Source organism: Carassius auratus, chromosome 4 (genome assembly GCF_003368295.1).
Source record: "Carassius auratus strain Wakin chromosome 4, ASM336829v1, whole genome shotgun sequence".
NCBI classification, from domain to species: Eukaryota; Metazoa; Chordata; class Actinopteri; order Cypriniformes; family Cyprinidae; genus Carassius; species Carassius auratus.
In genome coordinates, this window is record NC_039246.1 from 15147070 (window position 1) to 15219158 (window position 72089).

A 72089-nucleotide genomic window follows, 5' to 3' on the forward strand; every position below is an offset into this window, starting at 1 on the left:
GAGATTCAGTCAGATTTTCATGCCCTTTCAATCGCATATATTGTGCGTTTACATTCCATCTCCATTATTACGAGACCCACGACACGCAATAGAAACTGCTCCGATCACGATGTCCTCTATTCAACGGTTAACATCCATAAACGCCTCAAACAAAGACATTGCTGTCAGCTGCTTCAGAATCCCTCCTGCCGGTGGGAATGCAACCAGAAAAAAAAAAAAACAGAGGGAGAAATTGGTTTTCTAGGAACCACCAAGATGGCTAGCTCCTAGTCCAAAATTATTAGAACTACATGGTGCAGAAGCCTCTTATGTAACCTCTTTGATTCTACTCACCACAAGTGCAATTTGAAATGGCATTTCTGCCATGGGAGGCAGGAGTGCTAACAAGGATGCCAAACACTGCGGCCCCTAGCTTCAGTGGCTAGTGCATCTCTTGAGATCAAAGGAGTGAGGTTTACCTGCAAAGCACTTACTAGCTGGACTCTGTTACAGTCAACCCCTCCAGGTCATGGCACCAATTCTTCTCAAATGTTCGCTCTGAGCAGGATTAGAATTGGCATCTCCAGCACAATCAGCATATAATATAAAATAAAATAATAGTTGTTGTTTTTTTACAACTGATTTGTCTCTGGTAAAAGCCATGAGTCTCTGCATGCTCTCATGAGAAATCAAGTCTTTAAACATGCATTGAATATCTTCAAATTAATTGTTTGTTGAGTGGAAAGCACCTTGTGCATTTCCATGTTATGATTCTGACCCAGTTGTGCAATTTCATAATATGACTCTGACATCTGCTTACTCACAGCTGATGTATCTGGATTTGGAAAGACACACAAGGTCCAGTCGAGTGTGTGTGTGTTTGTTCATCGTGATCTGACTCAGCAGTCCTCTATGGATGAAGCAGAGCACTGCTAATTCAGAGGATGAAGTTAGCTTTAATCTAATCACTGCATAAAACAATTCTGCCGAATGTACATACTGTAAATCACTGACCTTAGCAAAGATGCTACACTCAGCCTCTGCTAACAACAGAGAAATGTCAACAAGTAGTAGGAATTTGGTTCTGGAGGGTAGTTAATAAAACTGACATACCTTTAAGAGACACGCAAGGAAAGGTTTTCCCCCTCACTTTGAAAGAACAGCCTCAAGGTAAGGTAGCCGTAGTTCATCCACCTGCTGTGCTGAACTAATAAAATGCATGAAAGTGACTCTAAAATGTTGCCTGGGAGATGTGTTCAGCTGCAGTGAAACGCAGGTCATGCTCTCTAAAGGACAAGAATGAACAAACTGACAGAATCACTGTTTCCATGACATTACATGCCCTGTTTTCACATAACTGAAATGCTATATATTTGCATTACAGCTATATATAAAACGGAGTCGGGTGCTTCATCTCATTACTCTACCCTTTTCTCTATGTTCTGAATCAGGATATTGTGACCATGAATTTTCATGGAAAAGGAACTCAAGCTGGTGTAAATTGGGATATTGATGACTCAATTGTGTGCATTAAAACGTCATTGGTATTTCATTTACAGGTGCATCTCAATAAATTAGAATGTCGTGGAAAAGTTTATTTCAGTAATTCAATAAAACTCTAATTGTGAAACTTGTGTATTAGATAAATTCAATGCACACAGACTGAAGTAGTTTAAGTCTTTGGTTCTTTTAATTGTGATGATTTTGGCTCACATTTAACAAAAACCCACTAGTTCACTATCTCAACAAATTAGAATAAGGTGACATGCCAATCAGCTAATCAACTCAAAACACCTGCAAAGATTTCCTGAGCCTTCAAAATGGTCTCTCAGTTTTGTTCACTAGGCTACACAATCATGGGGAAGACAGCTGATCTAACAGTTGTCCAGAAGACAATCATTGACACCCTTCACAAGGAGGGTAAGCCACAAACATTAACTGTCAAAGAAGCTGGCTGTTCACAGAGTGCTGTATCCAAGCATGTTAACAGAAAGTTGAGTGGAAGGAAAAAGTGTGAAAGAAAAAGATGCAGTCAATTCGAGAGAACTGCTGCCTTATGAGGATTGTCAAGCAAAATTGATTCAAGAATTTGAGTGAACTTCACAAGCAATGGACTGAGGCTGGGGTCAAGCCATCAAGAGCCTCCACACATAGAAGTGTCAAGGAATTTGCTGGACCACAGACAACATCAGAGGCGTCTTTCCTGGTCTAAGGAGAAGAAGAACTGGACTGTTGCTCAGTGGTCCAAAGTCCTCTTCTCAGATGAGAGCAAGTTTTGTATTTCATTTGGAAACCAAGGTCCTAGAGTCTGGAGGAAGGATGGAGAAGCTCATAGTCCAAGTTGCTTGAAGTCCAGTGTTAAGTTTCCACAGTCTGTGATGATTTGGGGTGCAATGTCATCTGCTGGTGTTGGTCCATTGTGTTTTTTTGAAAACCAAAGTCACTGAACCTGTTTATCAAGAAATTTTGGAGCACTTCATGATTCCTTCAGCTGACCAGCATTTTTGAAGATGCTGATTTCATTTCCAGCAGGATTTGGCACCTGCCAAAAGCACCAAAAGTTGTTTAAATGACCATGGTGTTGGTGTGCTTGACTGGCCAACAATCTCACCAGACCCCTAGAGACTCTATGGGGTATTGTCAAGAGGAAAATGAGAAACGAGATCAAAACATGCAGATGAGCTGAAGGCCACTGTCAAAGAAAGCTGGGCTTCCAAACCACCTCAGCAATGCCACAAACTGATCACCTCCATGACACGCCGAATTGAGGCAGTAATTAAAGCAAAAGGAGCCCCTACCAAGTATTGAGTACATGTACAGTAAATAAACATACTTTCCAGAAGGCCAACAATTCACTAAAAATGCTTTTTGAATTGGTGGGTTTTTGTTAAATGTGAGCCAAAATCATCACAACTAAAAGAACCAAAGGTTTAAACTACTTCAGTCTGTGTGCACTGAATTTATTTAATACACGAGTTTCACAATTTGAGTTGAATTACTGAAATAAATTAACTTTTCCACAACATTCAGATTTATTGAGATGCACCTGTATTTTCAAAAAGTGCAGTGCTATATGCAGTCAACCTCCATTTTTTGGCTTGAAAGAGACAGAAAAGATTTTCAGTATAGGATTATTGTTTTTACTGTACATTGTGAGAGTTTAGAAAATGAACGTTTCCTTGCACTGTAATGATTTTGACAGCGAGACAGTCAGTAGTGCTAGAACAAGCTTTTCTAACTAATCATCACTAAAACACCTAGAACACCACCTTAATTTATTTTAAGCAGTCTTTATTAAAGGACACTGGTCTGTTGAAAAATAATTAATGAAGTCATCTCTTCAACACAAAAACTCTACAGACAATACAAAATAGAATATGGCATGATATGGTTTAAACATTGGCTTTTGTAGAGATCTTGGAAAAACAACTCAATTCAGACCTGCTCTACTGCTTGTCAAAAAAAGTAACAACCTTTTAAAAAGGTACAATTAAATTTCTTGCTTTACTTTGCCTGAGACCAAATACATTGCAATACACATTTCACCCAAATCCTTAGAAAACCCACTAAAACTTAATAAATTAACACAAGGCACTCTGCGCTGATATTCACAATGCTGTATATGAGAGAAGACAGTGACTATATTGTGTATATGGCACATAGATAAACAGAAGACTGAGCAATCCAAGTTTCCGGTCCATAACTGTTTAAAGTTATTTGTTAAAGGCAACAGTCAATAAAGGATATCCCACAAATTGCATAGAAAAGATATATGGTGATATATGTACATTGTGTAGTAGCGAACCAACTGGTCACCTATGATCGGACTAGTTTAATCCCTTGCCCTGTGTCTAGTATATTGGGAGGGAACCAAGAAAGTTTCAGTCTTCTGACGCAGCGCAGACACACACTACATAGCCACAGGAGGTTGAGTCCGCAGCACCAGTTCGCAACAGCCACCAGTGGGTACGTGGCCTTGGGGAAGTTTGTTTTCCAGTGCTTGGCCACATCACTTCCGGTGGGCAGGTGGAGAGAGTAGTCACTCCAGGGTTTGGACACGCCGTATATAGCAGAGATGACCCGACCCCTCTCTGACCACTGCACGCCACTGTCAGGATCGCAGTTGTACTTCACCCACTCTGCGGTGAAGTCTCCCAATCGAGGGGCTTCCTGGGCTTCAGCATCCTGAACAGGGCTCATCTTGGCTCCTTGTACTGCCACATACATCTTTTCCACCTTTCGAACCGCCTTCACCCATGGCGCAGAATTCTCAGTGTCGAGGACAAGGATGAGGCGGGAGGAGAAGCCGGCATTCCGTTCCTTCCACATATCAAGGATCTGCTGCAGACGCAAGCAATCGCCACCTGTGAACAAGAAAGGTTGTCATCAATTGAAAGAGAGGGAGTTTCTTTTCTTGACCAGGTGGCTAGAAGAGGCTGTACCAGACCTTAGGGGCCAGTTTTACGATACTGCGCCGATGGGTGTTAAAATTCCTACGGGCGATTGACTGACAGTGTGCAAATTAAAGAACACATATGCAACATCTAATTTCCATAATGACCAATGCAATCTACCAAGCGCAAATTAGCATTAGGATATGTTAGGATTCGGATAATGTGTTGTTCTGGCATTCCAAGTAAATTAATGTGCGTGGAAAAAACCTTCTACCACGCTCTTGCTGTTCTCTGTGGTGCCTCCTCCTAGCAACAAGAAATGCAGCCATTTTCTAGTGCAAAACAGTTAAAGACATGCTATTTTGGGTGTTAAATAATGGCACAAATACCAGTAAGTTTGACGAGAGCAAACGTAGGTAAATCATGTTTCGTGATTCATTTGAAAACTCTCCTCTCTGTAGGGAAACTCCTACAAATGCATATTCAGTAAGATCAGGCGCGAATATAACTCTGTCCACAACTTTTCAGCACTAATTCTTCACTGCTGCACATCTTCAGTAAATACTGACAGAACTACTTTAATGCCAAAAGATGGTTTGCACTGGCACAAGCTGTTAGTAAATCTGGCCCTTGGTTGTTTACTACCAAGGGGTTGCCAACTCTAGACTAGTTCAAAAAACGAGTTTATTCAATCATCATTGCAGCAGCTTGAACTCGAGAAATTCCCATTCACAAATAAAGCAAGTGAAGATGTGACTGGCTGTTGCTGCAGGGGAAAAGAGAGAGACAGTGCGAGCAACACGGAAAAGGTGTAAGAAATCTGACAGTTTGCCATGCTGTGGGAAAGACTGAATAACGCTCTGCAAGAACCTTGTTCAAAAACTGAATGAGGATTCCTGGCTGTTTCTCACCCACCCTGCTCTGATCAAACAGTATGACAGAGGCTGTGACATCCCATATCGCTCATAAGGATTAATACCTCACCGAGTTACAGGACGCACACACCGGCAGGAAGATAAAGCATGGTGGAGTGATGGTGCCAAGATATATCTTTACAGTTCGGAGAGCTTTCAGAACGATAAATTGCTAAAGCCCAGCCAAAATAAAAGCATTCATGCCTTGATGTCTTTTACAAAGACCTGAAAAAGCAATATTGATTTTAGCATTTAAGAACAGGTGATATGAATAACTCCCGATTGGTGCATGACATACAGAAATAAATTGAGTTTGGGTCTTCATACACACATTTTCACCTATACACACTGTACAATTCATAACCTTCACTCTCAGTTTAATTTAGATAATTTCTGCCCTACAAATTGCAACTGCTATCCAGCTCTTACCTGCCAGAGTCCAGTCTCCACTGGGAAGTGTGTGGCCACTGTAGTAGAGGATGTAGGTGTCATGACGTGGGCCTTCTGTGGTGCAGAGCTCCAGAAAGGAGCGCAGATTGGCCTGCAGGGTTTCCAGGCTTAGACTGGTGGAGTAGTCACATCCAAAGGTCTGGATGAGGTGGTGGGAGAAGAGTCTCTGCACAGCGTTCAAAGTAGCTGTGGAGTGCAATTCCTGGCCTTGCCCCGGAGGCAACAGCAATGGCTGTCCATCCGCACTGCATCCCATGGAGAAAAAGGATAAAATGATTCTGAATTGCTAACTGGGTCACCTTGACCTTATGAGTGTACACTGACCCATGTACAAAAAAGAAGAGGGATAAGCACAATGGAAAGTGAATTCAAAAAAAGTTTCGAAAATGTAAGATGGAGAAAAAAGTTACAAAGAAAAGGAGAAAGGCCATAGAAAGGGTGATGTTAATTCTTTTTTGTAATACTTTTTTGTAATTTAGCAGCTCCTCGCAGGGTCAACCTAACCCGTTCTGCCTTTCTAAAAGAGCACAGCAAAGCTTCCGCGGTAAATATCACCAAGAACAGTCAACAATTAGCAACCAAGACCATTATGATTCTCCCCATACCATTGCTTCCCAAAGATTGTGAATATAAAACCAAGACCAATTCTTTGTGGTTGCAGTGTTGAAAGATAATTTCCCATGCTCGTTGAAGACTGAAATGGCAAGTCAAAGGCACAGTGACCCATGAAACTACCCAGGCAGGTGCTGATCTATTCAAGCGTAAACGACCGCTTCTCTGAGCTTGTTTGTCAGGACTCTTTCTTCTCTCTCAATCTAGTAGCTTTCCTGTTTGATCCTATTTTTTCTGCTCAACCCATCCCTGGTTCAACGCCTCTCATTCCCCAACACAAACATTTTAAAAATAATCAGGACCAAGGCAAAATTTTCACTGAAATGCCATTTCACAAGAAGTTTACTAGCAACAAGGCATTTATCAGAACAGATAAACAAGATTTTAATTAAAAGGGCTAATAAATTGTTCACACTTTATATAAACTATTAAAATGCTTTCTGGGTGAATCATCAGAAGATTTGGATGATGGCCAGAGCTCTTCCCTTTTAAATGCGAGAGGAAACAGTACCACAGCATCTGCTAAGAATGAAAACGAGCTATTGCTGCTGAAGGCGAGCCTGTCGACCTCAGCATTTCCCTCTCATCTTCCCAAGAGGCCCTTGTCATGGTAAAAACATGATCTGTACCCATCAAATGGAAGATTACACCTTGCTACATTCCCCTCATGCGCCCGCTCCACACTGAGCCTTTTCACCAACAGTGCTGGAATACTAAGCGTGAAGAGGCTGTGGATCTGCATCCAAATCGACATCATAATCAGCGACCCGACTGAAGGCCTGCCCTGTACCCCACTCTCGCTCTCTCAGTATGCATGGCAAATGCTTCCCCCAGCAGGACCAGCAATAGACAAGTTTATTAAAGGCTATGAGCTTATTTAACGCTAACATGTGTTCATAAGATCCAATCCAGGGTGGTTTTCCACCTTTCTATTTCTGGACACATAGTAAAGGACTGATGGTGATGCAGATTCAAGATGAGCAAGAGTGTGATCATGATTATTACTTTAATCATCTTCCTGATTTAGATACATGAACAAAACAAGCTGTTTTAAAATACTTTATCTACATCATAGTGAAAACACAACAACGGTCAGATTCAAATATCAAAATCTATTCAGTATTCAACAACTTGACCTCACCTGAAGAACAACGAGAACTATACTGGTAAATAAAGGCCAATCAAAATAGAAGTCATTTGCATATACTGATAAAGTCTTAAGAGTACAATAGGAAAAACTGTTTATTTATAAGGGTAAGAGAAAGGATGGAAAGAGGTCATGTAAAAGCATTGTGCGTGGACATTGGGGAAAAATACTATGCAAGTGTAGACCATGGCCCACTCAACAATTAATAATTAATATATAAATATACTTTTGCAGTGGGTACAGATATTTACCTTGTATATATGGATTGACACAAACAGAAGAAAAAATTATTCCACGAGCATAAATAATAGCATTTCAGATAATAATAAAAAATATTCCCTTTCAATGTATTTTCTCTGAAACGGGATTTCACTTGAAGTTCAGTCTTGCATTGCTGCTAATATTATTACTCTATAATAAATTACAAGTAGTTCTCAGTTGGAAGTCACTTTAAGCTTCTGCTAGATGAATACATGTAAGTGCATGTAAACTAATAAATATGATTCATAAGAAAAACAGTTTCTCAGGTATTAATGTTTGTTATATAACACATCAATGAGAAGCATTTTGCATGGTATTGATTTCTATCAATGTACTTGTGACTGAAGTTGAACAGGTTGAACATGTAAGTTTGAAATGTGAAATGTGTTTGTATGCAGTATCTCTGTTGTGTATGTGTGTATGTACCTGCTGTAGCAAGTGGGAATTACCACTGCATACCCAACACAGGTGCCTCCCAAGCAGTTTCCCAGTTCATGGAAGAGTCCATGAGCCAGAGACTCCAGTGGCAGTACCACTAAAAACACACTCATGAAGAGTCCATTAGTGACCTGTGGAGAGGAACCCTTGGTGATCAACAACTCTGAAGTGGATTCAGAGGTACATCCAAACAAACACACTCTAACTTAAAGGCAGAGTTTCAAAAGACTGACATACACATCTTGATGTATGCACACAAGATCACAAAATCACAATAAAAGAGGCTATGCTGGCAATAGCGTATTAGCTCACTACTCTAGCTGTTTAGATTAATTTCAACATTGATATTTGCTCAAATTGATTTTCAATTTTAAGTTTATCAGATGCCAGATGCTAAATTAAACATGCAATGTGATGATGCCATGTGAATCTAAATTTAAATTCTACATTATTCTGTTGCATGCTACATAATGTTTCACATACAATTTGCTTTAAAAATAAAGCCCATTGTGCAGTCCTCAGTGAGCAGTATGCTAGTATTCCTCTTGTTCTCAGGCCTGTTCATTTTAATCAAGGGTACTACAGCCTGGATATACCTCTGACTCACCAGCATATACGGTTTCCATAATCAAAAAAATGAAACATTGCATTTGCTTTACATGCTGGATAACATTAGAAAAGTTGACTCATTGCAGCATTCATATCTATAAGTGTTTATAACTTTAAAGGTTAGATTTGGCACTTGTGCCCAAGGCCTGATGGCTGGATTATTGAGTTGTCCCCAACACTATGCATTATTGGTGTAGACAAGATATTATGGCATATATTATTTTTTACATATTAAAAGAATACTTAAATAAAAATATGAAGTAATTTATGTTGTCATTCACTCACCCTAATGTCATTCTAAATGGAACTTTAGTCTGCAGAACACAGAAGAAGGTATTTTGAAGAATGTTGGTAACCAAACCAAACCAACAGTTTTTGGATACATTGACTTTTACTTTATTGGTGTTTTATTGTATTAAAAATATCTTATTTTGTATTACGCTAAAGACAGTCACAGAGGTTTAGAATGACTTGAGGGTAAGTTCATAATGCCATAATTTTCATTTTTATGTAAATTATGCTTTTTACTAGCATTTATGAAACAAATGTGCCTATTGACACCTTTAAAAGTGGTTTGAGTGATAGGATGGCAATGCAAATTCATTGTTCTTTGGCGCTGGCTGTTAAGGACAGGATTCATGATATCTAGATAAATCAGTATGATTCTGAAGACATTATTCAACATGCTTTACCTGCCATGAGACGGCCCCTAGTATGATGGTGGACATCAGGCAGAAGAGCACCAGCCGTTCAGAGATGAGGCAGAAATGACGCATGCCCCTAGAGGCCATGATCCTGTCCAAACTGAGTGTTTCTGAGCGTTGGGCTGCCCACGTCTTCTGACACTCGCTTAGCTTGGTGTGGAAGCACCATAGTGAGACGAGGAACACCATGTGGCACAGGGTCCACAAAAGGCCAAAGATGCAGAAGCCAGGGATGACCAGGTACCAAACTTTCAAGTTACCCAGCTTCAAGGCACAAAGCACAAAGAAGGCCAGCTCGATGAATGCCAGCGGGAACAGAGAAAATCTCCTCCGTAGACGACCGGCTGAGAGAAACTGCTTCCAGCGCTCTGTCGCCGACAAACTGCTGAAGTACACATCCAGAAGAGGCTCGCAGATAAGCCTGCCCAGGAAGCAGCTGAGCGGAAAGGGGTTTGCTTGGATCTCCAAGGAGTGGAAGAAGGTAGCGCCGGTGATCACAGCAAAGCAGGCTAGATTAGGGAGAGCCAAGGGTGACTTCATGCGAAGGTCCATGATGAGGGCCGTTAACGATAATGTCAGAGCAATCATGGACAGCGATTTGTGGAATACCAAGCTGATGCTTGCGACGGCAAATCCCAGGAGCTCTAGAAACTCACATGAGGTGAGAACGACTGGTTTATACATAGTGCTGCTGCACAGACGATCTGTTAGGGCCCAAAGCGTCCGAACAGCCACACTAGAGAGCAACAGGTAGTTTGTAACCTGCTCTTTTATGTCGTTCTCCAGAGACGGGCTGTTCAGGAAGCACAGGAGTCCCTGCAGGAAGCCGAACCACAGGTGGAAGAGACTTAAACTGGCCAACTCCATTGAAAAGTAGTAATAGAGGATACAGGCTATGGCTGATACGAACAAACCCAAGATGAAGATGACCAGAATCACGGGCTCTGCAGTCTGTTCCCATCGTACGTACATTCCCAAGCACACGGCTACCAGCAAATTGAAGCTGGAGAGATACCCCAGACAGCGGAGGGAGGACCACATGTCCACATCCTTGTCTGATTCCTCTTGGCCTGACATTTTTGAATAGGCTATAATCACAGAGGATTAGGCCTCACTGCTCCAAGACTAGGAAAGACAATGTTGATGCATTCCACTAAAATTAATAATAGAACAAAGGGGTGTTAGTACTAAAGTCAGTGATGCAATTACAAAAATATCAAAAACACATTCATATAATTGATGTATTGATCATGCATGCAATATGATTTCACTCTGGTAAATCAAAGGTTTTGTGTTTAAAGTCCAATTATACAAATGTGCATATTTCCTTTACAGAATACACTCTACAAACTGTATGAATATACAGAATATTGTTTAGATTTAGATGCTGAATTTAAAAAACATCTCAACAGTAATATACACTGTATCTGGAGTGAAAGGTGTGACAACTAGCCCTGGTGTCACCTTCATATACATGTAACTTAAACAAAAAGAGAGAGGAGATCAGTTGTTTTAAGCATTTGATGGTTTTGCCAAATTAAAACGATCATACGATTTTTTGACACCGATGTATACATAATAGTTATGTTGGTCGATCCTGTTCGATACAATACGAGTGCCAAAGTTCAGGATTAATAGAAGTCGGATGTGAAACTGCCACATGAACAGCACAGACCAGACACTCAACTTTATCACTGTAAACACTGAAGGCATTTATATATCGCGATAACACTTCGAAATGTGAGTATTAACGACTTACTTATGTAATTCATCTCATCTTCGTTTAAAAATAACATATGCAATCTGAAATTTTCTTACATTTGTTCACAACAACGAGTTTTTGGCTTCCCGATGTCCATGATACTTCCGGACTCCGAACTACGGCAGCAGAGACGGGACAAAGGCGAAGTATAAAATCCGCATTGACTTTGTGCTTATCACTTCCATTTTCAGGTGTTGTCATATTAAATACAGTTAATTGTTTATTGGATATATACAAGATGTTTTGAGTCCAGTGCACAAATTTGTTGAGTAGCAATGATTAAAAAAAAAAAAATTGTATTATTATTGCTGTATTATTATTATTTCGATTTTTTTTTAACTCGGATACAGTTTATTTTTTTTTCACACAGCATGTGCAACCTGCACAAACAAACAAACAAATAAATAAAAGGTCCTAGAATGTGAATGTTTTGTGGCTATCGATTAAGTGTTACTATCTGTGGGCTGAGTGATTTGAAGAAATCATAAAGCCATGCATTATTATGTATTTATGGGCAAGCTTTATAAGATGCATCAGTTATGATAATTTCTCATTTTTTATGAGTTATGAGCTCACATAGCTGTCTACTACCTACATCAAGGAGGTCTATATAATACTTGGAGAAAACTAGTCTCATTCATTTCAATGGCAGTTGCTCAGCTGGTGCATGACCCTACTGAAGTAGGCTAGGAATCTACTATAAATAAATAATAAATCAGCTAAACTTACACAAATATCTATTAAGGATTTTGTGTCAATTTACCAAGCAAAACTGGTAATGCAAAACCCATTTAATGATCAGGTCTGTGGTAAAGGTTACACAATAACTGGTAATATTTTAGTTTTCAGCATTCTTGCATATTTTCTGTGTAGAATCAGAATGAACGATTCCCGATTCGCAAATGAATGAACTCTTGAGTCGGTTCTCCTTTTAAATGGATTAGCAGCAATTGTTCAGTCTAAAATAAATGGTTTCTAACAGCATGTCAAAACACGTCTTTTTATTGAATTGTCCTCAGACTAAACGCAAAAACAAATATCCTCACCGAAAGTGACTAGCTTTCCTGATTCACCGGCAAATGACTCGTATGACCCATTGTTTTGAAAATCTGAACTTACCCACATATTGTTGTTGTTGCTGTAACGAATCCTTCAATAAGCTTCATGTATTAGGTTCATATATTAATTTGTTGAAAAGCTTTCACGACCTCAAATACCATTTGAATTAGGCTGCTGTATGAGTCAATTCAGTGAATCAGTCATAGCGGTTACTGAATCAACATTTGACTTGCTCACTAAACCTCAATTTATTTTGAGCACTTATAAAGTTCATTAGACTTACAGTTTTCCTGCTCACACACTTGCAAAATGAAGCACTGCATTCAAAATATCACAAACACATCTCAAAAGTAATTTTTTTTTTTTTTTTACAAACGTTGCAAACACCTTTGCCATAATTTTATATTTTTGGATATATCATATACACACAGTTATTCAAATTTAGCTCTTCTTTCATGAGCTCATATGTACATTGCTGTTAAAGATTGAATAGCCTAATTGGCAGAGAGATGTGGAAAATATTCACAGTAAACACGAAAGAAAGACTGAAACCAAACTTTTCTTTTGCTGCAAGCATTTGTGGTTGTGAATACAGTATTACACAGTACATATGTGTAGTTGTGTAGATGTTTATTTCCAGTATAGGCCTGTTCTAAAGCCTTGATTGGTTGGTGTGGCACTGTGAGACACTGATGAATTAGCGTGCCATTTTGATTGGTTGTGTTTCAAAAAGGAAATCTAGATACTTCCTGTTAGATTTTTGTGTGTTACATTGTGTATTGTCTTTTAAAACAGAGTCAAAGTAAATGTACACAGCTGCATCCATTGCTCATCAAAACCATTTACAGTAATAGAGTGGAGGTTAGCTGGTTTGTATGACCGTCTGCGTGTGTGGGATAGCAGTTTGAGGCACATGATAATATAGACATATGAAGAAAGGATGAAATAAAGAGAAGTGTGCACGGTCTCAGAGTGCATTAAAGGGTCATAGCCTTTTATAAATACACCCAATTAGTCCACATTCACCTTTTTGAATGAAATATTGAGGTCATTTTTCACAAAATGGGCCATGTAATTCTGAAGTAACAAGATAAGTGCAACAAAGGGGATGGGCTTTTTTTAATTAGCGCTGACGGTTGAATGTATAATTGAGAGCTCTGAGCATGTGTTTGAATCCTTCCTGAGTCCCTCAAACACAAATAAGCATGCACATAATACATTTTTGTTGCTCTTTTAAAGATGTTGGACTATTGCAGGAGTCAATGCTTGTGTGATTTCTGGACTTTCAGTGGGCTACACGACTCCATCCACCTCTTCTTCCCCCGCAGAGAAAAATAAGAGAGAAAAAACCTATGAATAATGCACACCTGTACTCCTCCGCACCACCTGACGACCTGTATGTAGCATCATATTAAAAAGAGCCATATCAAATATAAATACCACTCTGAAAAAAGTGCAGCAAGCATCTTCAGTTAAGCTGATTGAATTTGATTTGAACGTTGACTAAATGTTTTCCAGAGAGGATAATTGCTCTAATTAATTGAATGTCCCTCTTGACCATGTACACAATGTATAAGAAAACTGCTGCCACATTGAGGGGGAAAAAATGTGTGAAAAAGTGTTTACCTAGGCCTGTGTTGTTGTGGTTTCACATCTGGGCTGGCCTTCTTTTGGATGCTGCCTGAAAGAGAGTTCTTGACTAGTTTAACCAGCAAGGTCATGTTGGTTAACCAGCTTCAACAAATAATTTTACCAATGTAAAATCAAAAACAGTTTCTTTTTGGATTTAAGGGCCCTATTTTAACGATCTAAATGCAAAGTGTAAAGCGCACGGCGCAGGTGCACTCAGGGCGTGTCCAAATCCACTTTTGTTATTTTAACGATGGAAAAATGGTTGGCGCGCCCAGACGCAGGGCCTAAACGGGTTGTCCCTATTCTCTTAATGAGTAATGGGTGTTTTTGGGCGTAACGTGCAATAAACCAATCAGAGTCTCATCTTCCATTCCCTTTCAGAGCCAGTTGTGTTCATGCCATGACGGATTTGCTATTTACACAGCGGAATTTAGCAAGCGCAAAAAACGTATGCATTGCAATCCTTTAATTTTTTATATTTGCCATGTTATACGCTCTTTAAGTATACGCTCTTTAAATAACAAAGAAAAAACATTGTGCCAGACTTTAGACTGAGTTTGAGTTGGTCTATGGCGCAGTTTATTTTCAGCTCCTTAAAATAGCAATGTGCAAGTAATGCGCCTAAACACACCTCTTTTTTAGACCAGCACACCCATGGGTGCAAAAATGAGTGCAAATACAGTACATTTGCTAATTAAACGACGTGGAGCTGGAAGGGGAAAATGTGAACAGCGCCAGACTGAAACTAGCAAACACACTTGTGCTGCGCCTTGCGTCGCATTGCGCCGGGTGTATGATAGTGGCCAAAGTGTTGATTCAGAACAGGTTTATATGTAATAGTTTGCAAAATGTAAAAAAGAATAATAATATTAATATTAAAATTTTTTTTTAAAACTGTAAGCACTGATTACTGAATTAACCATTTAACAAACTATAATTCATAAATTAAATTCATGAATTGAAACAATGATATTTATGTATTAAATAAAAAACTATATATATATATATGTATATATATATATATATATATATATATATATATATATATACATATAAACACACACACACACACACACACGTATTCGAGGCCGTTAGAGAATATTTTATTATATAATTCATGAACTTTTTGAGTATATTTCTAAGGCATATGTGTTTAAACTAGAGTGGTGCTTTAAAAAAGCTTTCACTATTTTTTTTATTTATTATGGACTTTCTTATGTAACTGACTGAAAAATGACTTTGTCTCCAGGTGTACTGATGTACTCCGACTCCGATTGTAAACGGTTATTGCAGTCAGTGCTTGCAATTTTTGTATGCAAAATGCTTCAGACAGTGAACAGGCTGCGGGTGCTTTGTGGGTTTACTGTCTGGAACTAGCATCAGACCGTAGCCGCCATACAGCCGATATGCAGCCCACCTCAATTTACGTTTTCCTGGTATTGGGGTCATATTCACCAAACACCATCCTTCCATTCCTTCCATGTTCTTGGTGCACGACCATCTTCATCTGACAAGAACAGCATCAGCAGCAAGAGTGATCTGCTTGCTACAAATCTCATTCCCACAGAAATCAATATGATGAACTGAGTCTGTTTGAAGAGGCAGCCACATCACAGCCTAAATCAGGAAACATGTCAGGCTTCAAATGAAAAAGCCAAGGATGGAGAGTAAAAAGTCAAATCTTAGTGATGTATTTCAATTTATCAGCATTCAGTAACAAGACAAATGATGTGTATTAATGTCTGTTGAATGCTAAAGCTACACCTCACAATACTCAAAACTCATCCATCTCAAAAGGACAATCTTTCATCAGAACTGCTTCTTCTAAGTCTCTGTGGATGAATGTTGGCGGCTTTGTCAATATATAAAACTGCGGTGCATCTTTGGTGCATGTTACGCCATGTCATTTGACACATTGTGTCTCATTCTGGTGTATTACATTAGAGCATTTCATTTAGCATGATCTAATCATTTCACCCAGCAAATTATCCCTGACAGAACCAAAAAAGGAAAAGTGACTTGAAGTAACAAACTGCAATTTCTGTTTTAGTCTACATGAGTTAAATATACACGTGGCTTGTCTTCGGCTCCTCTACATTTTTGCACAGTGTGATCTATGAATAAAAGAGAGAAAAACACACGATTGATCTTAAACATTGGGATGTTTCCTTTTATTCCAGTGACCTCATTTATCACCTTCATGTAGAGCCAAAATGACTTTTTAATAATTTGACCTGTTCAGTACCGCTGAGCTGCTGAAATGACAATGGGATTCATTAATCGAGGTGACTGCGAGGAAATTGCAATTCAACATTAATCTGTTTGTTGACGCTGAAGCTACACAACAGGACTGCGGGCTGTTCTACGACTGTAATACGGCCATCACGGCCAATAGAGAGATTTATTAACATACTAACATAAGGACGCATTAGTCACCATATTCATTTACATGAAGTAAATGAAATATTGATTAATTCTTCTAGTGATAATGTATTACAGTCATACAGTAAGTCTCAGAATGGGATGAAATGTCCCATACGGTGATGTTCATTCGAACTGACCTCTGATCTTCCAATTGATTTAGATTCAGAGGTTGCATGTATCTCTCTGTCCGAGCCATTACTTTCACCGATCAAAGATTGGAAGTAAATGAAATCGATCCCTTAGGATGAATCCTGGGCAAAGATGCAGTTGTTCCTCTTGGCTCTAAACGCAAATCGTCAGATCAATTAAGCTGAGTGAGCAGTTAAGCGTGTGAGATCCCAGCCCAGGCACTTGAGTACATATCGGACAAATGGAGTGTGTCCGGATCTCAGATGCCCCACGATGCCCTGTCAGTGTGAATGGTGATGTAGGATGCAGGGTCAACCGATCCTTTCAATCAGATTAATGAATCTTCTCTAGTCCTACACTCTCCTAAATAAAGGTACGAAAGTTGAGACTAGAGATGTACACTTTAGGTTGTAGTATGCTCCCTTGAGGGGTAAATAAGATACAAAAATTTCGCTTTTGTAAATGTACCGCCCATATTTATTTACGTAGTCTTCTTGAGTTAAACTTATTGCCTGTTTTCAGCTAGCTTTGTATTGTTACATATGAAGTCATTGTCAGTATTACATGTCAACGAACAATGTGTACTCTTTTTCCACGTTACCTGCACAAAGATGTTTCCATTTATTTGTTGACAAGTCTACATGAACAGTCAGATAACATAAAATGCTCACAAATCGAACCCAGTAGATTATAAACCTCACATTAACAACTAAATTACAACTTTTTATGCATTTTGGGCATTTGTTTATATAACAACTGCATTATGGGGGCCTAAAAACTTTTGAAAACGGGTTTCCATAGTGCAAGTTATTTCGCAAATTGAATTTGTGAAAAAGGTGACGACACGCACGTGTGTATTATGTGTTTCGTCTATAGGTGTGTGCGCAAAAGCGTAGTGAGTTTTTACAAAGTAGCATCGCCAACTACTGGCCTGGCATACATAATAATCAATTTTCATGAATGCATGTGAACAGGATTGTTTTGACAACAGTTTTTTTTTTCTTTTTTTTCTTTATTAGTATATTGCTTTTGTTGTAAATATACCATTAAACTCGAAACTTTGTCCAGCCTTAGCTAGAAACTAATCTTTGGTCTCACTGTACATACGTTTATGGGTGTTGATGTTTTTGGCAATAGACAATAACACGGTCCTTTTTCTCAGTTTTCTCTAGTAATGTAACATACATTTAAAAAACATTTTGCCTTTATACTTCATATTCCATTAACCCTTTTTTCCCTCTTCTTTTCATAAGTGCTGCAAAAACAGTTTGTTGATAGGTGTGACAACGGGACCCAATTGAAGTTATTTCGAGTCTGCTATGGTAGGATGTCACCTTAAGTTGAGTCAGCAGTTTGCCGCTTGAGCACACATTTGACAGATGGAGCGTAAGAAGGTGGTCGTGTCCCTCATGCTTCTCAATGCCAGATAAATGACAGTGACTGTAAAGGATTCAGGGTCAAATAACTGTTACTTTCAACCAGATATCATTTCAAAGGTTAATCTAATGTGGGCTGACAATTTGACACTCTGATTCAATCATTTGCGAAGTCTTTATAAAACATTATTGAGCATATGTATATGTATACACAATGTGCTATCTAAGAAACAGTTTAAACTTAACATTGGACTATTTTACAAGGTCAGTGTTGATTCTCCACTGAAGATATTTTTTAAGAATTAAGCATGATTAATCTGTGTTGGTGGCCTTTTACTGAATTATTGAAAATGTTCATAAGAGTATTTTGATGCTATACACAAATCAAAGAAACTAGACCCTGGCTGACATATTTTATATGACATAAACGTTCAGCATTGAACATTTAATTAAGTGCAATTTAATACATATAAACAGAGTAATTTAAAAGAAGAATGTGCATAATATGATCCAGTTAGGCTTTTCATTTTGTTATTTTTGTTGCGTTCAGCATGCATTCAATTGCTTATATACACACAAATTGATATATATTACAGATTTTATTGAATTTGAACTCAATATTGGTTCGAACTTTGCTCTCTGGTATGGACTGAACCATAGCTTATTTGTAGAGTAAAACAACGGCTCATTGAAGGAGAAACATATCTCAACCGCAGAGTCCTGTTTTATTATTATTATTTCTTGTCACACTATTATCCGTTGTGTTGAGCAGTGTGCCAAAAAAAAAAAAAAACCTGGCTGAAAATCACCAGCCAGCAGCACCTGGGCTGATTACGCTTTCCTGGCCGGCCAGTCATGAGTTATGGCACGTCTTGCTGAAAGGTTTCAGGAGGGAACTCCACTCCTCCCAAAACACAAACCATTCCATTCATCACCCTTCACGTCTCCCAGAGCTCTACGGCCACAGCCAGAGAGAGTCTGGGAACACAGGAGAAAAAACTCAAGCAGCACCACGAGCCAAGCGCCACTTACCCTCCTCCTGCCTCGTACCCGGCCTAGTCAGAGAGATTCCTCTCCCCTAAACCAGACAACGCTGAGCCCCCTGGGAGCACTCTTTCAACAAAGCAAGAGAGCAGGCATTTAGATACAGATAGAGACAGGGAGAATTTGTGTTGGGGAGGTTTGATTCACAGCCAAAACTCCTACAGAGAGAGAACAGCCATGTGATTATTCCTCTCTGTCCTTATTTCTTGCTAAGATATATCTTAGCATATATGCACTGGCTCCATAGGTCCTGATGAGAAGTAGCCCAAATCATTTTTGAACGGCTAAAGCTACATTTAAAATCATTGCATTAGATAATAAAATATTCATAGAAGCGGCATCGAATGCAAATAAATGCCACTAGAGCTTTTCTCAGAACTATTTTCACTTTTCTGAGCCAAATTGAGCAGTGGTTTTAAAACAACAAGGTGAATTTTAATAGATTTATGAAACTATGCTACATGGCACATTTCCCAGATTTATTTTTTGCCACACTGCTCTAGTACTTCAGCCACTTTTATTTTTAATATTAACTATTAAATATAGTCATAAATAAAATATATCAAAAATAAATAATATAAATAATATTACTATGAACTATTAAGTATACATACATGTATTTATTTGATCGAAAATACAGAAAAAGACTAATATTGTGAGATATTATATACTTTTCTAATATTGGTTTTCTGTTTTAATATACTTTAAAATATAATTTATTTCTGTGATCAATGCTGAATTTTCAGCATCATTGCTCCAGTCTTCAGTGTCACATCAGAAATCATTCTAATATAATGATTTATTATCAGTGATGGAAACAGTTGTGCTGCACAAAACTGTTATTAAATCCAGTATCAAGACTTTAGGGGTAAATTAAGACCATTATGCACCACATTTGTGACTCAGGACCACAAAACCAGTCTTAAGTATACTTTTTTCGCAATTGAGATTTATATAACTTCTGACAGCTGAATACATAATCTTTCCATTGATGGTTTATTAGGATCGGACAATATTTGAGATACTATTAGAATATCTGTAATCTGAGGGTGGAAAAAAATCCATCAAAAATTAGGTTTTGATATATTGATGGTAGGAAATTTACAAAATATCTTCATGGAATGTGATCTTTACTTAATATCCTAATGATTTTTGGCATAAAAGAAAAATCGATTATTTTGACCCATTTTTTTGGCTATTGGTAAAAATATACCCCAGCGACTTAAGACTGGTTTTGTGCTCCAGGGTCACATTTTTTTGAGGGTAACATGGTCAGTTAGGTTTTTGTTTAGTTCAGATGAGAGACATTGCTTTGTTAAAAATAAATTCCACTTGTTTTGATATTTTGTTTTCGAATGCAATGACGTTCATACAATTTTTAAGAGCAGCTTGTGCACTTTTTAGGCCATTACATAAGGACCCATTGAAGAGTTTGACACACGCACAGAGGGAAAGAGCAATGAACTAATGCACCTCCTCTACTGATTGACACACAGCAGCGGACACTTGACACACTCTTCACTCCTATAGACACACAAACACACACACACACACACACACACAAAAAGTGGGGACATCCCATATAGGCGTAATGGATTTTATATTGTAGAAACTGTATATTCTATCGCCCTACACCTAACCCTAACCCTCACAGGAAACTTTGTGCATTTTTACTTTCTCAAAAAAACTCATTCTGTATGATTTAGAAGCGTTTTGATAAATGAGGAAATGGGTTATGTCCTCATAAGTCACCCTCTCCTTGCAATACCTGTGTCATACCCATGTCATTATACAGAGTTGTGTCCTGATATGTCACAAAAACAAGAGCACACACACACACACACACATACTCAAGGTGAGCTAGCGAGCCACTTTCACGCTTCATTAAAGCGGTAATGACAGAATAGACACAGCGGTTGAAATGCCTGATTGCTCCAAGAATAAATCGTAAAAAAAGACACCCATGGCCTCACATGCATGCATGGTCATATGCTCGCCTGTAGATCACGACTGTCATGACAAAAAGGGTGGGAGTTTTTATGCAGCGCTCTATTAGGGTCACCACACACTTGGAATATTAACCAGAGATGGATTTATATTAAAAAGTGTCTTTGTTCTTTCAATCTTTAGAATGGCACTCAGTGGATGTTAAAGTTCTTCAGTCCAAAAGAAGTGAAATTAAGGGCATATATCCATAGTTAACCGTTCCTCATGCGGGTCCAGGGGGACATTTTTTAATATAACTCAGACTGGATTGGTCTGAAAGAAGAAAGTCATATACACCTAGGATGCCTTGAGGGTGAATAAATGATGGGCTAAGAGGTGAACTAACCCTTTAATGCTAGAAAGTGGCCGTCCATTCCTCTCCTGCATCTAAGACTGCATGTTTTGCTCTCTGGAGAGACTATTCTTCAGCTTTTAAAACTGGAGCACGGCACAGCTGGCAGTCCTGGAACCAGCACGACAAAATAAAGCATCGCAAACACACAAACTGTGTTACAGTGCTTTCACGTTTCCATCGAACATCCATTGGGATCGGTCTCATCTTTATCAACTGCAAATGTTCATTCCCACCACAGGAATTTTATTTTTCCATCTGGATGCGCTTTGAAGAACTCCATTCAGTCCCTGGAGCAACATTAATGTTTCATTTAAGTATTAACTTGATATTATATATTGACATAGAACTATAGTATTAAAGTGGACAGTATAATAATAAAAAAAAGCTTTCATTTATTTATTTATTCATTTATTCATTCATTAATTTATTATTTATATTAATAAATTTTTTAACTGTATTTTTTATCAAATAAATCCTTGGTGACCATAAAAAAGTCACATCACTTTTTTGTTCACCTAGGATATATTTTATAAATTCATTCAATAATAAATGAATGAATGAATGAATGAATAAATTAAAGCATTAATATATATATATATATATATATATATATATATATATATATATATATATATATAGTTTTTTTTTTTTCAATATTTTATATATAAGAGACACACATATGTAATATTCCTGTGAAGCAAATTATTTTTAGCATCATTACTCGTCATTTCCGTTCTAGAAACATATCTTGTTATTATTTTCATATTATTTTCACAGTTGAGAATGGTTGTGCTGCTTAATATTTTTGTGTAAACCATGCAACCTTGTAGACTGAAAGTGTTTCTTTCTTTCCAAAAAAACAGATTCATCTTCAGGTGGCTGAAAATAGAAACCAGGACCATTTTCTCAAAGACCCAAATTATCTCATATTCTACTTTCAGATCTTCTTTCAGAGAACATCTTAACCACAACTCACCATTCCCATTAGAAGTCTGCAATCAGAAGTCAGAAATCTCATTATGAACTCAAATAATCTCTCATTATATTAAATTAATCAAAAACAGAAATATCTCAAATGTGCTTTCCACATTAATAAATCTACATTTATGTTAATACAGCAGCCAAACATTTTGAGCATTTGGTGTCATCAGTGTCATACTGGTCAAGCTGTACCTGAAAAATAACCAGCCAGCTTAAACATCTAGTCAAATATTGACCAGCTTTTAAAATCAGAAGTAAAGATTTTCCAAGCTAGTTTGATGGAAGTGTTAGATATAACCTCAGACCCTCAAGGTAAAGATGTAAGTTCGGGGCATCACCCTTCACGTGGAGAGGAGCTGTGGAGAGGGGACTCTTGGTCCCTTGTTGCCATCCGTTGGCCCATGCATCGCTGACAGCACGTGACCGCACTAATGGAGAGCCAGAAGCTTCTTCTTTTTTTTTTTTTTTTGCAGATGGTGGGATGAGGAGAGTTAAAAATAAATGGGTTGCCAGAGGGGCTGGTTTCAGCAGTGCCTCTCTAAGATGCTATCAGAGAGTGTCGGCCACCTCCCATCTACTGCCATCTTTTTTCTTTTACCAAACTATTTTTTTTTACAACATTTTACAAATACTTATAATAATAATTAGTATTATTATTAATAATGTTTACTTATTTATTTATTGTTTTATAATTATTATACCTTGTGTTTGTCTTCATAATCAGATCTAGATAGGGTGCAGAATAAGATTACTTGCATGATTAGTAGAATTAATAGAACCTATTAATCATATTGAAAACTCACATATACCATTACCATCCTAATATCTAGGATGTGCACTACATCAGAATCAAAGACATTGTCCTCAAGTTTTCATGGCGCAAACATTACCTTCACAGTTTCTCGTTCAGCGGACCGTGCTGTCAGAAGCATTTGCACGGTGCACCGAAACGTCCTGAGTCATTTCAAACCACAGAGCGTAATAAGAGGGGACTGTGAAAACATCAAGGCCAACATGGCTGACTGTCGCCATGGCAACTCCTCAAGTGCAGAAACAGCTGTGGAGATGCGGCGTGATTGAGCATGTGTTTTGGTCATGTTCTTTCTCCGGCTTAGAGAGCAGGTCAGCGGCGAGATGCATGGTAATGTAAAGCGAGGATGTAATCCCTGCATGTGAGCCGGCCGAGGGCTTGGATTAGCAGGACGTCCCCTCCTCCCTCCAGCCGTCCAGAGTGACCTTACACTGTCCAGGGTTGATTCAGGGCACATGCACTCCCGGATATTTTTTTCGGCACAAACACGTCCTCTTCATCTCCACTGGAGCAAAAGGGATCTGAAAATGGACAGGCCCCATCAAGTCAAGTACTGAGGCTACCTGTGCCACCGAGGCATCGTCGTGAAAAATAAAAGAAAATCACTTTTATCACTCTAGGCACAAAGCCATCAACATGCCTCATTTATTTCAGCTGCAAAGTCATAAAACTGCTGCTTCCTTTGCAGGCTTTTCTGTTTAACCGATTCTATGAACATTGCCATTCAAAAGTTTGGGAGAACAGTAAGATTTTTTAATGTTTTTTAATAGAGTTTCTCATGCTCGTCTAGGCTGTTTATTTGATTAGAACCTGTAATATTGTGAAATATTAAAATAACAGTTTTTGTGTGTTTTTAATACATTTTACAATATAATTGGTTCCTTTGATCCAAAGCTGAATTTTTGGCATCTTTACTCCAGTCTTCAGTGTCACATGATCCTTCAGAAATCATTCTAATATGTCAAAACAGATGTGTTTTTCTTTAATTCTTTGATTAAAAAAAAAAAAATATATATATATATATATTTCAAACAATATAAGTCTTCACTTATACTTTTTATCCATTTAACACATCCTTTCTGAATAAAAGTATACATTTATAATAAATAAATAAATAAATAAATAAATAAATAAAAAAAAATGTACTGACCCCCCCACTCTGGAAAAAAGAAGTGTATATTGTAACAAAATTTCTATTAATAAATTTAATAGAAAAAAATTCTTTATAACCACTGTTCTTTTAAACTTTTTATTTATCAAAGAATTCTGAAAATAATATCACAGTTTCCAAAAAAATAAAATACAAATAAAAATTAAGCAGCACAACTGTTTGCAACATTGCTGATAAATCAGCATATTAGAATGATTTCTGAAGACTGGAGGAATGATGCTGAAAATTCAGCTTTGGATCACAGGAATAAATTTAATTTAAAAGTGTATTAAACAACAACAACAACAAAACTGTCATTTTAAATTACAATGATATTTCACAAAATTAGAGTATTTTGATCAAATACTGTAGATACAGACTTGATGAGCCTAAGAAACGTATTAAAATTTTTTACTGATCCCAAACTTGAACGGCAGTGTAGATTGCAGCAGACTTGAACAGAGAATGAATTTGAGGTGTGCCAAACTTTTCTGATTCATGAGGATGTTCGACGAGGTCATACAGGGCGAAATCAAGGCTAGTCGGGCCAAAGTTTTGGTCAGACGGCATCGGTCCAACAAATTTCGCCCTCCTTTTGTCTTCATTACCATGGGTCCAACTGGCAAAGCAGGCCAAAGTTTCCTAAGATGTGACCCACTTAACGGTACGCTTTCGAGTCAGTGCAAATATAGATGTGGACAGTTTGCTTGTGGGCTGAGTCATGCTATGGATTTGGAGCTGATGTAAAAAAGGGGAACAAATAAGACAATGGACGAATCAAAGTCAATGGATCAGACAGCAAGGTGATGGATGCACACTGTAAAACAATGCTATACTGTAATATCTGCATTGAACAAGCAAGCAAATTAAATTTTTGTATATGCCAAGATAAACATATAAACTATATATATATATATATATATATATATATATATATATATATATATATATATAGTAAACTAACTATACATCCACACCAGTAGGTGTCAGTATAAATTCCACGGTAACTGAGACAAAGAAGAGCATATTTATGCATCTTGTCCAAATTAAAAATAAAACATGAATGATTCATTACAAACGCTACACGTGAATTACCATATGCTGTATACATTATATAGTACAATGTACAGTAGTTTACAGATTTTGAGATTTGCTAATGATTGCATGTGCATCTATCTATCTATCTATCTAAAACTTTATTGGAGAAGTTGAGAATAAAGCAATATAAATCTAGAGTCAAGCACAGCAAACAGAGTATCTGAGCGATGTTCCCTCACAGGCTGCTGATAACCCGTGGCTGTCGATAGAGGAGACTTTCAACCAAGAGCTGAGTATGTCACGGTAGGAAATCCAGTGTTTCCTCCGTGTCATGTTTTGTTATTGTTTTTGTACTTACGTTGTCCCCATGTGCTCGTTTAGTTGATTGTCATCACCTGGGTGTTGATTGTCTCGCTCCAGCTGATCTCCATCACACCTCAGCTACTTATACTCACCTCGCTCTCTCTCTGTTGTCAGATCCTCTCTCATGTCTCCGTGTCCTAGTTGGATTACCGTCTTCCGTGTTCGTATGCTGGATTGGATTAGTGTTGTCGTCCTCGTGTCAGTGTTCCGGTCTGTTCCTGGTTTCACCCATTGACCTCCTTCACCTGCACCATCGACTTCACCCTCCAGCTCCTCTCACGCCACCGTAGACCTTCCTTGCCATTGCCAACATTCTGGACTCTCTTTCTAATAAACATCATCTTATTACCTGCAATTGCTTCCTCCTCATTTACCTGTCGTTACAGAAGGATCTGACCATCATGGAAGCAGCAGGTAATCGCTCCCCATCTCAGCTGGAGGACGTTTTGCAGAGAGTCGCTGATCGTATGGAACGCCAAGACAAGGCGATAGATGAGATGGGTCGAGCTTTCCAAGCAATGGTGACGAAGGTGTCCGAGCTCGCTCTCCAGGCTCAACATCGACAACAACCGCCACCCGCTGCGCCTCCCACGCCACCCACACCGCCGATCGTCTCCGGAGGGATTTCCCAGCCCGAACCACGCCTCCCCATTCCGGAGAAATATGCGGGTGAGCCAGAGTTTTGTCGTTCATTCCTGTCTCATTGTTCTCTGCACTTCGCCATGCAGCCCCGCACGTTCTACACCGAGGAAATGAAGGTGGCATTCGTCTTGTCACTACTGACGGGAAGGGCTGCCCTCTGGGGGACGGCGGTGTGGGAGAATCAAGACAGCTGCTGTGCCTCGTTCCACGCCCTTTCGGAGGAGATGAGACGGGTCTTCGACCGCTCCGTCGCCGGGAGGGAAGCGGCTAGACTTCTCACGGACCTTCGTCAAGAGGACAGGTCCGTATCCGATTACTCGATTGAGTTCCGCACCCTGGCGGCGGAGTGTAAGTGGAACGAAGAGGCGCAGTGGGATCACTTCCTGCATGGGCTGGCTGACCGCATCCAACAGGAGATCCGCGCCGTCGAGCTCCCCACTTCTCTCAATAGCCTAATTGATCTCACCATCAGAGTTGACAACCGACTCGATCAAGCCGCCAGACGGAGGGGGAGAGCAGTTCTCGCGAACAGACCGGAGGCTCAGTGTCAGCGCTCAGAGGTTGCGGTCAGCCCACCGGGAGATCTTGAACCCATGCAGGTGGGGCGAGCTCGGCTCTCCCGGGAGGAGAGGATCAGGCGGAGATCCCTGGGACTATGTTTATACTGCGGCAGCCAAGAACATCATATCCAGCGTTATCCGGTAAAAGACCAAGCCCGATAGTAAAACTGAGGCTACTATCGGGTGGGATCTCTGCCAGGAAGACCTCATCTACATCGACACTCCTTCCGGTGAGTCTACGGTGGTCCACCCACGCACTCAATCATCACGCTTTGTTGGATTCTGGGGCAGAGGGTAGTTTCATGGACTTCGAGTTCGCTTGTAAGCTTAACATTCCTCTCACCTCTCTCAAACACCCCATTGCACCCTTTGCTCTCAACGGACACAGATTACCAGTCATCACACAGACCACATTACCTGTTTCTCTCATCACATCTGGCAACCATACTGAGGAGATCTCATTCTACATCACGGACTCACCTCAATCCCCCATCGTTCTCGGTCACACCTGGCTTCAGAAACACAACCCCAGGATCAATTGGCGCCTTGGATCTGTGGTTAGCTGGAGCGAGGAATGTCATTTGTCTTGTCTTTTGTCTGCTGGTGTTAATGTTTCTGAGTCTGTGTTTCAGGGGGAAGCAGTGGATTTGGCTAACGTGCCCGCGGAGTACCACGACCTGAAGGAGGTGTTCAGTAAGTCTCGTGCTGATTCTCTTCCTCCTCATCGTCCCTATGACTGTGCGATAGAGTTATTGCCAGGTACTTCTCCGCCTAAGGGCAAGTTATATTCTTTGTCTATTCCAGAGACGGCGGCCATGGAGAAATATATATCCAGTTCTCTAGCAACGGGGTTTATCCGCCCTTCTTCTTCTCCAGCGGGGGCGGGGTTCTTTTTTGTGGGAAAGAAGGACGGATCCTTGCGACCTTGCATTGACTACCGAGGGCTGAACAACATAACGGTAAAGAATACCTATCCTTTGCCACTTATGTCTTCAGCTTTTGAGAGGTTGCAGGGAGCGTCCGTTTTCACTAAATTGGACTTACGTAATGCTTATCATTATCACCCGCATCAGGGAGGGGGATGAGTGGAAGACTGCCTTTAACACCCCTAGAGGCCATTTTGAGTACTGCGTGATGCCGTTCGGGCTAACCAACTCGCCGGCAGTCTTTCAAGCACTCGTTAATGACGTGTTGCGAGACATGGTCGATCTGTTCATATATGTTTACCTGGATGACATATTGATTTTTTCTTCGTCTCTCCAGGAACACGTGCAACACGTACGACGAGTGCTTCTGCGGTTGCTAGAGAATGGATTGTTTGTCAAGGCGGAGAAATGCGTTTTTCATGCACAGTCTGTTTCTTTTCTAGGACACATCATTTCGACTGAGGGTGTTCGCATGGATCCTGAGAAGGTTAAGGCTGTGGTAAATTGGCCATCCCCAGAGTCTCGCAAGGCCCTGCAGAGATTTCTGGGGTTCGCCAATTTTTACCGGCGTTTCATTCGCAATTTCAGCCAACTAGCCGCTCCTCTGACCGCCTTGACCTCCCCTAGTTTGACGTTCAGGTGGTCAGACGCAGCTGAGGCTGCGTTTGCCAAACTGAAAAGCTGCTTTGTTTCAGCTCCCATTCTCGTCACCCCTGATCGCTCACGTCAATTCATAGTGGAGGTCGACGCGTCAGAGGTGGGGGTAGGAGCAGTGTTATCCCAACGCGCATCCTCAGACGGAAAGGTGCATCCGTGCGCGTATTATTCTCACCGTTTATCTCCTGCAGAAGTTAATTATGACATTGGCAATCGAGAGTTGTTGGCAGTCAAACTTGCACTGGAGGAATGGCGTCACTGGCTTGAGGGGTCGGGTGTACCTTTCATTGTATGGACGGACCATAAGAATCTCGAATACATTAGAACCGCCAAAAGACTTAACTCCAGGCAGGCTCGGTGGGCATTGTTTTTCGGTCGTTTCGATTTTACACTTTCTTACCGGCCGGGTTCCAAAAACATCAAACCCGATGCTTTATCCCGTCTTTTTGAGCGTTCCGATCGTACTGCTACTCCCGAGCCCATTTTACCGGGGACCATCATTATCTCCGCGCTCAGATGGGAGGTCGAATCGAAGGTGTTGACCGCCTTAGAAGGGGTAACGCCCCCGGCTCGTTGCCCACCGAACCGATTGTTTGTGCCGGAGGGGTTACGGTCAGACGTTCTCCAGTGGGGTCATTGTTCCAGTGTTGCTTGTCACCCAGGGGTTAGTAGAACTAGATTTCTAGTCAAGCAACGATTTTGGTGGCCTGGTATGGCTCGTGACGTCCACGATTTCGTCTTGGCTTGTTCAGTTTGCGCTATTGGTAAGACCTCCAATCGACCTCCAGATGGGTTACTCTTACCGCTGTCTGTCCCTTCAAGACCCTGGTCCCACATTTCGCTAGATTTTATCACCGCCCTCCCGCCCTCTAAAGGCAATACGGTGATTTTAACCGTAGTGGACCGGTTCTCGAAGGCGACTCATTTTATTCCCTTGCCCAAATTACCTTCAGCCAAGGAAACAGCGGTAGCTGTCATTGACCACGTCTTTCGCATACATGGCCTTCCGACAGACGTGGTTTCTGACAGGGGTCCCCAATTTGTGTCCAAATTTTGGCGAGAATTTTGTAAATTGTTAGGAGCGACTGTTAGTCTTTCTTCCGGGTTCCATCCCCAGAGCAATGGTCAAACCGAACGAGCCAATCAGGATGTCGAGAGGGTTTTGCGATGTTTGGCTTCCAGTAATCCTTCGTCCTGGTGTCAGCAACTCTCAGTTGTGGAGTACGCACACAATTCTTTGCCAGTGTCATCTACGGGCATGTCTCCATTTAAGTGTAGTTTAGGGTACCAACCACCTAATTTTGTCAGTACGGAATCCGAGGTTTCGGTCCCCTCCGCACACGCACTAGTCCAGAGGTGTCACCGCACCTGGACCAGAGCTCGCAGAGCTCTGCTCCAGGCTAGGTCGCGCACCAAGGCTAAGGCCGATCGCCACCGGTCGAAGCCTCCCCGTTACGTCGTCGGTCAAAGAGTGTGGCTTTCTACCCAGAATATTCCTATGCGTTCCGTTTCTAACAAACTTGCTCCCAAATTTATTGGCCCGTTTTCTATTACCAAGATTATTAATCCGGTAACCGTGCGTCTTAGCCTTCCTCCGGCGTACAGGAGGATTCATCCCGTGTTCCATGTGTCCAAAATTAAATCGGTGATTTCTTCCCGTCTTAATCCGCCTGCCCCGGTTCCCCCCCCGCCTCGTCTCGTTAATGGGGAAACCACCTATTCGGTTAATCGTATTCTGGACTCTAGACGGAGGGGACGCGGTTTTCAGTACTTGGTGGATTGGGAGGGTTACGGTCCGGAGGAGAGAAGCTGGGTTCCTGCTCGGGACATATTGGATCACCACCTTATAGATGATTACAATCTACAGGTAAAGCAGGCTGGGAACGTCAGGTGACGTCCTAGGGGAGAGGGTACTGTCACGGTAGGAAATCCAGTGTTTCCTCCGTGTCATGTTTTGTTATTGTTTTTGTACTTACGTTGTCCCCATGTGCTCGTTTAGTTGATTGTCATCACCTGGGTGTTGATTGTCTCGCTCCAGCTGATCTCCATCACACCTCAGCTACTTATACTCACCTCGCTCTCTCTCTGTTGTCAGATCCTCTCTCATGTCTCCGTGTCCTAGTTGGATTACCGTCTTCCGTGTTCGTATGCTGGATTGGATTAGTGTTGTCGTCCTCGTGTCAGTGTTCCGGTCTGTTCCTGGTTTCACCCATTGACCTCCTTCACCTGCACCATCGACTTCACCCTCCAGCTCCTCTCATGCCACCGTAGACCTTCCTTGCCATTGCCAACATTCTGGACTCTCTTTCTAATAAACATCATCTTATTACCTGCAATTGCTTCCTCCTCATTTACCTGTCGTTACAGAGTATTCTGGGATGGCAGAAACAGTGGGAATGACTGATAACAGATGAAGTGATTACAGAGCCTCTCTGACAGACTGAGATAAAGAATAGAGAGAGAGAGGGAGAGACACAAGGAGAGAGTGTAAAAAATGGTCATCTCCAGGTGAGCTCCTGTTTTAGGGCGTCTTCCCAATTAAATCTGCTCGCTTGTTCCACAACCTGAGGGAATCCATGCACAAATTTGTTTTGAAAAATCATTTGCGGCGCTTGCTTGGCCGCTTGATTTGTCTCTCTGCTGTGTTAAATTCTACTCTCCATCTTGGTAAACAGAGCAGAATATATAACAGAAAGAGTTAACAAGCTGGGTCAAAAAATTACTTTCTGACTCACCTGCCAAAAGCAGGTGAATTGAGAAAATTTACGGGCCGTAAATCTTTCTTACTGGCAATGAAACTGTATGCTGCAGTATTTCATTATAAAACAGTCGTGTCCCTGTGACAAAGAAATATTCTCCTTGTATATTTGCTCCAAACAGAGCCAGTTATTGTTTCAGACTTTATATATTAACCATTCTCTCCGTGTCTTCACTTGCATAATATTACAGCAATACAGCAGTTCAGTAAATAAAAAGCTAATATTAAGTAACTGACATTTTAGACACAATATTGCCAGTTACTGTCTGTTTTTTTTTCCAGTTATATCAAAGTATTTCCAAATAAACTAAAGCATATTTAACCACTGCATGACTCTGGACTCTTATTTTATTTTAAGGTGCACTGTAACTAGACTATATTTTACATTTAATTCCTATCTTCAAATTTTCATGATTAATTTAATGTTACTTGCGGTTTCTTTGTAATTAATTATAAAATTGACTAGCAATTAAAAATGTACACCAAATTCAGTGTAGTAGTGTTGTTACTAAATGAATCAGTGTTTTAAACAAATCAAATCAATGACTCAAAGAGTGTTTCAACTTTCAAAAAAGTTTTCCTGGCATTTGGTGAGTGTCAGTTTTGCGTTCTGCTATCAAATCTTAAATATTCTATCATCTTGTCTGGGATCTCAGAGAGACTCTTACAGTCGGGGATCACAAAGCTACTGATGCGAAATCCATCTTAAAGCTAATGCTGAGACAGCTTATGCAAATGATACGCTTTCTCTCTTCATTCGTCCTCCAATGACAAGCCCTTCACCCTATGCAGATGTTTTTCTTTTTTTGTACACTGAAATGAATACAGAATGAAGCTGGGGCATCTGTGGAGGGAAAAAAACACTTTTCAGAGAGTCCATAATGCTACTTGAACTGGGAGAAATTTGGTGCCATATATCTTCATTTGCAAGTGACAGAAAGCCTTTGGCCGTTCAATGCCTGCTAATAATAATGACACCAGCCGTTGAACAATAGCACACTATGGAAATGTCCTTGCTTGTTGCTAATTTTACTAATCGCAGTCGCCTAGTTAAATTTTAGTCCCATTTCTACCAAATTGGCAACAGCTATATTAAGCCTATTAGAGTAAATGAACACAATGCAAAAATTGTGCTGAACCAAGCAATAGTACACTAAATGAATTTGCCCTCAGGGCTCCAGTTCACAGATTACCATTCCGGAACGATCTCTGCGTTGCATTGAGAGTCGAGGTGTATGTTGGCATACTAAGACATCCAGAAAGTCTCCAGACAAACACATGGATATCAGCACAGCTAGAACACTTGTACTGACAAAGCTCAAGTCTCAGGCGTATGGATAATGGAGGCAGAGTAACCGAGTGTCGTTCTGTTACAGGCTGACGGCCCGCTGTTTTAATTGGGATTTCAACATGCTAATGGGCCACGCAAAGTTTGCGTAAGTGGGTGATGAAGAGGCTGAGGGGTGCTTGGGTTTGGACAGCTGTTGAAGAAGAAGAGGAGGGTGAAGGAAAGAAAGACAGAGATAAAGGAGTGCACGTGGGCCGAGACAAAAGCACGAGTCAGACTCTCCGCAGTCTGTTGACTGAGATAAGCGTAGCTGCAACTTGAGGAGGCGGCAGTTCTCCGCCTACAGAAGCCATTTGCAACGGTTTTTCTGCAGATGTATGATGCACATATATGTGTGTTTGTTCAATTACAGACATTTTTAGAGCTCCAGGGGTTGATTTTTATTAAAACCAACAGATTTTGTCTTGGAAACTTATTTTTGCTATTTTATGGTTTTCTCTGGTCCTTGTCCCAGACGTTCAATCTTGAAATGTGAAAATACATTAGGATAAAATTGTAATAAATACATATTTTTAAACTAAAATTTAACATTTAAAATTAAATGATGTAAACAAATACTGAAATAAACTGTTTTTATGTTTATTGTGGGAAAATGATTACAGTTCTTACACGAATCCAAAATTGTCATTTATTTGTCAACATTTTACACAGCAACCAACAATTTAGCCACTAATATCAACTTTTTATTTTAGTTTCTTTACTTTTAGTTTTCTTTACAAAGACACACCAAGGAGACAGCAACATCAGTGATGAGCAAACCGAGATGAATCATTTGCAAACAAGCTGTAATTTTGGTGTGAAATTTTATAAATATATATATATATATATATATATATATAAAATTAAAATATAAAATAAATATCATTATCATTAGACTTTATTCAATATTATTACGTATTATTATCAAGCTGTAAATGTTCTAAAATGTTAACTTTTGTTATTATTATTATTAAATATTCTTTTCTATATGTAATATTCTTTAAATGCTAGGCACAGATATATGGCAAAACTTTTTTTAAATATAATTTCCACTTCATAATATTATTTCATATTGAGATGTGGTGGAAAGAATTTTACAAATTCAGAAAAGATGATGCATATCCATATCCTAGAACATTGCTAGCTGACCCATTTTAATTTGTAAGAGTTTTGTCCAAAGGTCAATGTGGAAGAAGCTCTCTTGCCAGTAAATCATTTAAATTAGCGGCGTGACACCAAAACAGGAAGGTTGGCAGAGGAAAGCAAATAATACAAATCTAATTACAATGAAGTGCAGGAAACTGTAAGCTCCATTGTGCTGGCAGCAGGTACTGGTGCTTTAAGGGTCACTATCATTTGTTGACATGAATTAAAACTTTTGCGTAAGAAATTTTGCTTGCCTTTTTTTTTTTTTTTTTTTGAAAATTTGAAGTTTCTCAGTCTGGGGCTTTTACACTGACTCTCAGAGTAAGATAACATTATAGCAGAGGTTGAGTCAATTCACTATGAATACGAAATTATTTCGCAGCTCCTCCTCATTGCACTTTCCATTAGTTGATGTATAATAAGACTCGATGCACTCGTAAAATGGCAATGCTCAATTCCCACTGTTTGTTTAGGAAATGTGAGTTGCCTTCCTTATACATCCAGTTAAAATGAGCAAATTCAATCCGAGCCTTTTCACGGAAATCATCTTCATAATGACTAACAGTCAAGTGTTTGTTGTTGTTTTTGTTTTTTTGTATTCGAATGGTGGTGACATTGGACTTGTGGGTGTCCGGTGAACCTCGGTTGGTTTGGCCAGCTTGTCCCCAGTTGGATGTCAGGTGCTTTCCTATCATGAGGGACACAGGAGCAGATTGTGCTGATAAAAGCCAACGCGGTCCAGCGACCAGACGAGGCCAGACCAGAGGTTCTCACCCCACTGTCGTGCGATGCAGCCTTTGAAAATGTGATTCAGCTTTTCGCTCCTGTCTGCTCGCATTAATCTCTCATATGAAGAGAAGAGATTCTGCGAAAAGACATGTGAGTACATGGAAAACAAATTTTGAGAGCACAAAAGCTTTCTGGGAAGAATAATCTCATTCCCAGAGTCAAAATCCACCAGGGCAGCAGGTTTACTGCACTTTATGCTGTAATCAAGACAAAAGTCATACACAGACTGACTTTTTCCTTTGTTTCCTTTTGAGTATGTCCACATTTAGAAGTAGGTCAGGGTCTTTTTGAAGTGTCTGCTCGGGATATTTGTCCTCAAAACCAAATGCATTTAACAACCTTAAAGTGCATTTACATGGCAAAACCTTCCAGGATCGTGGAACCCGTGCATGCAGAAGCATTGCCAAGGTAATGTATCCAATTAAGCCCATATCTGATGTGAGCTGAGCATGATGAATAGTCAGAATTCAGACAGAAGAGGGGTCAATGCCATTTTATCTTAACTATACAAAAATGCATTGCATTTTTCAGAATAATATGAAAATAATTGACAATTGACAAAATGTTCAACTGTTCTGCTTAGCTAGCTCTGTCAATAAAAACTGTACTAACAGAAGCCAAAGGAGCATTAACTGTTAATCATTCTAGATAATGAAAGTGAATGGAGATCACAAATGTCAAGGCAAGATGGGCCTATTCAGTGAATAATGACTTTTTGGTATGCTTTGAAAAGTTTTTTTTTTTTTTTTTTTTTTGTAGAAATATAACTGGAATATAACACATGGGTTGTGTTGACCGATTTCATGATGCTTTTATATGGTGCATTTTGTCCTTTTTGTACCCATTAACTTATATTGTATGGAAAAGAGCAGCATTATCTTCAAAACATCTCCTTTTCCAACGGATGAAAGAAAGTTGTACGGGTTTGAGGGTAAGACTTGTAATATGTCATTTAGGAGCTTGAGTGTCTTTGGTCTCCGTCCACTTCTATTTTATGGAAAAGTACAGCATGGTCCTTCTTCAAAACTTTTTCCTTTGTTTTCAGATGGAAGAGATTTGGAGGGTGAGGGTAAATGATGGCAGCTTATTTTTTGGTGAACTATCCTTTTAATAAAATAGTAATGAATGTACAGTATTAATACATAATAAAATATTAATGTTTTGTGATTGACAGGATTAAATGTACATACACTTTTCTTCAATAACGCTTGATGCTTATTCAAGATTATTAGTATTTTGGGAATTCAATGCAAGTCAACTTGGTACTTTTGGAAATGGCATTTTCACAACAAATCAGTTTTTGACTGAAAGGTTTGAGGCAGTCAGTCAAATATATATTTATAAATGTATACATATATATATGAGAGACAAAAAGAGAAAGAAAGAGAGAGAGATTGGGCTCTGCAGCAATCTGGCAGTCTTCCAAGGGCACCGTTACATTCAGTGAACAAACAAAATACTGGTCAGCTAAATATAACATTTCTCTTCACGAGCAGGCCTCAGGAAAGAAAGAGCGCGAGAGAGAGAGAGAGAGAGACAGATGCGGTACTGCGGTAGCAACATGACAAAGTGAGACGCATGCTGCACAAACTCACCTGAGGTGAAGCTCAACCATGTTAGCAGAGGTCAGGCTTGTCCTTTTCTGTCCTCTCACAGCGAGAGTTTGTCTCTGAAGACTTTGTGCACCCTTCCAAGCGCCCCTCAGACTCTTCTTTCTTTGTGTTTCATTAAACCCCCCCCCCCCCCCACCCCACCCCTGGAAATACAAAGCTTTGAAACAAGATTTTGCAAGCTGTGGAAGATTAATAATTCACGTTGTAGCTAAAGCTACAGGGACTTGTAATATTAAGCATTGTTTTTCAAGCCTGAGTTGGGCCGTCGTGCATGGAGGGAGAATTTGTTTTAAAAATATTAACTTGGGAGGAATGGCAGAATGGAAACTACTGCATTGTTCACCGCAAATCAAATCTGAGGGAGGAAAGAAAGCACATGTTTATCATCATTATTCAGGAAGAACCCTTAACTCGCCTGTCAAGGATTTGAAGCAACTTTACTTAATCCGTCTTTTGTCTCAGTGGGACATTTTAAACAAGCGCCAAAGCATGGAGAGACTTTGGAGAGAGAAGCCGTGTCTCGATGAGGGCTGTGTTCTTGCTCTGTGAAGAATATGGCTGCAGAGAAGGTCATAAGTAGACAGGGAGCGCTGCCTGACTGGAGTGTGTTAGGGGGTGTCTAGGAATAAAGATAAGAAATAACCTCGCACCTAAATCATTTAAATGAAATTCAAATTCATTGTGACTGGGTTGGAGGATTGCTAGGGCTTTGGATCCCGAGCTAATGACAGTTCTCTCGTTTTCAAAGAACTCATGGAGTCATCCATGGCACCGTAGCAGACGCTGTCATCTTTGGTCTAGTTTTGAAATTTGATGGGACTTTTTTGGAGTAAGTGGCTTTTTTCCACTGAAAATATATTTTTGCAGAGAGTTTTACCATTCTTGGAGACCTCCTGTGGCCCCTAAAGTAACTGGACACTGAAGTCGATATATATATATACATACAAACAAAAATATAATTTACAAGAAAGACAAGGTTTTGGGTTTGATTCCCAGGGAATTCATGGACTGATAAAGAGTATACTTTGAATGCAATGTAGCAATGTAAGTCGCTTTGTATAAAAGTGACTGCCAAATGTAGAAATGTAATGCAAATGTATTCATAAATGTAAAGACATTTCTCCTAAGGACAAAAATGAATCATGTAAAAGGTTTCACATGACGTTCTGCATGTAAAACAGACATTGATAGCTGCTATTACGGACATATTCATTTGTATTAATATATATGTATAAAATATTGCATAACAGCTAGTGAATAGAAATATGGATATAAAGTAACAGGATAGTTTGTTTCCTCAGTAAATGATTATTTTGAGCAAGTACTGAATCAAAAATGAGCACAATCATAAACAATGGTTATCCAGTTCCTGAACATTATACTTGTTAGCAAATCAGTCTGTACATATGACGGCTAAAAATAAAATATCACCAATATATGTTGTGGCAGACATTAAGAAAAGGCACACAGTGAGAAGGAAGTGACAGCAGAGCTGTGAACAATGTACAGTAGTTCATTTCGGGCATCCACTCGCCTTAAAAACCCCCGTGTCAGATTGGCCTTTGACCCTTTAGTGTTAGTACTCTCTCCATGCAGGCAGAGAACTGAAATGTCTCATGCATTACAATCATGCAGAAAGAGAAGGAACTAGCAAGTACAGATACTGAGCTTGAGGAAGCGAGTGACATAACCATGTGATCAGGGTCTGTGCACCCCTTTGGCTGCTACCTGGCTCGCGGCAGGCAGTGCTAGCGGGGGCAAACACAGACGCTCCAGGGGAAGCAGCTGTCATATGGCAGGGGGCGGTTCTCCAACAGCTTTTGGAGTTAATATGAGAGTGTGTGCTGACAAGCACTACTGTGATTGTAGTACAACACATAGACACACAAGCTCCTGCAGTAAGATCTGTGTGTGCTTGTATGACAAACTCAGGATCACAGTTATTGCTGGTTACAGCCTATACCAGCATGATATATCAGGATGTGAGTTATTCTTTCCCATCTTCTGTCCTAGTGAGTCAGCCATCTCCCTTTTTTAAAATCCATCTTAAGCTGATGGTTTAGCAGGAGCACAGTTATAGGTTTCTAGCTGGTCTGTTGCCATTTCACGGCGGTCCTAACTGCTCGCCAGCCATATTTATCAGGTTTTTAGAACCAGCTAATGACCAGTTTTAAAATCCACCTAGCTGTCAATTTGTACATTACATTACATTATATTATTCATTTAGCTGATGCTTTTTATCCAAAGCGACTTACAATTGCTATATATGTCAAGTGTTAAGTGGTTAAGTGTCTTGCTCAGGGACACATTGGTGTCTCACAGTGGATTCGAACCCAGGTCTACTCTCTCACACCAAAGGCATGTGTCTTATCCACTGCGCCAACAACACCCCCATATTTTGCAAGAAACCAGCTTACAGCTGGTCTTAACATTTAAAGGTGCTCAGCTCAACCATCTGGTTTGTGTAACTAGAGTGAAACCATATTATACTGGTTTACAGTTTTGTGGAAAAGTTTGTTAAGCTTTAAAGCTGGATGATTTATAGTCCTTACAAATGTATGGATGGATAGAAAGATAGGTAGTTGGATAGTTGTAAATATAGATGATAGATAGATAGATAGATAGATAGATAGATAGATAGATAGATAGATAGATAGATAGATAGATAGATAGATAGATAGATAATAGCTCCACCCATCATACTACACATTATTAGAATAATGTAGGCAGCTTTCCTGCAGCAAAATAAATTTCAAAGAATATGCATAATAAGGATTCTCTTTAATCAGATCGCATTACAAATCGCATTTTAGCAGTGCAATCCTATGAAAGACCCTGGGCAACAGAAGCTGCTTTAGAATATAAAGTATAATTACGAGTAGTGCGGAACCTCATTAGTTTGAAATATTAGTACCTCGGCAGAGCTGGCCTCCAGTCTTCCCGTCATGGGGGAATAGCGCTGGCTTTGGCAGCCAGTCATTTGTTGATTTTGAAGCAGAGCAGTGAAACAGGTGTGCCATGCTGTGTCAGCCTCACTCCTCGTCGTCACTGACTGCGGGGCACATCAGCGGTGCTCCTGAACTCCGCTCTGAACGATGGATCTTATGATGCGCACTGGCTGGCTGGCAAACCGTCCACTCCAGCTGATAAACACCTTTAATCACCCGGCCTCCCGTGGTGGAGCGTGCAGGGGTTAGCACACATATCAACAAGAAAATGGATAAAACATCAAAAATACACATGTGAAGTTTGCAATATCTGTACATCATGGATGCAGCTCAACAGATCCTCATATATCACACTGCTGTGAAGGTTTAGGAATGACTGATTTAATATGTCGACCCCATAAATTAGATGATGCCTGTGGTGATTTGAAGAGTTTTAACATTCGTGTGCAAATGTTGGACCTCAGCTAGGTCTCAAACTATCCTTTACGTGTAAACCTTTTACTATTACTATTTACTATTTCTTTGTAATTATTTGTGAAATTTACTAGCAATTTCTGATTGAAAATTGTTTCTGCACCATTTTGTTTCATTGTGGATAAACCATGATTTTGATTACTGAATAAATGTGAGCCTTGCATGTATCATCTTTATGTAATTCTTAAAGACGTGAAATCAAAATGGACCCAGTTTGCATGCTTTAATACATGCCCTTGATCTTGTTTTTTATTGTTAGCAGAATAAGTTACTTATAGTAAGTAGAATATGTCATCAAAATAAAGTGAAATTAAGCAGATAGTTTATTAATAATCTTATGAATGGTAGCTGCCAGGTCTGCGAAACAAAACCAGCCCAAATGCAAATGAAAACTATGCCAAAACTAGCCCAACTTTCCCCCTCTTGTTCCAGGGAGATTGCTTTAACTCCTGCGGCAACAGCGTAAAAGTAGCCCAACTGCCAAGACTTGGCAACACTGCAGGTAGCTAACATGTTCAGTAGTTGCAAAGTCGAGCAAAATGTCCAAAGTTGACTATCAAAGTGTTGCCATGATCTATTTTTGAATTTTTACGTCACAACCTCAGATTATGGATCAGTTTCACAGCATAAGGAGGATGTGAGTGGAAAATGATCACATTGCAGGGGCGCTAATTATTGAGATGAATAAGATCTTCAAAGGTATTTGAGGATACAGTGATGGTGTAACGCAGTGTGTTATTTCAGCCGCCCTGCGTGATGCATCTGCACACCCACTCCACACCTACTGCCTCTCATTCATACACCATTAACTCTCGTTCCATTACCTGCTTTCCACGACGGATGGATGCAGATCCACATAAACATCTCCAGTTGTCAGGTGAAATCTAGGCGTCACAAAATACTCAAACCTGACTTCCTTTGGCTCAGACATTACATATTTTCAGTTTAAACAGATTGACACTACAAGACTTTTACATCCTCAGATATGGCAAATGTGATGAATTATGTATGACAAATCTGACAGATATGCTGTCTTGGAAAATGTACATATCTTTTCTAAATGAGATGATGCCTGATGTGCACTTTTTAAAGGAATAGTTCAGCCTAATATTAAAATGGACTCACCCTATGTCATAAAAAATGTTGGTTTGTTTCTTTGACAAATGAATCATTATATCACTTGCTCACCAATGGATCCTCTGCAGTGAATGGGTGCCGTCAGAATGAGAGTCTAAACAGTTGATAAAAACATCACAATAATCCACAAGTAATCCACACCACTTCAGCCATCAGTCAATGTGAAGTGAAAAGCTATATGTTTGTAAGAAACAAATCCATCGCTAAGATGTTTTGACTTTTTAACCATCACTTCTGGTGAAAATATGAGTACATGATACATAATAAGCACTTCCTACAGTAAAAAGTCCATCCACTGTTGTCCTGCTGTATCAAAATCCACTTATATGTGTTTAGAACTGTTTCGGAAGCTTTTTCCTTTTTAAACAGTGCTTGATGTGTGCATATTTCTCTCCTGATCCAGATAAGATGAACTTTTCACCGAAGAAAGCAGTATTATGGATAAAGGACTCATATTTTAGCTAAAAGCAATGGTTTGAAGACAAAAACGCCTTTAATGATGCATTTATTTCTTAAAAAAACTCAGCTTTTCGCTTCATAAAACATTGATGTAGTGGAGTTGCACTGTGATTTTTTTATCAGCTGTTTGGACTCTCATTCTGACGGCACCCATTCACCGCAGAGGATCCATAAGTGGGCAAGTGATGTGATGCTAAATTTCTCCAAATCTGATGAAGCTACAAACTCATCTACATCTTGGATGGCCTGAGAGTGAGTAAATTGTCAGCATATTTTCATTTTTGGTTTAACTTTTCCTTTAATTACTTTAAGTTATGACTCGCCTTTGTTACACATCAAATGAACAGTTGTGGGAGTCAAGAAAAAAAAGTAAAAAAAAAAAAAACCTCAGCAAGACATTTTAAAAGGCCTTTTGATGCTTTAAAAGATATGAAGAGCTTTTGTCTCATGCCTTCAAACACCACCAAACAAATAACTTGGAAAGTGTTTCAAAGACAGTTGACTTTTGTTTCTCAGTCTTTTTAGCACTGAGGACGCAAAATGGCACTTTGTGATTTGAAGTAGAGGAAAATACATCTTTATTATGTTTTCTTGGAACAATTTTGCACCCACTGCTTCATGGAGCGCTGCGTGATGTTGTGTGTGTTAAGTGTTAGGAATCATTTTAATCGAATGGGATAAATGGTTGATGCATTCCCTTTTTAAAACACCACTGTCTGAGTAAACAATTATATCAAACCAAAAAATGATTTTTGTCAGGAAGTAGACCGCATCCATGTTTGTAACGCCTCCAATTTTCTTTGTTTTAGCATGCACACCAATTGCAAAACATCAACAGTGGCTATAATTACACTCTTACGTAAGAAGCTGCAATGTTGTTCTCTGTTGCGTGCAAAACAAATAGGTCAGAGGCAGAGATGATGCCTTGGTCTTATATATATGTGATGGTCTTTGTATATGTTGCACTGTAAAAAATAAGTGTAATTTTAACTGTAAAATTTTGTAAAAACGCTACGGAAAAAAACTGATAATAGGTTAACAGTAAGTTCCCGTACTATATACAGTATTGTTCAAAATAATAGCAGTACAATGTGACTAACCAGAATAATCAAGGTTTTTCGTATATTTTTTTTATTGCTACGTGGCAAACAAGTTACCAGTAGGTTCAGTAGATTCTCAGAAAACAAATGAGACCCAGCATTCATGATATGCACGCTCTTAAGGCTGTGCAATTGGGCAATTAGTTGAATTAGTTGAAAGGGGTGTGTTCAAAAAAATAGCAGTGTGGCATTCAATCACTGAGGTCATCAATTTTGTGAAGAAACAGGTGTGAATCAGGTGGCCCCTATTTAAGGATGAAGCCAACACTTGTTGAACATGCATTTGAAAGCTGAGGAAAATGGGTCGTTCAAGACATTGTTCAGAAGAACAGCGTACTTTGATTAAAAAGTTGATTAGAGAGGGGAAAACCTATAAAGAGGTGCAAAAAATGATAGGCTGTTCAGCTAAAATGATCTCCAATGCCTTAAAGTGGAGAGCAAAACCAGAGAGACGTGGAAGAAAACGGAAGACAACCATCAAAATGGATAGAAGAATAACCAGAATGGCAAAGGCTCAGCCAATGATCACCTCCAGGATGATCAAAGACAGTCTGGAGTTACCTGTAAGTACTGTGACAGTTAGAAGACGTCTGTGTGAAGCTAATCTATTTTCAAGAATCCCCTGCAAAGTCCCTCTGTTAAAAAAAAGGCATGTGCAGAAGAGGTTACAATTTGCCAAAGAACACATCAACTGGCCTAAAGAGAAATGGAGGAACATTTTGTGGACTGATGAGAGTAAAATTGTTCTTTTTGGGTCCAAGGGCCACAGGCAGTTTGTGAGACGACCCCCAAACTCTGAATTCAAGCCACAGTACACAGTGAAGACAGTGAAGCATGGAGGTGCAAGCATCATGATATGGGCATGTTTCTCCTACTATGGTGTTGGGCCTATTTATCGCATACCAGGGATCATGGATCAGTTTGCATATGTTAAAATACTTGAAGAGGTCATGTTGCCCTATGCTGAAGAGGACATGCCCTTGAAATGGTTGTTTCAACAAGACAATGACCCAAAACACACTAGTAAACGGGCAAAGTCTTGGTTCCAAACCAACAAAATTAATGTTATGGAGTGGCCAGCCCAATCTCCAGACCTTAATCCAATTGAGAACTTGTGGGGTGATATCAAAAATGCTGTTTCTGAAGCAAAACCAAGAAATGTGAATTAATTGTGGAATGTTGTTAAAGAATCATGGAGTGGAATAACAGCTGAGAGGTGCCACAAGTTGGTTGACTCCATGCCACACAGATGTCAAGCAGTTTTAAAAAACTGTGGTCATACAACTAAATATTAGTTTAGTGATTCACAGGATTGCTAAATCCCAGAAAAAAAAAATGTTTGTACAAAATAGTTTTGAGTTTGTACAGTCAAAGGTAGACACTGCTATTTTTTTGAACACACCCCTTTCAACTAATTGCCCAATTGCACAGCCTTAAGAGCGTGCATATCATGAATGCTGGGTCTTGTTTGTTTTCTGACAATCTACTGAACCTACTGGTAACTTGTTTGCCACGTAGCAATAAAAAATATACTAAAAACCTTGATTATTCTGGTTAGTCACATTGTACTGCTATTATTTTGAACAATACTGTACAGGGAAAAACTGTAAAAGATCTAACAAAGCATTTAATGTAAATTTACAGTAAAATTCTGTTAATTATACAGCTTTTAGAAGTAAAAAAAGAAACAAATCAATGTATAATTTACAGTCTAAAACTGTAAACTGATATTCCCAGAATTCCCTGCGTGACACTCCACGTTTGAAAGTATTTTGTTTAAATAATCATGTTTTTAAATAGTTCTTGTTATCAGTTATGTACATTTGAGCTTTATGTTACATCTTCTGTTGCTTAATGAGAGTTTTTTGCATTATTTAAGTATCGCGTGTGTTACCATGATGGTGTTTTGTGTTTCCATAAATGTGCACCTTCTATATGTTAATATATACTTCTGCTTGTGGTGAAGCTACTTGTGATGAGCTTTGATACTTCATGTGGCTTTCTCTTATACAGTACCATCTTTATTATTATGGTGGTTGTCAGTATTTTCAAGGTACAAAACAGATTCAATTTTGTGTGTTGTTGAATTTACTGGTTTATATTCACATTTTCTTGTTTGTAAATTACAGCTTTATTTTGTAAAATTAACAGTTTTTGACGTAAATCTGTTTACAGTTTTCTGTATTTTTACAAAATTATTCTGGCAACCACAGCTGCCAAAAAGTTTTTGTAAAAACAACAAGAAATTTTTTACAGTGTGGCTTTTTGACTGCAATGTTGTGTTGAAGGTGCTCCTAGTATGTACCTGTCCTCTTCTTTTGGAAAGCAGTGGGGCGTTCATAAAGATTTGTGTCATGTGTGGTTTTAAATCGTCAAAGACTCGTCAACAAAGCTTCCTCTGATCAGTGTTGAGAGGCTCTCTTTATCAAAACTCTGGCAAAACAAAGCGGCTGGCTTACACCACACAACCGTGTGAGCGGTGCCCAAAACAGAACAGCGTTCAGCATGTACAATTACATGAAAAACAAAGCAGTGAGGCTTTAAACTGTGCATGCAGACTCTAGTGTTGGACAGACACATCAAAATACAACTGCTGCATAACATCAGTTGAAACACCTTCAATGACAATGTCCTATACTTTAGGAAATACAGTTAATTGTGGGTAAACTGTGCTTGTTTTATACCAGAGAAAATTATTTTTATGGTTGTATGTCATAAGTCAAAGAAATTGAATACAAAATAATGTCCGATGCGGTAGACAAATAATTACTTTTATGCAATGGCTGATTACATAAAAATTAGTTTGTCTAAATAAAAAATAAATAAAAATAAAACACTTAAAACTAAATTCAGTGCTTTTGAATATAATGTAAAGTATGGTCATTCATTTTCTGATTCACAAAATATTACATATAAAATGTCATTAACTTACTAGCCTAAAACTTAACTTTAAGTGAGTTTTGGATGATGATTAAGGCAATCTAAATGTAAAACAGCACAATTTCTATGCAAAAGTAAATACCTTCTGTGTTCATTACAGGGTTAATGTTGTTAGCTAAAACTAAAACCATAAAAAAGTTTTAGTTTCTTGAAATTAGAAAAAAAAGTTAACTGAAGTAAAATAAAATAGAACTTGTTCTGTGTCCTCATTTTAATGTATTTAAATCGAGGTACTGATATAACTAAAGCTTAAAATGAAATAAAAACGAATAAAATATAGTAAGTATATAGATATATATATATATTTTTTAAACATGACAAAACACACAAAAAATGTTTAAAATGGATAAAAATTACATTGAAAAAAAAAATAAATAAAAAATTAGTTCACAATATAAAAAAAAAATATATAAAATAATAAATGGAATCTCAGTTGATACTAAAACAACTCTGAATATATATTCATATATATATGCCATGCTCCAAGAGTATTCACGGTGTGTTCGCTTCGATAGGTGTGTGTGTATATATATATATATATATATATATATATATATATATATATATATATATATATATATATATATATATATATAGGTTCAGGTATCTTTATTAGTCCCCAAGGGGGCAATTCAGTTCTACAGCCAACCCATCCAATAAGGGTTAAATTAGAATTGTTAGCACACAATAAATATAAGAATTATTAAGTAAAAAATTTATACAAAATGATCACACCCTGACACCCACATACAGCACAACACACCTGCCAGTGACTGAACAAAGCAGTGGAATACAAAAGCCATTTAGGTAGTTATGAGTTATCCTTCAAGAATATTATAACAGAGGGAAGGAATGAGTTTGCATAACGATTCATTTTCCTTTTTTTTTTTTTTATTCTCACATAATACCGCCGACCTGACTGCATGAGAACAAATCCATTCCTGAGCACATGATCTGGTTGGCACAGTATTCTATCTGCTGTTTGGACCACTCTTTTTTAACAGAGAGAACAGAGATCATTTAATTGGGAAATACCAGTCATTTTTGAGCATACTTTAACAATGTCACTCAAACTCTTTTTGTCTTTCGCAGCTAAACCATTAAACCAACCCCAAGAAAGAAAAAGTTAATAGACTAATCAATGAATGCCTGATAGAATGTACATAAAATTATTTTACATGTACATTTTATCAGGCATTCATTGATTTGTTCATTGAAGAGTTTGAGCGAACATTGTTAAAGTATGTATATATATATATATATATATATATATATATATATATATATATATATATATATATATATACAGTCTTGTTCAAAATAATAGCAGTACAATGTGACTAACCAGAATAATCAAGGTTTTTAGTATATTTTTTATTGCTACGTGGCAAACAAGTTACCAGTAGGTTCAGTAGATTCTCAGAAAACAAATGAGACCCAGCATTCATGATATGCACGCTCTTAAGGCTGTGCAATTGGGCAATTAGTTGAATTAGTTGAAAGGGGTGTGTTCAAAAAAATAGCAGTGTGGCATTCAGTCACTGAGGTCATCAATTTTGTGAAGAAACAGGTGTGAATCAGGTGGCCCCTATTTAAGGATGAAGCCAACACTTGTTGAACATGCATTTGAAAGCTGAGGAAAATGGGTCGTTCAAGACATTGTTCAGAAGAACAGCGTACTTTGATTAAAAAGTTGATTAGAGAGGGGAAAACCTATAAAGAGGTGCAAAAAATGATAGGCTGTTCAGCTAAAATGATCTCCAATGCCTTCAAATGGAGAGCAAAACCAGAGAGACGTGGAAGAAAACGGAAGACAACCATCAAAATGGATAGAAGAATAACCAGAATGGCAAAGGCTCAGCCAATGATCACCTCCAGGATGATCAAAGACAGTCTGGAGTTACCTGTAAGTACTGTGACAGTTAGAAGACGTCTGTGTGAAGCTAATCTATTTTCAAGAATCCCCCGCAAAGTCCCTCTGTTAAAAAAAAGGCATGTGCAGAAGAGGTTACAATTTGCCAAAGAACACATCAACTGGCCTAAAGAGAAATGGAGGAACATTTTGTGGACTGATGAGAGTAAAATTGTTCTTTTTGGGTCCAAGGGCCACAGGCAGTTTGTGAGACGACCCCCAAACTCTGAATTCAAGCCACAGTACACAGTGAAGACAGTGAAGCATGGAGGTGCAAGCATCATGATATGGGCATGTTTCTCCTACTATGGTGTTGGGCCTATTTATCGCATACCAGGGATCATGGATCAGTTTGCATATGTTAAAATACTTGAAGAGGTCATGTTGCCCTATGCTGAAGAGGACATGCCCTTGAAATGGTTGTTTCAACAAGACAATGACCCAAAACACACTAGTAAACGGGCAAAGTCTTGGTTCCAAACCAACAAAATTAATGTTATGGAGTGGCCAGCCCAATCTCCAGACCTTAATCCAATTGAGAACTTGTGGGGTGATATCAAAAATGCTGTTTCTGAAGCAAAACCAAGAAATGTGAATGAATTGTGGAATGTTGTTAAAGAATCATGGAGTGGAATAACAGCTGAGAGGTGCCACAAGTTGGTTGACTCCATGCCACACAGATGTCAAGCAGTTTTAAAAAACTGTGGTCATACAACTAAATATTAGTTTAGTGATTCACAGGATTGCTAAATCCCAGAAAAAAAAAAAATGTTTGTACAAAATAGTTTTGAGTTTGTACAGTCAAAGGTAGACACTGCTATTTTTTTGAACACACCCCTTTCAACTAATTGCCCAATTGCACAGCCTTAAGAGCGTGCATATCATGAATGCTGGGTCTCGTTTGTTTTCTGACAATCTACTGAACCTACTGGTAACTTGTTTGCCACGTAGCAATAAAAAATATACTAAAAACCTTGATTATTCTGGTTAGTCACATTGTACTGCTATTATTTTGAACAAGACTGTATATATACAAAACAATAACAGGATCTCAATACACTAAAATCTTTAATATGGCCATTAAGCATTACATTGTGCAGCCTTCAAAAGACAATTCCAAAATTGAATTTTTGGGTTTAATGGGGTCTGAAATGAGCTTTTTAGTTTTAGTTTTAGTTCACCTCTTCTTCCACATTTACATTCCAAACCCTAATTACTTTTTTTTGCAATCATTTCTTTATATTGAGCAAGGTTTAAACATATGTGCTTAACAGAAGGACACTTTCATCTTAACTAGCAAGCCGCAAAGCATTCACAGAAAAACAATATTCTAAATTTGCATGTTCAGACCAACCTGGATTTCGGCGAAGATGATTAATGCATGTTTTTCTTCTTTCTTATGTTTCTTCTCCTTTTTTTTCGCCCTCCAGCTTTTGCTGCACAACTGATAATGTATTAAGAGAGAAAGGGAAGGGCGGGTGCTAATGCTGCTCTAATTAGTTCAATGCTTAATATCAGTGTGCAGTGATTTGGGTCAGACGGCCCAGAATCCTTCATCAGCGGAGTCATCTTGTAAAAACTACTGTGTGTGCAATTTTAAACAGAAGGGACGAAACAGTTAGTCAGTTTTAGTCAGTGTGTAACAGAAACCATCGGCTTGCAGCGAGCCAAGAGTTTGTTCCTCCTGAACATTGATTGTTGTTCTCTAGTTAATTGAATTGAACTGTATAATTTCCACCTCAGTTTATGGGTTCAAAGTAAACAGAGATAAAGGTTGCATGTGGTGCCATGTTGCTACAAATGCTTGCGGTGTAACAAATGTGCTGGTGTCTCTAAATAAGGCAGACCTTTGAAATTATTGTTCAGTGAAATGGTTTGAAATGATGCACAGTAAAAAACCATACATGCTGAGCATACCATCAAACCAAACGTAACCTACTTTTCATTATCCAGTCAAATCCTGTCGACAGGATATCCTTTTTTTTAGTCAATAGTGTCACATTAAAGAGGTTAACTGTGTTGCAGAATGACATTTTATGTATTTCGGCTGAAAAAAACAATGAAGAAAAAAGGGTCATGCACCCAACACCACCAGGCTCTGTTCTCCAAAACGACATACACCCACATGAGTAATAGAGCTGAGTTCCTCTGTTGTGATATAATAGCATGTTGTACAACACAGAGTCAATGTTAGGGATGGACCTGAAGAGGATTAGTTTGGCTCAGCCAGCGGACTGTACATTAACAGATAGAGCAGAGATCCCAGAGGCTCAGAGAGATGGTTCAGCCCTGTCTGCATGGTCTAATTCACTAAGAAGCGTATTGATTAAGTGTGCTTCACATCCGGCTTGTTTTCACTGAGCTTATATTTGTGTTTTGAAATAAATAAAGTTGCTCTTGAGAATTTGAAGCAGAAAGCAGTGACCTATCTGCTTGAGCATCTATTCATCAGTTGGAGGTTTTGGGGCTAGTAGACGGCAATAGAATGGCTGTGGTGTAACCCTTTTGTCTCCGGGATGCTTATCTGAGAGCGAGAGGTTGTCAGCAGCAGGATTTTGCTTTCAGCTTTATCTTGAGTAGAGGTCCTGACGCAAACCTGCTGCTGGAGCTTCGTCCCAGAAGATAAGAGAGACAGAGACGCATGTTGGGACAAAGAGTCACTGACACCTGCTTGGACCAAACAGGCTTTTGACTTTTCTTTTGAGATGCCCCTTGAACCATGCAATATATATATGTGTGTGTGTTTGTGTGTAGACTGAAGTGTAGTCTGAAATAATATAAAAACAATAGGACTGTCAAGCAATTAAATTTGGCTGGGAAATTACCCACAAAGAAAAGCAAAAATGGAAAAGCATCAAATACAAAGTAGCTTTAGAAAGAAATATTTTATTTGAGAACAAAACACAACAAATGTTTTGGCTACAACTGACATGTTTTTTTTTTTTTTTTTCGTAAGCTGCATAATTTGTATTTGAAAATATTTACAGACGGTTTCTTACAGCTCAGAGGTGGGATGAATGCATTTACACTGCAGTTATAATTGCATAAATAATACCATGACATTAATGGGGTTTACATGGGTATTAAAGGGCCAGTTCACCCAAAAATACAAATTATGTCATCTGATGTCTCTATATCTCTATATTACAGATATCCGGTATTTACATACATCCATTATATTTACAGCATCTGTGTTTTTAGCTTTTAAAATCCCTCAAGAATTATAGATGTTAAAAACACAGAAGCACTAGCATCTGTTAACAGTGAGGTTCATGTCAAACGAGGTTTTTTCACCTGAGATGGCCCTGCAGCATCTCATGAGCACAATGCAAGTATGTGGCATTTTCAGTTTTGCCACAACATACACTGGGAATTATTATAAATGGCTGCTTACAGTCATTTTAATTCAGGCTAAGCATTTGTCTCTGCATAAGGGTATTTGGGTAAGTTTATTGCATGAGCCTTTTTGTGAGTATCCAATACATCTGCTAAGAAGGTAAATAAAGTATTTTTTTAATAAAAAAATTGGATTAGCCCGCCCTAACTTCCTGTTTCAACAGAAAATGTCACACAGTAAAATGAATAGTAGCAAATCAATTAATTTTCTACTGTAAAAAACATTTTTTATTCTCAATTTAATCTCAATTGCAAGAATGTTTTCAATGCTTGGAAAAGTGGTGCATTGGAGAAAACTAAAAATGCAAACAACAGAATTTAAAACCAACAACAAAAGCACAAATCCTTTCTTTCAAGGGAAAGCATATTTTCACATCCCTTCCATTTCTGCTTCCGTTTGCTAATGCGTTCAAAATAAGTTGCATCTTTTCATCCGTTGATTCTGTTTTTCTCGTCTTCTCAGCTCTCACATTTTCTCCCTGACAGCTGAATATGATGTAGCAGGGGCATAATCTAACCTGACATTTCTCTCTACCTATCCCACAAACACACGAGTCCAATGATCAAGAAGCTCTTTCAGCAGACGTCTCACTTACCCAAAATCATCATCTGCCTCTTTAGGTTTGACTTCTAAAATGTCAGGGAGGATTTGATTGCTGGAAAAATACCAAGATTGGATGACTAGACAGGTATTAAGTCTTAACTTGTAACTTTTTAGCTTCTGGTTGATTGCACCAGTGTTGGGGAAGCTATTTTGAAACATTTGTAAGTAGATGTAGATTGAAGGCTCAAGTGGTCATTTTTTAAGTTGTGCTTTTTCTTGCATTTTAGCTCCTGACTCTTAAGATGTGTGATATGGATGCAAGAAGCTAAAAATGATGTCAAATTAAATATATCCTGCTCACTCAAGCATCCTTTGAAAGCGTCGTCTCTGCACAGCTGTGTTACCTCACGGTTCTTACGGGATCTGCTGTTATGTTGCTGGATCTTAATTAATCAAGACATTTTTAATAAATCTTAATAAGTTAATATGCACTGTTGAAATGTGCGAAATGTATGTTTTTCTTTTCAATCCCAAAGGTAAAACATGACTTAAAACTGTTGTGACAGATGTGAAGGTGGAGAATTTATGCAGGTGTTTTGACCAAGAACACTTTTGTATTATCCTGTCTGGAAGCTTCCTCTTTCCTTGATTCTCACGTCCTTGCAGTGCATTTAAAGAGCTTACATGTCCTTCATGACTTCGATCAATTTCCAGGTCACTGGAACGAGAAGCGAGGAAACGAGGAAGCAGCCATTGGAGTATTGAGAAGCACTCATGTTTGCCCTATTGAATTTATAAATGATTTATTTTCCTAACTAGCCAGTCACTTATTTTGTTTCTGAATGAATTAGTGCTTTCGAATGAATCCTTTAAATGAACGATTCAGTGATTCACTTTTAAAGAGAGTCACATGTTTAGTTTCTAAATGAATCATTGTTTTTGAGCATATCGATTGAGTGAATGATTCAGCGACTTTCTTATAGAGACTCACTCACTCATAAAGCCATCACTTTTTAAAATTCTTGAATGAATCAGTGTTTTTAAACAGATCATTTGAGTGAATGATGTCTGAAATGTGCAAACATTAACAAGCAGAACAAGGAAACATTGGAATCAATTGTAAATATGAATGTAGCTCAGATAGATAGATAGATAGATAGATAGATAGATGAACACCTAATAAAATTAGTAAACACCATGATAAATAGTGATAAACAACAGTATATACCTAAATGTTTACACACTACAAAAATAACTGTAAAACTGCTGAATCAGTTTGAACGAATCCAGTTGCCAAATGAATGAAACTAATAGATGAATTTTCACTAACTTCAACTATAAAATGAATTAACAGCAGAACCTACCTAGATGTGTATATACTACAAAACAGAAAAAAAAGCTGTTAAATAACTTTAATAAATCACTGAATCCAAAATCCACCTAAAATGAATGAAACTTTTGTTTGGGAGATATTCTAGGGAATTGTGTTGGGTTATTTCATCAGCTCTCTCAGATGTAAGGCTGCAAGGCAAATACGGGACAAAAACAGTGAAACACTGCTACGTGTTGGCAAAAGTATCTCGATAGCTTGCTATACAACTAAAAACAGCTAAGCTTTTGTTACGCAATTGAAAATGTGGTTAAGTTAGCAGTATAGAGTAGAAAGGGCACTTTAGTGACGGCAATTAAAGAGGCAGGGGATCGAGCCATAGTTTTCTTTCTTTCATTTTCTTGGATTATCATTAAGGACACTGACAGCAGCCAGTAAAATACACACGCCACTTTAAGAGACAATGCATCCTTTATAATGATACACATTCGATTTCTTTCTCCACTGTTTACTTTCACTTAAGACATAACAGTTTTTTCTAGGATACTCTCCAAGATGGGTATTTTGACATAATTTTGTATGTATTTGTCTGTACAAGAGCAAGAAGAGGCAAAGTCAAGTGCTTTGGGACGCGTATCTTTGCATGCGCACAGAGCACCACGCATGGTGCTGAATGGTGCATGGTGCTTCTTCTGTTTGCATTTTAAACAGCAATTTGTATTTGATCGTTCAGGTGCAGGAGGACATGAAGGAGAGCTCTGTTCGGTTTTGCAGTCCGTGAGATGAACACGGTTCGCGAGTACTTTTGAGATTTGAGATTTTCCGCGTCTTGTGTTTGAATGCTTTAAACTTTTGGGAATGTTTAAATTGGCAAGGCTTAAAAACACATGCAAATGATAAGCTTTCATGACGATGAGCAGAAGTGGCCCATCCACTGTCCTGAGCATCTTTTTAGGCAGCACCCCCCTATAATCTTCACCACTAGAGACAGCGCTGAATAGCACTGTCCTTGCTACAATGCTTCAAGTCCCATTTGTGATCTAATTGAAGCACAAAAGTACACTTGACCCCGGTGATCCGACGGGGCTCGTTTGGTTTAAGTAATAGCTCTGTTAGAACGAACTGGAATCCGCGGCCAAGTCTCACAGCGGTATCTCATGGCACTTATAATTTTCAGGCCCAACAGGCCTCTCTGGCCATGATAAGGCATGGCTGCGTGACAACGCTTAGGGCCACATCTTGTGCAGCTACTTCCTTTTTTTTATTTGCACGCTGTACAAGATTTACTGAGGATGGGTTATTTTTCTCATCTCCCTTCCACTTTACATTGTGTCAACTCTGTTAATGCAAAATGTCCCGCTAGACACTAGTTTTTTCACTAGTACAGAACCTTTAGTGAACTATGCTAATCTTTTTAGGTTTATCTGATGCTAACGTTGTCTGCAATCAGGAAATATACAAGCAGATGGGTGTAGTGCTGCATGCAGATACAATCCCTACAAAATCCCATCCAAGATTCATCTTTGTGTGAATGTGTTACACAGACGTAGATGCATAAATTAAATCAAAACGAAATTAAAATCCTCATTGATGGGTCTGACCCATTATAACCCTCAAGGTTTTCAAAGGTTACACTTGTAAAATGAGTCGGATCAGTTCTGAAGCTTTTGACACGTTAATAAATCATAGTTTGTCATAAAATCACAGCAACAAGGGTTCAAGCTGTGGATATAGTTTAGAGTTTTAGAGCTGCATTTGCAATCCATTTTACTTCCATAACGTGACAGATTTCTGAGTGAAATGGGATATTAGTAATTAAAAAAATCCACCAGGAATTAAATGGTTTATAAAAAGTTTTAGGGTTTAAAAAGATAAAGTTAACATCAACCAAAAAGGAAAATAGTTTCAGATGTGGACCAAGATACTGTGATACATTTTCTATGGAAAAACACACATAATTGATTTGTTCAAAACAAGACCAAGACTGTGTATTAATAAAATTAAAGTTAAAAGTGGCCATTTTATAATTTCACATTGAAAACATAAATATTAGAGTGAAAACCTAAACGTAAAAACACCAACAAAAAAATAAAATAAAATGTTGCCTTGGCAATCAACTGAAATGAAAAATTCTAAACTAATATTACGAAGACTTAAATAAAAACTAAGGCTAAAAAGAGTTTTAAAATATTTAATAAAATGTAGAAATATTGCTAAATAAAAGATCATTCAAAATAGTAATAAATACTGTAATAATATATAAATAATAATAAATAAATAATTATTTAAAGAAAATTCTGGGATATCCTTTCATCAAGGGATGATGTACTGCAAAATAAATTGCACTACCATAATTGTTAATAGGTATATCACTGCACATCCACAATTTTTTTTATTTATACCACAGGGACAGCATTTTTAAGTTACAAGGAAACAAAAGATAACTACTTTTAAGTTTATAGTTGTTTGATAAAATACACTCTTTAAAATGTGATGTGTAGCTAGTCTTCTAGCAATCGAATCCTAAAGCTATTTAAGCATTTGTTGTGCAGGTGCATAACAATCATTTTCCAGGTTTGATGCATGACTGTCTTTGCAACTGTTGGCCAAGCAGTCATTTAATATCTGAAAATGTACTCATTTATGCATTCAATTTGCTCCGAATTGAGATTTTTCTCAAAAGTTTATCACTAACTGTGTACATACATCTTGTGTTGAGGATTTCCACATCAGTTGCACTTTTTCTAAAGTAGAAATAGCTATCCCAACAGACTGGTAACCACAAGGTTGTAGGTTTAAACCCTGCACTGAACCACTGAGCCCTTGAGTAGAAAGTCCATAACACTTCAGGGACAGTAGATGTTTAAACAAAGAGGGAGTAATGTTATGTTTATTTCGTCCCTGATGCTGTCAGCTTACAGTAACAAGAGAAGCTCTTATACAACTCTATAACACTGCATTATTTACACAGTGGAGTTAGTTGCCTTGGAAACTATCGACACATACAGTACAGGCTCTCTGCATCATCAGCATGGCTGACAAACACAATCAGACCAGCACAAGCTCCAAAACACAATCATTTGGGATGACAAACGGGTAGCGCTCTAATTATGGTGAGGTTCATAAGGTGACGTGGTGATAATTGGTTCATCTGTGTCAGCTGACGAATGCCATCATCGCTGATCTAGTTTCTCAGGCAGCGAGAGCAGCTCTTCTTGAGAGATTCTCAGTGAGACAATGACCAATAAATGAGTCTTTGTACATGAAGTTGTTACGAGCAGTGCCAGACACATAAAGCATAAAAAATTTATAAAAAGATGAAAAATATTGAAAATAGCTGTTAGGATAATAGCTGTGAGTAGGCACTAATGCTTAAAATAAGCCATATGGTAACATGATGTATTAATATAAATAGATTTTAATGGAATGGATATTTGCAAAATACTTATTTAAGATAAAGTGTGTAAGTATGGGTTTTGTGCATGTGATGACATCATTAGCTTATATCCTTCATAAAAATATAAATAAATATATACTACCGTATAAAATGGATGCGCTTAAGAGTATTAATTAGTATTTTTCATAATACCTAGTTGTTTCAAATAGAAGAGCAAAATCAGGTTTTTCAAACAGGCCCTTAAACTCGACCCCTGGTCTCCCATTGGACAGTCAAACAAGAAGTCCCATTCCAAACTCACGCCATTGGCTGAGCCATAAGGACCACATGTTAACAATAGTGCACTACATTTGTTTATAAAGTGAGTTGCCCTCAAGGAAATGATTAAAAATACATTTTAAAAAACATAAAAAGCAACAATAAAATAATACCTTATAAAGCACTATAGACTATTAAATAAATAATAGAACATACAGATAATATCAACTATATTCTGCAGAATATGTAAGTCCTGTATGGAGAAGTATAGACCATTAAAACTGTATTGGAGAGCGACAGTGAAATGAAATATTTTACTTCAAAAATATTCAAACGCATTTAAACTCTTGTGAAAATACTTTTCACTGTAATTCTTTACTGTAGGGCATTAAATATTGCAAATCCAAACCATAAAATGTAGTAAAATCTTACCTTATGCATTAAGAAAGAGAAATAAAGGTACACACAATATATAAATCAAAGTATTGGCTTTGCAAGAAAAATCAGCAGTTTTTAAAGCTAGAATTCATTCCTGGAAAAAGCATCAGAATTTATCCTTCTCTGAGTGGCTTTTAAATATTTCATAAGGCAAAGGGAAATGTTTGCGGTGCCTGTTTTATCCTTCTGGCATTTGAACACATTGCCGACAAACCAACCAGGACAAGCATGTGGTAGTTAGAGAGGAGCTGCTGGTTTGACAACAGTCAAAGCTTCCTGTTCGTTGTTTTCTCTCTTTTTTTACATATTCTTCTTCAGTTATATTTCCCTGGTCCCTGAGTTTGTCAGATTTGAATCTGCTTGGTTCAAATGACAAATCAAACCCTTCATTTTCCAGCTGGATCCAAAAGTATGAGGATACCCTCCCTTTCAGTGTTGTGTATGCCAATGGAGATTGATTCCTGCTTCAGGATTCATTTGATTTATTAAAAACCACAGAGCTCTTTCGTTGAGAAAGAGAGATTGTAAGTAATCCATATTTTGGATTATATTACAACCACTCAACACATGTTCTGTCAATCCATTTTGCTCAAAATATTTTGGTGTCTTATCTCAAACGAATCTGACTATGCTTTTAGTCAGCTCTTTTCTATGGAAGCTTGTTTCCGGCATGGGATTAAAAAAGGCACTGTAGTTGCAACTTTCTCCCTCCCATTAATATCTCACAAATCTGCCTTTTCTCTCTCACACAATTCTGGCTACTGTGTACTTTCAGTTAATCATTTGATACAATGCATTTACTGTATTTTGTTTATTAGTAAAAGGAACCATTCTGAGATATAATCCTTTTTTAATAATTGTTATTATAAATAAAATAGGAATTGTAAGATGTAAACTCATCATTCAGTCTTTCTCGCAAGTTTACATATTGCAATTTATAACATATTCATTCCAGCATGAAATAAAAAATAAAAAAGGTAGTTGGGATTTTTTTTTCTCATAACTGCAAGTCTATATTTTACAATTCTGATTTCTCTACTCAGAATCTGAGTTTATAAACTCGAAACTGTGAGGTCACAATTTGCAATTTTGATAATGTTTTTTTTTTTCGCGAAAGAATGAAAGGTACTTGCCTCTTTTTATCTCTCAAATCAAAATGTTTTATTATTTTATTTACATTTTAAATTTTAATTAATTTATTTATTTTAAATTCTGTGGTGCAAATAATCTACCGTGCTTTTCAACCAAGTGCACACTGCAAGACAAAGTTGTTACCTTATGCGTTTCTGTTCACCTGACGCTCACAGTATTTCAGTGCAGTAATCTTCTGATACAGTTCAAATACTAAATCGCCTAAATAATTAATTCAATTATAACATAGAAGCATTTTTACTTGTGGCCTCTTCTGTATGTCCCATTTACGCTGATGCAGTCTGCAATCTCAGCATTTGACTCTGTGTCACTGTAACTGAAAGAGATGACATGCAAATGACATTGTGTCCTCGCGTATCAAAACCAGCTTGTTGCACTACTACACAAGGCTGAAAATGAGATGACAATGATTTCTGACCACTGAACATTTAACACATTTGCCATAAAAACCATCACTCATGCACTAAAAGCATTGGTGACTGGACAGTTTACAACCCAAAATTGAGTCTATTCTGGTTGTGGAATGTAGGAAAAAAAACAAAAGAGACTTGATACGTATAAAACAGAAAGGTGAAAACTCTTCTCATATCTTCTTGTTAATGTCAAGACTATTCAAATGTACAGTTATTTTGAGACAAATTCATCAAAATTAGCCACATGCTGTCATCGATAGGTTGTGTGATATATCTTCATCCTCAGAAACCATGAATAAAACCACATAAGGTAAGAGACAATACAACCCAAACTACATTAAACACAGGTTCACTTATAACGAGCATAAATATGGTTTGTTTCGAGCACAATGTGTTTTGTGAGGTGAATTATTGGCTGCCGAGAGCATGAAACCATCGAAATTCAATATTTCACAATTTTGGTTTTCACCACTTGATGTACAATGTAATATCTGGGTCCTGAAGCTAAACCAGTTGTGAAACATTGATCTAACATTAGTAAACTGCTGTAATGCACATACAATATGGAATAATTTGCACGCTGAAGAACATCTTCACATTTATCATAACAATTTGTCTGTATTTGAAATAAACTGTCTCATTTTTTATTAAATAACATGCAATGCCATTAGCTCTCTCAGAGACCTGAGCGAAGCATCTACAGCAGTGTGTTGATTCACTAGTCACCCTAAAGGGGTTTGGAGGGGACGTGTCAGTTGTTGGAATACAAAAGCAAACATTTCGATTTTAATCAAGGTTCCCATGCAGCTATAGGAAAGATCTTTGATCTCCAGCAGATAATCATTGTTTATGCTGCACCCACATGAAGGAAATGATGGAGAATGGATGAATAATGTTCTCTCTCAACATCATGTCAGAAAAATAAGCAGCTGGTGTGCACGTCATCCATTACTGAGTGTGGCACTGGTGATCTGACAATGTCTGAATTCCTCTGGTGTAATGTAAGTCAGGGAGAGGGAGTATCTTCAAACTACATTTCAATCCTTCATTCAGATAAGATACGACCAAAAGTAAAGGTATTTAAAGAGCTACATATGAAAGTCATGTCATTATTTATTCTCATGTCATTTTTTGATCAACTGCGTTTTAATCTGTACGCAGCCTGGATGTCAGTGTTGTTACTGTTATACTGTAGTAATAGTTTAAAAAAGTTTAACAAAGAGTCGTTAATTAAAATAAAATTGAAATAAAGTTACATTTGAATATTAGTTGCAACACTTAAACTTTAAAATTTAAAGGAAAATTTGAAATGTTCCCTTGGCAATTAACTGAAGTAAAAAAGATTGTAATGTTAAAATGACTAAAAGTGAAATATAAATTAAAGGTAAATACAAATATTACGAAACTAAAAGCTTATAACAATTTGCGAAAACACTACAAATTTTAAAACTTAAATTAAAAAATAAAACAAATACAAATATTAATAAATGAATTTAATATAGTATAAAAATAATACAACTCATTGACTTTTATGATAGTATGTTATGATATGTTGCATGTGTGATATTGCTTCTGTACAACAGTGCAGTAAACATGATACAATTGGGTAACTTACACTTTAAACATAATATTTTAAGTTATATTTTTTGTGTTTGGGGAAGTCAGCATATTCAAAAGCGAAACATGAAACTGCGAGCAAGCACAATGGTGTTTCATTTCTTGAATAAATCAGTGCTTTTGAATGAATCTTGCACATAAAGACAGTCCCTTGTTTCGCTCAAGAATGAATCAGCTGTTTTTAATGAACAATTCAATTACTCACTTATGTGTGACTTGTTTTTACCATGAGCAAATCTGCTTTTGAACGAATTGGTTGAGTGAATGATTCAATGAGTTTTGAATGAATCGTTAAATGACTCCATGATTCTCGCCACTTACTAAGTTAACTATTTGTGATGCACTTCATCAGATTTGATCAACGGAAGACATAATGATGTAAGGGGTTGTAAACAATGACCATCTCTTTAAATAAGCTGCAGGAACACTTTGAAGCTGCTTCTATTCATATCCCGCTATTTAATCAGTTATTATTTAAAGCAGAGGATATACTTTTCAAAGCCAGGCAGATAAAACTAAGTATGCAGGCTTTTTGAGACAAGGATCTAGTCATGCACACATACTTATGTTGGGCCGTTACAGGAATGAGAATGACGATAAATACAGCAACGTAGCGGGTCCCAAGGGAACAGCCATCATCATCTTGATTTTTATTGGCCTTTCATTCAAGCACCTCCATGTTGCACTCTGCCATGCATTTTTTTCATCCAGATAAAGGGCATTCGAAGCCCATCCAGACATCATCAGACTAAAGCAGACAGGGTTTTTTTCTGGACAGCTTGTCAACAAACTTGCTCATGATGCAGCGGTTTTCATGTAGAAACCCTGCTTGGCACATTCAAAATTTCTATTGAAAGTGAAGTGTGTCATGCAAACAGAGTAGTTTGTTATCAGAAAAGCGCCACGATTCAGATTTAACAATATTAATGCTAATATTTGCGTTTTTATAATACAGAATGTGGATTGATTGAAACCACAACACTGAACCCCTCTGCTGTAGTTAGCATTGAGTCAATTTTGTTTGCAGGGCACAAATTTAACAACGAACACAATGACTTCTCCATTATTGTTCACTTTAGGTATCGATCTGCAGGCGCTACATTCGAGGAGTTCTTTGCCCCCTCGAAAGCTACAATAAACCCCTGCAGTTCCAGCTCTGCTTCGACAGCACCAGGCGTCTCCTGAAACATTGATAACTGTTAGCTGGCCCTGTGATATTTCACCAGGGATGCTGAGAGAAACGGGGACCTTGTGGCCCCAATCGTGCTTTACAGCTTGAGCTAACAGTGCAGTAATGAACTTCCCCCCCTTCGGCCCTTCCCCATCCACTCCGCTTCACCTGTCTCACACACATTGGGTAATGCACTGACAAAACACACGTGCATAAAGCTGTCGCAGTACATCAGCATGCTACAGGAGGGTACTCTGCCCACTGCATACATTAAAGCAGCCTCGCTGGTCAGCCATGTTATGGACTGCGTGACTCTCACAAGTCTATTTGAGGTTTATTAGATGCTAAAGGCAGTAATAGAAAAAAGCCAATCTGCGGAAGCTTAGTCAAAGACTATAATTGGCAGTTGTTCTGCTGTGGAAGGCTGTAAAATGTCATCTAATGTAATTGTAAGTCTAGATGAAGAATACATCATGTTCTTGGCAAAGAAGAAATTGTAGAATTTTTTTTTTTTTTGATGCACACAGGATTCTCATCTTGTAGTGCATTGTTGCATTCCGCCCATGAACAATGAGTTAAACATAAAAGCATTTGCAAGCCATTTTACTTTTATAATGTTATGTATTTCTGAAGGAATTTGAATATTCAGTGAGAAAAATAGGGGTAATTTGCAATTGATTGGATTTGTGAAAAGTGGGCATCATATGAAAAGTAAGAGGGTTCTGTTAAGCTCATCATAATTTTCATTTACATTCAAAGTGCACTAAATAATTTTGGTTTAACATTTAACAAAAAATAAACAGTGAATAAACATGTTTGTACACTCACTCACATAAGTCATACTGTATATGGTCTAATGGTCTTGTTGTGTTACACACATGGTGGTTGCCATGTTTACATCACATGACCTGCTGAATACTATTTTACATTACCTCTATAATCCCCCATTATTAAACACTTTTGGTTGCAGAATTAATGGGTTGCAAATATGTCTGTGGATAATGTATTTTTACAATGACACTGGTTAATGAATCTCGGCATTTCTTGCATTTCATTGGTCATGTTTTAGACAAGGAATAAACAAACAAACCAAATTCTTTAAAATAGTCAGTTTAAAGAATTTACATTCACTGAGCTTATTAGTGAGCAAGGGATTTGCTAGGAACAAATTTATCAAAATGTGTACAGAAAAGAACATAATGTTACAGTGGGGAAAATATTTATTTGACCCCCTGCTGATTTTGTAAGTTTGCCCACTTACAAAAAAATGAAGGGTCTGTATTTTTTAAGGTAGGTTTATTTTAACATATAGAAACAAAATAGCAACAAAAAGTCCCAAAAAATAAAAAAACACACATTATATAGGTTAGAAACCGATTTGCATTTCACTATTTGATACCCAAGCAAAACATGACTTAGCACTATGTTTAGAAACCCTTGTTTTTTGTAGTTGCTCAACAGGTTTGCACACATCTTAGGAGATCTAATTTGATCCACTCCTCTTTATAGATCCTCCCTCAATCCTTAAGGTTTTTTGGCTGTCATTTGGCAACTTTAAGTTTCAGCTCCCTCCACAGATTTTCTATAAGATTGAGGTTTGGAGACTGGCTAGGCGGCTCCGTGACCTTAATGTGCTTCTTTTTGAGCCACTCCTTTGATGCCTTCGGGATATGTTTCGGGTCATTGCAATCCTTGAAGACTTATCCATGACCCATCTTCAGTGTTCTGGCTGAGGGAAGGACATTCTCGTCCAATATTTTACAGTACATGGCCCCGTCCATTTGCCCCTCAATGCGGTGAAGTCGTCCTGTACACTTAAAACAGGCCCCAAGGCATAATGTTTCCACCTCTGTGCTTGACTGTAGAGATGGTGTACTTGGGCTCATAGTCAGCATTTCTTTCCCTTCAAACACAGTGAGTCAAGTTAATGCCAAAGAGCTCAACCTCTAACCACAGCTCTTTCTCCCAAGCCTTCTCTGAATCATTTAGATGTTCTTTGGCAAACTTTAAACAGGCCTGTACATGTGTCTTCTCGAGCAGGATTTCAGTCCATTGTGGTGCAGTGTGTTACCAATAGTTTGCTTGGTGACTGTGGTCCCAACTGCCTTAAGATCCTTAACAAGCTCCTCCCGTGTAGTTCGGGGCTGATCCCTCACTTTTCTCCTGATCATCCTTACCCCATGAGACAAGATCTTGCACAGAGCTCCAGACCGAGGGCGACTTGATTGTTGTTTTATATTTCTTCCATTTCCAAATAATCACACCAACAGTTGTCTCCTCACCAAGCTTCTTGCTGATGGTCTTGTAGCCCATTCAAGCCTTGTGTAGATCTACAATCTTGTCTCTGACATCCTTTGACAGCTCTTTGGTCTTGCTCATGGTGGTGGGAGACGTTGGAATGGAAGATTACATTACATTTATTCATTTAGCAGATGCTTTTATCCAAAGCGACTTACAAATGAGGACAGTGGAAGCAATCAAAAACAACAAAAAGAGCAATGATATATAAGTGCTGTAACAAGTCTCAGTTAGCTTAACACAGTACATGTAGCAAGGGCGTGTAATCTTAGTTAGATTTTTTTTAAAGAATAGAATTAGAATAGTGAGTGCTAAAGTTAGAGGGTCAAATAAAGATGGAAGAGATGTGTTTTAAACCGATTCTTGAAGATGGCTAAGGACTTAGCTGCTCAGGACTAATATGTGTTCCACATGTATACATAACCAATCTGTGGAAGCCAGAATTCTTGCTGGTTGGTAGGGGATCAAATAATAATTTCACTCACTGAAATGCAAATCAATCTCTAACCTATATATATAATGTGTTTTTTCTTATTTTTTTGGTTGGTATTCTGTCTCTGTCCATTAAAGTAAACCTACCATATAAATTACAGAATCAGCAGGGGATCAAATAAATATTTTCTCCACTGTATATATTAGCATCAATCCCATAGAAAATTGTGTAATTTAATTGGCACGATCAAATATGACATTAACCTCGAAGACATGAATCATAGAGACTGAAAATGCCCCAAATGGGTCCTAAACTTTGTCATACTTGACACTTTTGATGATATAATTTTGACATGAGGTTATAAGACAATGGTGACCTTTACAAAGGAAACTACAGCTACAATGACAGTATAATTGCATCAGGCTTCGCTCTGGAACCTCCATTCCTAATTTAGATGTACAGCGCCCCACATTTGTCAAAATTTCTATGGGTGTTTACATAAAATCCAAGGCTTTCAATTGAGGCTGGTGAAATATTTGGCAGGATCTGTTTTAACCAGTGTCCTATTACTTAAGGGCTAATGGACTCAAATGAAAGCATCCCTGGTCGCCTACAAAACCTAAATGGATTTGGACGAAGGCTGCAGTTAAATGAAGAACTTCCCGGTGATATTAATGACACCCCTCAGATCATAACTGGGTGATGTTGCAGCAAATGCATGCCCACTTGAAGCATTTTTCAGGTCAGCTCGAAATACCCAACGAAAATGGTACTTTTAACTGAGGAAAACTCTGTTGTTGTGTTCTATCGCAGAATGCAGAGATAATTCATCACTTTCAGAAGCACTCACAAGGGAAAAGTGGCATCCAAACAAACTTCACACAGTCCAAAATTAGCCAGAAATAGAAAAGATGAAGAGGTAAAGTGACAAAGCAAAAAGCACATAATGGCTAAAGTGAGCCATGTTTTGGAGAGTAATATCAGAGAGGAGACAAGAGGACGTTTTTACAGTAATTAAACAGGAACACAAACAGGCCACGGAAACATATTAGCGAGAGACTAATCATGACAGTTCAATGTGAAGCACTCATTAATAGCAAAGATAAGCTAGTTAGCCTGCCTTGGTCAATATTTATACATGTTTTCCCCGCTAATTGAGCTTTCATTTCGATTTGGGCCTGCTAAACCAAGCGTGGGACCAAGCTGGTGCTTTTTAGAGTAAATAGCAAGAACAGGTTTTGCAAAATGTAAAATTTTATTTTCAAAAATGTAAGCAACAGATTACACAGTTAACTTTCAGCAATTGCAGTCCTAACTTAAACAGTACTCACATTCGGGACTTCAAAATGAAAGACTCACAAACTTACACACTATCTACCTATAATATACAAAAAGAATACAGAATAAATATTAAAATGGCCACAAGAGAAAAAAGTAAGTTAATCAAAACAATTAGTAGAGAGCAAATGTTGGGAAAGTAGAAACAAGACTCTGTGCCTTAAATACAATGTTTTTTGTTTTTCCTATTACATTTTTTACAAATTGTGCAAGATTTCAGACTAAGGCTCTGGTCTTGACATGACAGCTGTTCGCCAAGCACACACACACACACTCACGCACAGACGTCCACACACACATGCTCCCTGTGCTCTGCGCACTCGCTGGGGTTTAGCAAATGTTACAGGGTAAGAAATGGGCTGTCGGTGCACGGGCTGTACCTGTGGTAGTGATGGTGGATACCGTGTTTCAAATGAACATGCACTTCACCCTGATGTGGAAAGCATCCCGATATGCCTCAAGGAGACATTTTAGAGGAGTTTATTTCAAAAGCAACCCTCACCTTGCAAATGAAAACATGAAAAATACACCAGAACCATTAAGGCAAGAACAGCTGGAGTGGTATCTGTAACAAAATTGGCATGTTCGGGTACATGGATATGCCACACTGAACTTAGCATAACTGGTTCTCCACTGTCAGTTTAAGTACAAGGTTCTCAAGAGCAACGTTTTAAAATTCAAACAGTAGTTTTTAGACTTAGAAAAATGAGATAAGAAAATAACATTGCCAGACAACAGAGACATACCATATGGATAATAAAACTACAGGAAATAATTTAAGTTGCAATTTCGGAAACCACACGACAGTACCCTCCCTTTTAAGACCCACCCACCAGCCCGCCCTAACCCCACCCTAAAAGGAAAAAAAGATATCACTTACATTTAAACCAATTTATCCTCTTGTGAAGGTGTATTCCAACAGTTAGTCACCCCACATGTTTTGTTTACTTACAGTGAAAGAGAAGTCTGTTGCAGATTAAAGCATTCGTATTTCAGTTTGGGAAAAACAAGACATCCTTGCAATGTGACGGCGCAAAAAAAGCATCTTCGGGTCTTCTCGTTAGTGCAACTTTTTAGACACAAATTCCAGTGATTCCTTAGGGTAACAGTTTGATTTCTTTACACCCTTTCCAAAGTCTTCCAGATATCCAAAGCAAAGGCCAGTCCCTTCTTGACGTATCCGTTTATTCTTTTCTTTCCATTTTTTCCATGTTTCTTTTTTCAGTTTTTTCTTCTTCTTCTTTTTTTTTTTTTTTTTGCGTGTTGGGTTTCAAATGGCCTTTCGCATCAGCTGTTTACTAGAACATAAACGCGGGACGTGTCCTTTGTCTGTTCGTCATCATATTCCATTCAGACGGTTCAACTACAGGCCTCAAAAGGGGAGCGAGGGGAATGGGAGAAGGATGAGGAGGAGAGAGCTGTACAATTGAACACATCCCTGATCATCCAGGGCATCCAAACATAAACCACATCGGAGAAACAAGAAACGCCACTGAACCTTCATATAACACAGTAGGGTTCCCTCGGTAACCTGGATTTTCTGCAGTAGAGGAGCGTGGTGCTGAAGCATCTCCGGAGCTCCCGGTTGGAGAAGATGCAGATGAAGGGGTTGACTCCCGCCTGGGCAAAGCTCATCCACACAGCTGCCGTCAGGTAACCTCCCGGGATCACTGGGCCTCGTGCGAACACCCTCCAGTAGCAGGCTACCAGGTAGGGTCCCCACAGGCTCAGGAAAAAGAAGGTAATGATGTAGAACATCCTGCTTATCCTCTTTTCTGTCTTAAACTCGTCCAGCACCAGCAGACGCCTGCGGCCCGCCGCATTAGTGTTCTGCCGGATTCCCAGCAGGGTCGGAGGAGTGGGGCCCCGGCCGAAGCCCGCCAGCCAGTTCGCTGCAGCCTGACCGCTCGCCCCCGGGCCGTGGAAGGTCCAGTTCTGGCTGACGGCGGGCACAAACTGCACCGGCTTCATCTTTCGGCGGTCGTGGACGAAAAATATGAGCTTGAGGTAGACAAGCTGGGTGGCCAGGAGGATGAGTGCAAGGAGCAGCATGAAGCCCAATGAGTCATTAGCACGGAAGGAGCGGTGCTGGAAGGTGCACTGGTCCTCCTCACGGATGAAAGAGTACGTCCCCACGTCCAGCACCGGAGGGAACGCCATGGCTACCGACAGCGTCCACACCATGCATATGACGGCCAGGCATGTCCAGAAGGTCAGCCGCTTGGTGTAAAAGCGGTGGTGGGCGATGGCGAGGTACCGCGTCACGCTAACGCAGAACAGCATGAAAGCAGTGTGGAAACAGGAGAGCACGCCCAAGAAGGCGATCACTTTGCAGGTCAGCGTGCCATACGTCCAGGCTGAGCCATTCTTGACTGAGGTAAAGACGAAGGGGAAGCAGATGGCTGAGCGGAGGATGTCCGAAGCGCAGAGGTCCAGCAGGAAGTAGTAGGGCGCTCGATGAAGGCTCTTGTCTTTGACCAGCAGGATGGAGATCAGGAGGTTTCCGACCACGCCAACACCGATGATGAAACCCAGGGAGGTCAGTTTAAGGAAAGTGGCGAGCGGAGAGACATTCTGCAAGATGTTGTGGTCCCCTGCATGGCTGTAGTTCGCCATAGATGGAGAAGGGATCATAGAGAACGCTTAAAGCTTTAGCCAAGTATCATGATCTGATTGGAGCGTGGAGCGATAGATCCATCTGGTGTGCTTTGAAGCAGGTTCCAGCCTTGTTGGTCGCTGCCTGTCTTCTAAGGCATCCTTTGTTCCTTTGTCTCATCACACCTAAAAGGATCCCTGAAAAACATGATCCACCCATTAGGATTCGCTCACACAAAACAAACTGGGGGGCTTTGCGTTGCATCGCTCATTTCTTTTGTCATTCACATTGCTTTTCTAATTGCATACGAAATTGCGGCTGCAACGGTATGCCGTCTGAGCCGAGCTCATACAGTTGCTTAATTCAGCACAAGGATTCGGCATTGGACACTGACATAAATCCTGGCTAAAATAACAGACCCCCACCCCCAACATCTCCCCTTTTTCCAAAGCAAATTAAATAAATAATGGCAAAGATAGAGAATGCAGTCGACAAGATGCTCATCATCATGGCTAGACATTCGTCTAGAGGCATATTCATTGGTGCTATGATGGAAAAAGACTTGAAAGCGAATGATTGCTATCCGCTACACCCGAAAGGAACATTTGTCGAAATGCAGCAAGAAAAGCTGTTGATCACACCCAAAGATCCTGCAGAATCTGACCGTGTTCATTCCCTCTGTTTATCATGATACTGGGCAGAATCAGTCATGAATCCTCATATGATTTACTGTATAAAGGAATATGAAGAAATGCATCATGTTATATTTTAAATATATAGCTTATACGTTCAGTGCAACAACACAATTTCATTCAATTAATTTGCGGGGAGAAAAAAACACGAGCTTTAGAATTACATTCCAGTTTTATCCCCCCTCTAACCTAGATTTATTGTTTATTAGTATTGGTATGATGACTAATTCGAGTAAAAATAAATAAACAAACAATAGATTGCGTCTATAAATCGACTCTATATAATAGCCTGCCGTTTCTTTTATACTAAACGCACGAAGAGCCTTTCCCTATATAATAAAATAATAAACCTTTGTGTCTCCAGTTGCATTTTTACAAAATATCCACCATTGAAAACGTTTTCAGTGCGTTGTATCAAAATAAGCAACAGATACCGGATCTTTAGGGTGTTTGCGTATGATTTCAGTACACACACGATCTATTTTATTTAATTTTTTTAAATCGGAATGATTTCTGGATGGCTGAGCGTCCATTATAGGCACAGCAATTCCTTCAAGTACATGCATGCAAATATCGAGATCAACAGAGACAGCGCTATAAAAAATATCATTTAAAAACATACCTGTTGAAAGTCCCCCTTTGTTTCCCTGGCGGATATTTACATGGCAGCAGTCACTTTGTCGTAAAAAAAGCTTTAGTTTTGTTGCCTGCTCTTTTTCCCCCACTGTGATTATACAGTAAACGGTGCGGGCGGCGCATGCGCACTGGCACTATTTGTGATCCGACCAGCAGCATCATCTGCACTGATGGGTGCAGCAGCATCACGGATCCCTTTCGCCCTTTATTAGAGTGTACTACTGTCATATGTGCCGTCGTATGTGTTATAATAAATGTTTACTGTATATACTGTATATGTATTATGTCAGTAGTGCAGTACATAGCCTATGTCACTTTATACATGTATTTCTTATGCACTGCAATATCTATCTATCTATCTATCTGTCTGTCTATCACATGCACATAAATAAACAAATGGAAAATTATATATTTATTGTAAAGCCAATCCTGTTTTCTTATTTATACATTGTATTTATTCTATGTTTAACAAACAAGATTTTGGACTTGAACTTAACTTATTGGAGTATCATTTCATCCATTGTGTCTATGTGCCTATATTACATATGGTTCAGCAGCACGGGATAAATTTACTTAACATAAATAATTAACATGGCCATTGTGTGTGATGCACATCATTGCCCTGAATAAAGACCAAGGTGTCTCATTCTATTGCATAGTTGGCACTGGAGAGTGAACCCAAAGGTATTGTTTGAACACTTTAGTATGTATAATTAAAAATATATGTATGCTAAAGCAGATAAAATGTAAGATGAGTGCAACAACCTTTTACCAGCTAGTCCTGACTTTAGTGCTAAAGTTTCTGTAGTTCAAACAGTAGAATGTAATATTAACACCGCTGTCCTGGATTCAGTAACCAACGATTGAAAAAAAAAATGCAAACCTTGTGTGCAATGTAAGTTGCTTTGATGTGTGTTAAAATGCCTTCATGTAAACAGTTCTATCCTAACTATGGACAAGTAGCCTAGCATCTTAACATGATCCACAAGTCTTTGACAATCATGTGTTTCAGACTCATTGCACTTAATTCTAAAGTCTGCTGTTACTTTATTATTTAGAAGCTAACAAATGTATTTTTGTGAATGTTTTCCCTGAAAAGTGACTGTGCCATAACTTTTGAAAATAAATGTAACTTATTTTTTTATTTTACTAATGAAATTACACAGAAGGAATGACTTGATGCCTACTGTACAAATTGTATATCCAAGTGTACAGATTGCACACAAAAAAAGACAAACAACTTGTTTCCACACCTAATTAAAATGAGTTTTTCTTATTTGTTCAAGTGAAAAGAATTTTAATGCATATGACTTCAAACATGGTCCATCAGTTTGCAACAGATATAGTCTCCTACTTGAAAACAAAAGGCACATAAGGCTCACAAAATATATTAACATAAGCACACAAAGCAAGCATCGCCCTCCTTCTGTAAAGCACACTGTCAGTGACAATGCCTTATACAGACAGAAAAAGCAGTAGCCATTTAACAATTTAGTGCTTTTATCACAGTGTTGAAACTGGAAGCGGATTGTCTTGCAGTGATTGTAGCATGGCAGGAGACCAACATCAAGTCCACCGTATGTCCAAGTCCATAGAAATGTGTCAGATAACGTCTGCATGTGATCTTGTGGTCTTTTTGTCATGCAGTAATAACCTAATGGGCTTTTAATGCTAATACTGTTGTAGAAGTTTCCCACATGGTGCACAGAGACAGGAAGTGTTCAGTGTCCCTCATAATAAGGATAATGCGTCAAAGAATACAAACAATAGCTCATATTATCCATAGCATATATTATACTGGTCCTTCCTTTGCGCGCATTTCCAATTATTTTCAGTATAAAGGACTGGCAGTCTTTACGCACTGAGTCACATTTCCGTATGAGGCCTTGGTCAGCAGACAGTCATTAAAACTGGCCGTTTCGCCTGCGCGCATACCAGCCCAGACACGCGCAGACCCCCACGAGCGTCACTGTCGCGCCCAGCAGCAAAGCCGCCGCGTCTCCTCCGTCAAACGCCTCGGCGGTCTGGACGAGCGTCAGGAGCAAAAAGCAGAGCATCACGAGTGAGTTTTGGTCTTTGGGAGCCATGTTGTTGGTCGCCTGTGAGGAGGGAAGCGCAAGAGCAATGACGACGCGTCATGTGATCTCGCGGATTTTCCTGATTTTACAAAACCTACTATGGGAAAGGTTTGCTTATTAGTATTCAAGAGCTTGGACGAGCCATTGGAAAGTAAAGACTCGACGTCAGCATCACAATAATATATTGTTTCTCTATTGGATGACAACGTCCGCATGGCGTAATTAATATTCATTGGGCTAAGCCTTATACGTTTGCCATAGTATGAATCGTAATCTCTCCCAAATGTGCATAGCCTTTTTTTTTTCTTCTTTTTTTTTAAAGGGTAGATTTCGGAAATCCATTGTAAGCTGACTTGGAACATATAGTTCGTTGCTAGCTGTTTGCAACAAGCTAGTTACCTGTTTACAATGCCGGTTGATTTACAATAGTTACTGGAAATGACAAAACCTGCTCCAAAACACAACTGCAGGCAACTGCATTACTTTAAGTAGCCTATTGTCTTAATAATAAAACAAAACAAAAACAGTTTCAAATATGTATTAATATAAGTATTGATATTCATTAAATAAGTATGACACAGGATATGTTTTAAATATATAGTTTTTTTTAATGAGAAAAATAATGTCTGTGGTTAACATAAGAGACTTTTGTTCAAATTGTCCTTGGCTTTACTAAAAAAAAAAAAAACCTTAGATACTATAATTAAACCATGGTAACCACAAATTTACCATGGTCTTGCTACTCTAACCATAGTTTAACCGTGGTATTTGTAGTAAAACTGTGGTTACACTATAGTGCGCCAAAAACATGGTTGCTACACGTATAACTAAAGCCAGGGTTTTCAAGGGAATCAATAGCAAATGAGTCCTTGAGTTTGCCTATAATTTGGCATTGTGGCTGAAAAGCTCTATAGGTTTAAATAAAAGAAAGGACATTAATCTACTTGCTAACTTACTTATGAGCCAAGAAAAATCTTTGAAGTCTTGGTTATGTAATAAGGTAATTAGCTTTTGACTGTAGTTTGAATTGAATAATGAGCTCTTTTGGAAATGGACATTGTATATGAAGGACTCCTATGTGGAGGGCCTTGAAGAAAAAGTATTGTCATATGAAATTCAGATAAAAGTATCAAATTATCCACAAATGTGACCCCATTAATGCAGACCTAGAATCAAAGATAACTGTCCGTGGGTGCGTTTTATGCTGCCTATGAATCTTTTTTATGGTAGTTAATACAAAACATGTGATGCAACCCAATTAAACCAAACAACTCACCAAGGCTATATGTGCATACT

General features: G+C 38.6%; 2 protein-coding genes across 2 annotated transcripts; both read right to left on the minus strand.

Annotated features, from left to right (window-relative positions):
- Window positions 1-3255: 3255 nt before the first annotated feature.
- LOC113060272 (transmembrane protein 168-A) lies at window positions 3256-11405 on the minus strand. The gene is made up of 5 exons (XM_026229170.1): window positions 11327-11405; window positions 9497-10661; window positions 8184-8326; window positions 5717-5982; window positions 3256-4343 (listed from the first exon to the last, which is right to left on the minus strand). The coding sequence occupies exons 2-5, from the start codon at window positions 10583-10585 to the stop codon at window positions 3796-3798; spliced, it is 2046 nt and encodes a 681-aa protein (XP_026084955.1). The 5' UTR covers window positions 10586-10661; window positions 11327-11405; the 3' UTR covers window positions 3256-3795.
- Window positions 11406-64689: 53284 nt separating this feature from the next.
- On the minus strand, window positions 64690-68793 carry LOC113060281 (probable G protein-coupled receptor 85). The gene is made up of 2 exons (XM_026229174.1): window positions 68702-68793; window positions 64690-67584 (listed from the first exon to the last, which is right to left on the minus strand). Exon 2 carries the CDS (start codon window positions 67423-67425, stop codon window positions 66292-66294), a length of 1134 nt encoding a protein of 377 aa, XP_026084959.1. The 5' UTR covers window positions 67426-67584; window positions 68702-68793; the 3' UTR covers window positions 64690-66291.
- Window positions 68794-72089: the final 3296 nt, after the last annotated feature.

Excerpts from the sequence above, each read along its gene's own strand:
- LOC113060272 (XM_026229170.1), bottom strand. The coding sequence starts at position 10,585 with ATGTCAGGCCAAGAGGAATCAGACAAGGATGTGGACATGTGGTCCTCC. Across the intron at positions 5,983-8,183 it reads ATTCCCACTTGCTACAGCAG|TGCGGATGGACAGCCATTGC; the intron begins GTACATACACAC and ends CATGGGATGCAG. Across the intron at positions 4,344-5,716 it reads TGGAGACTGGACTCTGGCAG|GTGGCGATTGCTTGCGTCTG; the intron begins GTAAGAGCTGGA and ends TCTTGTTCACAG.
- LOC113060281 (XM_026229174.1), bottom strand. The coding sequence starts at position 67,425 with ATGATCCCTTCTCCATCTATGGCGAACTACAGCCATGCAGGGGACCAC.